The sequence below is a fragment of the Pristiophorus japonicus genome, chromosome X, assembly GCF_044704955.1.
Source record: "Pristiophorus japonicus isolate sPriJap1 chromosome X, sPriJap1.hap1, whole genome shotgun sequence".
NCBI classification, from domain to species: Eukaryota; Metazoa; Chordata; class Chondrichthyes; family Pristiophoridae; genus Pristiophorus; species Pristiophorus japonicus.
In genome coordinates, this window is record NC_092010.1 from 2,188,111 (window position 1) to 2,259,872 (window position 71,762).

At 48.0% G+C, this 71,762-nt stretch overlaps 3 protein-coding genes across 3 annotated transcripts in view; all 3 read right to left on the minus strand.

The window, feature by feature from the left end:
* Window positions 1-2,447: 2,447 nt before the first annotated feature.
* On the minus strand, window positions 2,448-22,277 carry LOC139240972 (prenylated Rab acceptor protein 1-like). Its single transcript, XM_070869591.1, has 6 exons — window positions 22,191-22,277; window positions 12,217-12,335; window positions 11,565-11,777; window positions 10,753-10,850; window positions 6,120-6,221; window positions 2,448-3,098 (listed from the first exon to the last, which is right to left on the minus strand). The coding sequence occupies exons 2-6, from the start codon at window positions 12,282-12,284 to the stop codon at window positions 3,010-3,012; spliced, it is 570 nt and encodes a 189-aa protein (XP_070725692.1). The 5' UTR covers window positions 12,285-12,335; window positions 22,191-22,277; the 3' UTR covers window positions 2,448-3,009.
* Window positions 22,168-44,089, minus strand: LOC139240766 (probable G-protein coupled receptor 139). The gene is made up of 4 exons (XM_070869245.1): window positions 44,020-44,089; window positions 35,145-36,074; window positions 25,479-25,577; window positions 22,168-22,508 (listed from the first exon to the last, which is right to left on the minus strand). Exons 1-4 carry the CDS (start codon window positions 44,087-44,089, stop codon window positions 22,168-22,170), a joined length of 1,440 nt encoding a protein of 479 aa, XP_070725346.1.
* Window positions 44,090-67,567: 23,478 nt separating this feature from the next.
* LOC139240767 (probable G-protein coupled receptor 139) overlaps window positions 67,568-71,762 on the minus strand; it is an 8,203-nt gene continuing 4,008 nt past the window's right edge. The window contains exon 2 of the mRNA XM_070869246.1: window positions 67,568-68,520. Coding sequence (XP_070725347.1) covers window positions 67,568-68,520 — 953 coding nt within the window. The remainder of the gene's footprint in view (window positions 68,521-71,762) is intronic.

Here is a 71,762-nt window from a genome sequence, read left to right on the forward strand (position 1 = left end):
CAATGTGGCCCGCCCAACGGAGCTGGTCGAGTGCGGTCGGTGCTTCGATGCTGGGGGGTGTTGGCCTGATCGAGAACACTGACGTTGGTGCGTCTGTCCTCCCAGGGGATTTGCTTGGTATCTTTCGGGTAAACCTGTGCTGCACTCCCTCCAAGGCCAAGGTGTGGTGGCCAGAACTGCTCAGTGCTCCAGGTGTGATCCAACCAAGTCTTTGTTTGGCTGCAGCATAACTTCTATCACTGGGCCATTGCTAGGCGTGAGGGACTAAAATCACCCAGAGTTAGCATTCAGGATAACTGTAGGGAGGCGGCACTAGCCCTGAATTACCACAACATCTTCAGCAGGCAAGGTAACCACTGCCTGGGTAAGACCGCACTCGCTCCACCTCCCTCCTGCCCGATCCTTTATTTTGCTTCTGCCCCCTGCTCCACACTTCCCTCCTTCTCCCCCATTGGCCTACTGCAGTCCATCCCAGTACAGAGTCCCCTCAGTCTCAGGGTATCCCCATAACCCAGGGGGTCAGGGTACCCCCAGTCTCTTGGGGGGGGGGGCAGTGTTGCTGGTTACTGACCCCTCCTGCCTGGAGAGCACCCCCACAACCTTTCCTGCTAACTCAGGTAGGGGCAGTTAGCCAAGGGTACCAGACACTTCTCCAGGAAACGATAAGGACTGACACTTATCAACCTGGGGGGGGGGCGGGAGGGAGCAGGCTGCGCTGACTTAAAGCTGACTTCTGACCCCCGCTGCAGCCTGGTACGTATCAAAGGCTCGTCATCGAGATCCAGTGAGTGACATATGAGATATCAACAGGATCTCGCTGCAGAGAGGTTTCATTCATCTCCAGATACAGTTAAACGTCTGTGGAACAAGATGCATGGAATCTATGAACAGTCCACCGATCGGGTGAGAGCGAGAGAGAGAGAGAGAGCGAGAGAGAGAGAGAGAGCGGGCGAGAGAGAGCGAGAGAGAGCGGGAGAGCGGGCGAGAGAGAGCGGGCGAGAGAGAGCGGGAGAGCGGGCGAGAGAGAGCGGGAGAGAGAGAGCGGGAGAGAGAGAGCGGGAGAGAGAGAGCGGGAGAGAGCGGGCGAGAGAGAGCGGGAGAGCGGGCGAGAGAGAGCGGGAGAGCGGGCGAGAGAGAGCGGGAGAGCGGGCGAGAGAGAGCGGGAGAGCGGGCGAGAGAGAGCGGGCGAGCGGGCGAGAGAGAGCGGGCGAGCGGGCGAGAGAGCGGGCGAGAGAGCGGGCGAGAGAGCGGGCGAGAGAGCGGGCGAGAGAGAGCGAGAGAGAGCGAGAGAGAGCGAGAGAGCGGGCGAGAGAGAGCGAGCGAGAGAGAGCGAGAGAGCGGGCGAGAGAGCGGGCGAGAGAGAGCGAGAGAGCGGGCGAGAGAGAGAGCGAGAGAGCGGGCGAGAGAGAGAGCGAGAGAGCGGGCGAGAGAGCGGGCGAGAGAGCGGGCGAGAGAGCGGGCGAGAGAGCGGGCGAGAGAGAGCGAGAGAGCGGGCGAGAGAGAGCGAGAGAGCGGGCGAGAGAGAGCGAGAGAGAGCGAGAGAGCGGGCGAGAGAGAGCGAGAGAGCGGGCGAGAGAGAGCGAGAGAGCGGGCGAGAGAGAGCGAGAGAGCGGGCGAGAGAGAGAGCGAGCGAGAGCGAGAGAGCGGGCGAGAGAGAGCGAGAGAGAGCGAGAGAGCGGGCGAGAGAGAGCGAGAGAGCGGGCGAGAGAGAGCGAGAGAGCGGGCGAGAGAGAGCGAGAGAGCGGGCGAGAGAGAGCGAGAGAACGGGCGAGAGAGAGCGAGAGAACGGGCGAGAGAGAGCGAGAGAACGGGCGAGAGAGAGCGAGAGAACGGGCGAGAGAGAGCTAGAGAACGGGCGAGAGAGAGCGAGAGAACGGGCGAGAGAGAGCGAGAGAACGGGCGAGAGAGAGCGAGAGAGCGGGCGAGAGAGAGCGAGAGAGAGCGAGAGAGCGGGCGAGAGAGAGCGAGAGAGCGGGCGAGAGAGAGCGAGAGAGCGGGCGAGAGAGAGCGAGAGAGCGGGCGAGAGAGAGCGAGAGAACGGGCGAGAGAGAGCGAGAGAACGGGCGAGAGAGAGCGAGAGAACGGGCGAGAGAGAGCGAGAGAACGGGCGAGAGAGAGCTAGAGAACGGGCGAGAGAGAGCGAGAGAACGGGAGAGAGAGAGAGAGAGAGAACGGGCGGGCGAGAGAGAGAGAGAACGGGCGGGCGAGAGAGAGAGAACGGGCGGGCGAGAGAGAGAGAGAACGGGCGGGCGAGAGAGAGAGAGAACGGGCGGGCGAGAGAGAGAGAGAGAGTGTGGAAGATATGGAGGGCGGTGGTGAAAGAGAGGGTAAGGAAAGAAGCCGAGTGATATGCGTGGGTCACCAACAAGGCCACATCCGGCGAGTTGATTTGCCTGGAGTGAGTGAAGCTGAGAGTACTGAGTTTGGACGAGACATTACTCAGCCTGTGTTGATAAATCTGGGAGCGTTTTATATACACAAGATGGAGACAGTTACACCAGAGTGAAAAAAAAACAGGCCATGGCCCCACGTACTGGCTGGGGCATGTAGTCGCACCGTTACACCCAACTGTTTACATACAACATTCCCATTCAAAATTTTTACATAGGCAACTACAATGTTAAATAGCAAGATCAAAACAGATAAAACTCCCAAGAGAAACTTGGAAATGGAAGTGTGCAGGCAATATTATTGATCATATACAGATTATGGAGTCATGTTATATCTGATTACAGTGAGCCTTTAGCCGATTCTAAGCTAGACATAATCGGAGATAGTGAGAGGGGAATAATGGATTATGGTGAGGTTTAATATGAATTATTGCAGTAGTGTTCAGACTGAGACACAGAGCGAGGCCACTCGGTAACTGTAAACAGATTATGTTTAGTGTGGTGAGCTGCACTGGTGAGGTCTCGACCGTACACTCTCTCCCACTTTATAAAGTGCTGTGGCCACGTCCTGTCTCAGTCGCCGACCCAATTCCCAATTCTTTGCTCTCTCTGCCGCCTGTTAAACAGACTCCATCTGCAGCTCATCCCCATCCCCAGACTCCAGCTCGTGGAACCCAGCGTGGCCTCCAATTATCACCAGGGTGGCACCTGGGGAGAGAGAGAAAGTTAGATCAAGACAAAAACAGGGGTGGGGAGGGGGGGGGGGGAAGAGAGAGAGAGAGAGAGAGAGAGACACACACAGAGACTGAAACCAAGAGAGACCGAGATACAGACAGAAAGAAAAAGAGAGAGAGAGAGAGAGAGAGAGACAGACAGGCAGATAAAGAGAGAGAGAGACAGACCGAGGAGAGAGAGAGACAGACAGAGAGCAAGAGAGGCAAATCGAAAGCGACACACAGACAAAGAGAGAGAGAGAGAGAGAGAGATATGTCCAGGAACCAACTCGAGGGCTGGCCAAACTAGACTGGGTGATGTATAATGAGAAAGGACTAATTATCAATCTTGTTGTGAGAGGCCCCTTGGAAAAGAGTGACCATAATATGGTAGAATTCTTCAGTAAGATGGAGAGTGACACAGTTAATTCAAAGACTAGGGTCCTGAACTTAAGGAAAGGTAATTTCGATGGTATGAGGTGTGAATTGGCTAGAATAGACTGGCAAATTATACTTAAAGGGTTGACGGTGGATAGGCAATGGCAAACATTTAAAGATCACATGGATGAACTTCAACAATTGTACATCCCTGTCTGGAATAAAAATAAAACAGGGACGGTGGCTCAACCATGGCTAACAAGGGAAATTAAATCCAAGGAAGAGGCATATAAATTGGCCAGAAAAAGCAACAAACCTGAGGACTGGGAGAAATTTAGAATTCAGCAGAGGAGTACTAAGGGTTTAATTAGGAGGGGGAAATAGAGTATGAGAGGAAGCTTGCTGGGAACATAAAAACTGACTGCAAAAGCTTCAATAGATATGTGAAGAGAAAAATATTAGCGAAGACAAACGTAGGTCCCTTGCAGTCAGATTCAGATGAATTTATAATGGAGAACAAAGAAATGGCAGACAAGCTGAACAAATATTTTGGTTCTGTCTTCAGGAAGGAAGACACAAATAACCTTCCGGAAGTACGAGGGGACCGAGGGTCTCGTGAGAAGGAGGAACTGAAGGATATGCTTATTAGGTGGGAAATTGTGTTAGGGAAATTGATGGGATTGAAGGCCGATAAATCCACGGGGCCTGATAGTCTGCATCCCAGGGTACTTAAGGAAGTGGCCCCAGAAATAGTGGATGCATTGGTGATCATTTTCCAACAGTCTAACGACTCTGGATCAGTTCCTATGGACTGGAGGGTAGCTAATGTAACACCACTGTTTAAAAAAAGAGGGAGAGAGAAAACGGGTAATTATAGACTGGATAGCCTGACATCAGTAGTGGGGAAAATGTTGGAATCAATTATTAAAGATGAAATAGCAGCACATTTGGAAAGCGGTGACAGGATCGGTCCAAGTCAGCATGGATTTCCGAAAGGGAAATCATGCTTGACAAATCTTCTGGAATTTTTTGAGGATGTAACTAGTAGAGTGGACAAGGGAGAACCAGTGGATGTGGTGTATTTAGACTTCCAAAAGGCTTTTGACAAAGTCCCACACAAGAGATTGGTGTGCAAAATTAAAGCACATGGTATTGGGGGTAATGTACTGACATGAATAGAGAACTGGTTGGCAGAAAGGAAGCAGAGAGTCGGGATAAACGGGTCCTTTTTAGAATGGCAGGGAGTGACTAGTGGAGTGCCACAGGGCTCAGTGCTGGGAACCCAGCTCTTTACAATATACATATAAAGGATTTAGATGAAGGAATTGAGTGCAATATCTCCATGTTTGCAGATGATACTAACCAGGGTGGCAGTGTGAGCTGTGAAGAAGACGATAAGAGGCTGCAGTGTGACTTGGACAAGTTAGGTGAGTGGGCAAATGCATGGCAGATGCAGTATAATGTGGATAAATGTGAGATTATCCACTTTGGGGGCAAAAACACGAAGGCAGAATATTATCTGAATGGCAGATTAGGAAAAGGGGAGGTGCAACGAGACCTGGGTGTCATGGTTCATCAGTCATTGAAAGTGGGCATGCAGGTACAGCAGGTGGTGAAGAAGGCAAATGGTACGTTGGCCTTCATAGCTACGGGATTTGAGTATAGGAGCAGGGAGGTCTTACTGCAGTTGTACAGGGCCTTGGTGAGGCCTCACCTGGAATATTGTGTTCAGTTTTGGTCACCTAATCTGAGGAAAGACGTTCTTGCTATTGAGGGAGTGCAGCGAAGGTTCACCAGACTGATTCCCGGGATGGCTGGACTGACATATGAGGAGAGACTGGATCAACGGGGCCTTGATACACTGGAGTTTGGAAGGATGAGAGGGGATCTCATAGAAACGTATCAGGTTCTGACGGGACTGGACAAATTAGATGCGGGAAGAATGTTCCCAATGTGGGGGAAGTCCAGAACCAGGGGATACAGTCTGAGGATAAGGGGTAGGCCATTTAGGACTGAGATGAGGAGAAACTTCTTCACTCAGAGAGTTGTTGATGCCTGTTAATGGGAGTTAGATATGGCCTTACGGCTAAAGGGATCAAGGGGTATGGAGAGAAAACAGGATAGCGGTACTGAGGGAATGATCAGCTATGATCTTATTAAATGATGGTGCAGGCTCGAAGGGCCGAATGGCCTACTCCAGCACCTATTTTCTATGTTTCAAAGACCGAGAGAGAGATGGCAGAGAGAGATCGAGGAGGGGGGGGGGGGGGGGGGGGGGGGAGGAGTGAGGGGGCAGAGTGAGGGGTAGGGAGACGGGGGGGGGGGGGGGGTAGGGGGGCCAGAGCGAGATGGGGGGGGGGTGGAGGAGAAGCTAGAGCGAGATGGGGGGGGGGGGCAGAGCAAGACGGGGGGGGGGGGCAGAGCGAGTCTGGGGTGGGGGGGGGCCCAGAGCGAGACCCGGGAGGGGGGGGGGGCCAGAGCGAGACGGGGGGGGGGGGGGGGGGGCAGGCGAAAGCGAAACCAGGGAGAGAGATGGAGATGGTTGAGCGAGACAGGAGTGAGAGAGATGGAGTGCTGAGACTCCAGCAGTGTGCAGGGTCCAGCGATAACCTCGACCCCTCACCCTCCCGTTACTCACCCAGCACCCAGAAGACGGCAGATCCAGCCCCGGCCAGCCAGAAGAAGGGGAAGGAGATGGCCCCGGAGACTCCGTACTGGTGTGCGGGGCTCAGCTCACGACCTGCAGATAAAGAAAGCGCACGGCTCAGGCAGCAGCCCAGATATCCCGCACCCAGTGGGAAGTGGGATACGGGGCACGCACCCCAGGGGGCGCAGGCTAACCTCCTTGTGCCACCCTACTCTCCAGGTCTGTGAACAATGACCCCTCACTGAAAGCAAGAACTTGCATTTCTGTGGTGCCTTTCACCTCGGGACGTCCCAAAACGCTTTTCAGCCAACGAGTTACTTGTTGGGTGTGGTCACTGTTGTAATGTGGGAAACGCAGCAGCCAATTGACACACAGCACGCTCCCACAAACACAAACAATAATGGTCAGATAATCTGTTTTAATGATGTTAGTTGAGGGATAAATTTCAGCCCAGGACACCAGGAATTATTTCTCCCCTGCTCATCTTGGAAATAGTGGCCCCAGGATCTTTTACATTCCCCTGAGAACAGATGACAGTTTAACGTCTCATCCGAAAGACAGTTACATGCTAGCTGCAAAAGGAGCCAATTAAAGATTTAAGGCCTGTGGATTAGCAACGCCTCGTCTTATATAGGCAAGTTGGATGTTGGTGATTGGCCAAAGGTCGCAGGATTTGTTGTGGGGCCAAATTGAATTGTGCTTCCATTGAAATAAGGCTTGTGCATGGCAGTGGTGCAGCCTCCTGTTACATAAAAAAATATACTCGACGACTGAGTCTCCACAGCCCTCTGGGGTAGAGAATTCCAAAGATTCAGAACCCTCCGAGTGAAGTCATTTTTCCTCATCTCAGTCTTAAATGGCTGAGCCCTTATTCTGAGACTGTGTCCCCTAGTTCTAGACCCTCCACAGACAGGGGAACACTCTCCCTCACTTGCTCTCAATTCCCCCTCAGAATCTTGTATGTTTCAGTGAGATCACCTCTCAGTTTTCTAAACTCGAGGGTATAGGCCCACACTACTCAATCTCTCCTCATAATACAATCCTCTGATCCTATTAAAAGTACTGGTATCAGGATCCCTCTGAAGTGAGTTGGTCTCACAGTCTCTCAACCCAAGATCACAAGCTCTGCACAATTACAGCTGGCTTCCTGGGGGCTGCGATGTAAAGGTTAATGATCTGCGGTGTGAGGGGTGCACAGTAACGATCAATTACGGGGGAGGGCAAGATGCAGATAGATTGATTCCTGGGATGAAAGGTTACCCCATGAGGTGTCACAGCCTTGGCTCAGTGGGCAGCACCCTCACCTCTGAGTCAGAAGGTTGCGGGTTCAAGTCACACTCCAGCGACCCGAGCACTCAGAGGCTGACACTCCCAGTGCAGGACGGAGGGAGCGCCACACAGTCGGAGGGGCAGGACGGAGGGAGTGCCACTGTCGGAGGGACAGTACTGAGGGAGCGCCGCACTGTCGGAGGGGCAGTACTGAGGGAGCGCCGCACTGTCGGAGGGGCAGTACTGAGGGAGCGCCGCACTGTCGGAGGGACAGTACTGAGGGAGCGCCGCACTGTCGGAGGGGCAGTACTGAGGGAGCGCCGCACTGTCGGAGGGGCAGTACTGAGGGAGCGCCGCACTGTCGGAAAGGCAGTACTGAGGGAGCGCCGCACTGTCGGAGGGGCAGTACTGAGGGAGCGCCGCACTGTCGGAGGGGCAGGACGGAGGGAGCGCCGCACTGTCGGAGGGGCAGTACTGAGGGAGCGCCGCACTGTCGGAGGGGCAGGACGGAGGGAGCGCCGCACTGTCGGAGGGGCAGGACGGAGGGAGTGCCACTGTCGAAGGGAGCGCTGCACTGTCGGAGGGAGCGCCGCACTGTGGGAGGGGCAGGACGGAGGGAGCGCCGCACTGTGGGAGGGGCAGGACGGAGGGAGCGCCACTGTCGGAGGTGTGTTAATTTGTAACAACAAAAGCTCTGATGTAATAAGGGGACCCAAAGACCGGATTGCTGATTTACCAGACACACCCAGCAGTTTCTCTGGAAGATGTAATTAGAATCGTTCTGCCTATGTAATTAGTGACTTTGCAAAGTGTCATTTCAGCCATTCTGACTGCCAACACCAGACAGATCAGAGCTCACTTGGAACAGACAGGATTCACTCTCACGGGTTACGACCTTCGCCCAACACCTGTCCCCCACCCACCAAATAAGTTCCTGCCCACATCCCCCCTCGCCCAAGGGCCTGGCCTCCTTCCCTTCCCTTCCCCCCCACCCCCCTTCCCCTGTCTTACCAACTGGATCACGTTCTCGCTCTCAACCCCCACCCCCTCCCTCTCGACCTGGATCACGTTCTTCCCCCATCCCCACTGTGCTCTCCGTGCTCTTTACCACCCCCCCATCACACCGAGTTGTTGACCACCTCTCCCCGAGTTCCCTCTCTCTCCCCCCTCCGATCCCCTGTCCCCTCGCTCTCTGCCTCCTCCCAGTCGCTCTCTTTCTCTCTGCCCCCCCTCTTCATCTCTCGCTCTCCCCCCTCCGATTTCCTCTCTCTTTCTCAGAAGGCCACGAAAACGTTTGTGTAGATGATCGCAGCGATATTGTAGGCAAAAGGTCCTGGGGAGAACCCGAAAGCCTATGTAGCAGCTTGAGCTCCAGGCTCGAGCGGCTGTGCGCTCCAACGTGGTTCAGCCCCACTTCTGGTGTCTTCCTATATCGTGCTGCGCATGCGCGACACGATCGAGCGCCCATGCACAAAAAGGGGGCGGGATCCATGGCGCACACGCACAGGAGGACACAAGAACCTGCGTGCAAATAATCAATCACTCAATCAACAGAACAAAAACAGAACATCTCGGCGATAGCACAGTGCTGCTTGTGGGAGCTGGCTGTGCGGAAGTTGGTTGCCGCGTTTCCTACATTACAAAGGTGACCGTACTTCATTGGTTGTGAAGTGCTTTGGGACATCCAGTGGTTGTGAAAGGTGCTATATAAATGCAAGTCTGACCTTTTTTCTTTGCTTTAAGCTGCGACAAACCTTAAAGAGACACTGGATTCAACGCTCTCGCTGTCACGTCATTCCTGGTTCCCTTGAAAACATAAAATGATGAGCAAACTCGCTAACATTGAGGGAGGAATGCCAATACCGTGACCTAGCCCTCCAACAGGCCTGGAACATTAGGTGCACTGAATGAAGTGAGCAGACTGAGCAGAGAGCTCAAGCCACCTTGTTAATGAGGCTTCCCACCACAGATAATACAAAAGAGACTTGGATTTGTGTGCGCTGTATGGTGCACGGAGTAGTACTGTAAATCTTTGCGTATAATACATTTCCTCTCGCAGCTCATCATCCCCACACTTTATTTAGAAAACTCATTCACGGTATGTATTCGCTGACAAGGTCAGTATTTATCGCCCATCTCCAATTGCGCTTGAGATGATGTTGGTGAGCCACCTTATACAAGGGAGCGGCTTGCTGGCCCATTTAAGAGGGCAATTAAGAGTCAACCACAGTGCTGTGTGTCTGGAGCCACATATAGGCCAGACCGGGTAAGGACGGCAGATTTCCTTCCCTAAAGGGCACGGGTGAACCAGATGGGTTTTTAAACGACAATCCGGTAGTTTCATAGCTTTTTAATTCCAGATTTATTCAATTAACTGAATTACCATTCCCAAGCTGCCGTGGTGGGATGTGAACTCACGTCTCTGGGTCACCAGTCCAGTTCTCTGGATTACTAGTCTTTCAGATAAATCGTTAAACCGAGGCCCCGTCTGCCCTCTCAGATGTATGTAACAGATCCCATGGCACTATTTCGAAGAAGAGCGGGGGGCTGGGGGGAAGTTATCCCCAGTGTCCTGGGCCAATATTTATCCCTCAATCAACATAACAAAAAACAGATGATCTGGTCATTATCACATTGCTATTTGTGGGAGCTTGCTGTGCGCAAGTTGGCTGCCGTGTTGTTTCCCACATTACAACAGCTACTACACTCCAAAAGTACTTCATTGGCTGTAAAGCGCTTTGAGAAGTCCGGTGGTCGTGAAAGGCGCTATATAAATGCAAGTCTCGCTTTCTTTCAGTAACATTACAACTATGCAACCGTACCCCATAAGCTTTGCATCTTCAATAAATGTCGTACCTGTATATAAGATACTCCCGAGACTTTTGGCTCTTACATTAAATTCAATTCATTCCGAATGCCTGTCACGAGGAAAGAACTCCCCCCCCCCCCCCACCCCCCCAAAAATAGAACCCAGCCAGTGACGATTCGCAGAGTTCCGACCTTCCGACGTACTGTTCGCGCAGTACGTGAAAAATGGCGAATTCACGCCACCAGGCATTCGGCTCGAGGTCCCCCCCACCCCCCACAAAATCCCGAGATTTCGAAGTTTCACCGCGAGAGATGCTTTATTTCACTCCGAAATCGCGTCTGTCCTGATGGATTCGCTGGAGTGGGTAAAACCACGATTGCAGCCCCCCGCTGCCGCACGGGCTGAGTTTGGCTCACTCAACACAGGCCGAGGATGGAGCCTGGGCCTTTCCTGCTGCGTGTGACCTGGGAGGGGGGTGGGGGGGCTCGCTACTGACACAGGCGCATTGACCAGTCTTTGAAGCGGCAACAGTCGAACATCTCTCACCGAACAGGACAAGGCGGGACTGAGAGGCCCTCAGGTGGACGATGTAACAGGCGCCAAAAAACACCACCAAGGCGATGAGCAGCATCGGAGAGGTGATCCTGAGAGAGAAGCAGAACGGTTTCAAATCACCCGGCAAACGGTTTCAAATCACCCGGAAAACAGATTAAAGAATCTCACGTTACCGGGGACCGTCCCCTCAAGCCCCTTGCCCGGGAGCGTCCCCCCAAGCCCCTCGCCCGGGGAACGTCCCCTCAAGCCCCTCGCCCGGGAGCGTTCCCTCAAGCCCCTCGCCCGGGAGCGTCCCCCCAAGCCCCTCGCCCGGGAAACGTTCCCTCAAGCCCCTCGCCCGGGAACGTTCCCTCAAGCCCCTCGCCCGGGAACGTTCCCTCAAGCCCCTCGCCCGGGAACGTTCCCTCAAGCCCCTCGCCCGGGAACGTCCCCTCAAGCCCCTCGCCCGGGAACGTTCCCTCAAGCCCCTCGCCCGGGAACGTCCCCTCAAGCCCCTCGCCCGGGAACGTCCCCCCAGGCCCCTCGCCCGGGAACGTCCCCCCAGGCCCCTCGCCCGGGAACGTCCCCCCAAGCCCCTCGCCCGGGAACGTCCCCCCAAGCCCCTCGCCCGGGGGGCTTGCTGCCCCTCCTTTTCTACTCGGGAGTTGCAGAGTCTGCCAGGTAGCAGTCACAGGGCAGCCTCGTATCTGTGGAACGCCCAACCGCCTCTCCTCCCCACACCAGGTCCAGCAGCCCTCATTCTGGGCACCCGCTCCCCTTCTCCCCTCCCACCCGCCCCCCCCCCCCCTCGGTTGGTCACTCACACACAGTACACGATGAGGCCCAGGAACACAAAGACGTAATTGCTCTGGAAGTACTCCACGTTCTTCACCAGCCGCTTGCACAGCTCGCCGAAGTTCTTGGGCCGGGAGAAGCGTTTCTGGTCGGCGAAGGAGGCCCAGGGGCGGATGGTAAGCCGTCGACGCTCAATCCACTCCTTCGCCGGGCCCTGGGAGATGATCTTCGGGATGTAAATCCTGCGGGGGGGGGGTGAACATATCAACGGTGTGAGGGTCGCATGAAATCCCCCCAGTACAGACAATGCCCATAGACAGACACCCCCTCACCCCCCCGCCCCACCCCCCCCCTCCGCCCCACCCCAACCACCCCACCCCCTAACCACCCCGCCCCACCGACCCCCCCAGCCCGCCCCCCCACCACACTCCTGCGCCCCACCCCCCCCCACCACCCGGGGTGACAGACGGTCGACAGGGGAGGGGGAAGAGGGTCGAGGGGGGAATGTCGACGGGCGTTGGGGGAGAAAGAGGGTCGACGGGGTGGAGGGGAGGGGGTTGGAAGGGGGAAGAGGGGCAATAAAGAGAGTCGACAGCGGTTGGGTTTGATGATGTCGGTGGGTTGTGCTGGGGTCGATGGCACATGGTAGGTCGCGATCCGTTGTGGCGGGGGCTCCGTTACCTGCCAGTCACCCCCGTGGCTTCCTCCTCCTTTGTCAGAGAGAACACGTCCTCAGTTTTCGTAGTCATGGTTCCCAAAACTCAGGCGCCAACTCGATCAGATCAACGAGAGCCTGGGACCTGAAACACAGCAGATAACAATCACAGATGACACTAAACTGGGTGGTGGTGTGAGCTGTGAGGAGGAGGCTAAGAGGCTGCAGGGTGACTTGGGACAGGTTAGGTTAGTGGGCAAATACATGGCAGATGCAGTATAATGTGGATAAATGTGAGGTTATCCACTTTGGGGGCAATAACACGAAGGCAGATTATCTGAATGGCGGCAGATTAGGAAAAGGGGAGGTGCAACGAGACCTGGGTGTCATGGTTCATCAGTCATTGAAAGTTGGTATGCAGGTACAGCAGGCGGTGAAGGCGGCAAATGGCATGTTGGCCTTCATAGCTAGGGGATTTGAGTATAGCAGCAGGGAGGTCTTACTGCAATTGTATAGGGCCTTGGTGAGGCCTCACCTGCAATATTATGTTCAGTTTTGGTCTAATCTGAGGAAGGACGTTCTTGCTATTGAGGGAGTGCAGCAAAGGTTCACCAGACTGATTCCCGGGATGGCAGGACTGACATATGAGGAGAGACTGGATCAACTGGACCTTTATACACTGGAGTTTAGAAGGATGAGAGGGGATCTCATAGAAACGTATAAGGTTCAAACCGGACGGGACAGGTTAGATGCGGGAAGAATGTTCTCGATGTTGGAGAAGTCCAGAACCAGGGGACATAATCTTAGGATAAGGAGTAGGCCATTTAGGACTGAGATGAGGAGAAACTTCTTCACTCAAGAGTTGTTAATCTGTGGAATTCCCTGCCGCAGAGAGTTGTTGATGCCAGTTCATTGGATATATTCAAGAGGGAGTTAGATATGGCCCTTACGGCTAAAGGGATCAAGAGGTATGGAGAAAAAGCAGGAAAGGGGTACTGAGGTGAATGATCAGCCATGATCTTATTGAATGGTGGTGCAGGCTCGAAGGCCCAAATGGTCTCCTCCTGCACCTATTTTCTATAGCATACCCGCTCACCCTGTCCACAGGCCCATCTCCAAGTAGATGTCGCTGTACTGATGTTCCACACTCCGTCTACATTGCAGATAGATAGATGGTGGTTCACCTCCTGACTCCCCAAAGCCTTTCCACCATTTACAAGGCACAAGTCAGGATTGTGTGGAACACTCAATGAGCTCGACACCATCCAGGACAAAGCAGCCTGGTTTGATTGGCTCCCCATCATCATCATATCATAGCTCACCACCTTCAACATTCACTCCCTCCACCACCGGCGCACCGTGACATGCAGTGTGTACCATCGACAAGATGCACTGCAGCAACTCGCCAAGGCTTCTTCGACAGAACCTCCCAAACCCGCCACCTGACCAGCTGGAAGGACAAGGGCAGCAGGATCATGGGAACACCACCACCTCCATGTTCCCTTCCAGGTCACACACCATCCTGACTTGGAAATATATTGGCCGTTCCTTCATTGTCGCTGGGTCACAATCCTGGAACTCCCTCCCTAACAGCACTGTGGGAGCACCTTCACCACACGGACTGCAGCGGGGGGAGAGAGAGAGAGAGAGAGAGAGAAAGAAAGAAAAGAAAAGAACGAACCCTACTCTCTGTCTCCTAACCAATTCCCACTATCAGTGCTGGGACCACTGCTGTTCACAATTTACGTTAACGATTTAGACTTGGGAATCAAAAACACAATTTCTAAATTTGCGGATGACACTAAATTGGGGGAGGCGGGGGGGGGGGGGAAATTAGCCAATACTGAGGAGGACTGCAACAAATTTCAGGAGGATATTAATAAACTTGCAGAATAGGCATACAATTGGCAAATCAAGTTCAGCACAGACGAATGTGAGGTATAACATTTTGGCAGGAAGAATAGGGAGGTCACTTATGACTTGGAGGGTGCGAGCATAGGTATAGGTGGGGTAGAGGAACAAAGGGATCTCGGAGTACAAATACACCAATCACAAAGTAGCGACAACGGTTAGCAATGCCATTAAAATAAGCAAACCAAGCCCGATTTCTCGAGGTATAGAATGGAAAAGTAGGGAAGTTATGCTAAACCTGTATCGAACCTTGGTTAGACCGCACTTAGAGTACTGCGTACAGTTCTGGTCGCCATATTATAAAAAGGATAGAGGCACTGAAGAGGGTGCAGAGAAGATTTAGAAGTATAATACCAGATATGCGAGGGTATACGTACAAAGAAAAGATGATGAACAGGCTGTGTCTCTTTATTCTTGAAAAAAGGCTGAGGGATAATGTAATAGAAGTCTTGAAAATTAGGAAAGGTTTTGATTGATACAGAGAGAATGTTTCCACTTGTGGGGAAGAGCATAACTAGAGGCCATCAATATAAGGCAGTCACCAAGAAATCCAATGGGGAATTCAGGAGAAACTTCTTTGCCGAGAGAGCGCTGAGAATGTGGAACTCGCTACCACAGGGAGGGGTTGAGGTGAATAGTATCGATGCATTTAAGGGGAGGCTGGACAAGCATATGAGGGAGAAGGGAATAGAGGGTTATGCTGATAGATTTGGATGAGGAAAGGGATGGGAGGAGACTCGAGTGGAGCATAAACGCTGGCATGGACTGATTGGGCCGAATAGCCTGTTTCAGTGCGGTATATCCTGTGTAATATCCATTATCCCTACTCTCTGTCTCTCTGAATCATAGAAATTACAGCACAGAAGGAGGCCATTCGGCCCATCGTGTCCGTGCCGGCCGACAAAGAGCTATCCAGCCTAATCCCACTTTCCAGCTCTTGGCCGTAGCACTGCAGGTTACGGCAATTCCAAGTGCACATCAAAATACTTTTGAAATGCTATGAGGGTATCTGCCTCTCCCACCCTTTCAGGCAGTGAGTTCTAGACCCCCACCATCCTCTGGGTTAAAAAGATTCTCCTCAAATCCCCTCTAAGCATACTAACAATTACTTTAATTCTATGCTCCCCGGGAGGAGGAGCAGCAGTGCGGCAGAGCGAGGCCGAAGGTAAAACAAAGTAGTAAAAAGAAATCGAAGTGTGATGTCACAGCCAAGCGGGTAAGTGATTGGCTGGTGGGTTGGTGAGTAATTAATCTTTTTCTTTTTATTTCCTTATCAGTAGGTAATCTTTGACATTGTTGCCAAATTAAGTTAATTTAAGGGTTAAGTCATGGCAGGAGAGCCCAGACCCATGTCATGCTCCTCCTGTGCAATGTGGGAACTCAGGAACGCTTCCGCATTGCGGCACTGGAGCTGCGCAGGAATTCACTCTGGAGCATTCGCGATGCTGAGGATGTCATGAACAGCACGTTTAGTGAGTTGGTCACACCGCAGGTAAAGGTTACTCAGGCAGATAGGGAATGGGTGATCATTAGGCAGAGCAGTGGAAGGAAGGTAGTACAAGGGGCCCCTGCAGTCATCCCCCTCCAAAACAGATACACCGCTTTGGGCACTGTTAGGGGAGATGGCTCATCAGGGGAAGGCAGTGGCAGCCAAGTTCATGGCACCATGGGTGGCTCTGCTACACAGGAGGGCAGGAAAAAGAGTGGGAGAGCGATAGTGATAGGGGATTCTATTGTAAGGGGACTAGATAGACGTTTCTGCAGCCGCAATCGAGACTCCAGGATGGTATGTTGCCTCCATGGTGCAAGGGTCAAAGATGTCTCGGAGCGGGTGCAGGACATTTTGGAGGGGGAGGGTGAACAGCCAGTTGTTGTGGTGCATATAGGTAAAAAATGGGATGAGGTCCTACTAGCTGAATTTAGGGAGCAAGGAGTTAAATTAAAAAGCAGGACCTCAAAAGGTAGTAATCTCAGGATTGCTACCAGTGCCACGTGTTAGTCAGTCAGAGTAGAAATAGCAGGATAGCTCAGATGAATACGTGGCTTGAGCAGTGGTGCAGCAGGGAGGGATTCAAATTCCTGGGACATTGGAACCGGTTCTGGGGGAGGTGGGACCAGTACAAACTGGACGGTCTACACCTGGGCAGGACCGGAACCAATGTCCTAGGGGGAGTGTTTGCTAGTGCTTTTGGGAAGGGGTTAAACTAATATGGCAGGGGGACAGAGGGAAGTAAAATTGGGGCAGAAGCAAAAGATAGAAAGAAGAAAAGTAAAAGTGGAGGGCAGAGAAACACAAGGCAAAAATCAAAAAGGGCCACATTACAGCAAAATTCTAAAAGGGGCAAAGTGTGTTAAAAAGACAAGCTGAAGGCTCTGTGCCTCAATGCAAGTAGTATTCGTAATAAGGTGGGCAAATTAACTCCGCAGGCAGCTATTAATGAATATGCTATAATTGGGATTACGGAGACAAGGCTCCAGGATGACCAAAGCTGGGAACTCAACATCCAGGGGTATTCAACATTCAGGAAGGATAGACAGAAAGGAAAAGGAGATGGGGTAGCGTTGCTGGTTAAAGAGGAAATTAACGCAATAGTAAGGAAGGACATGAGCTTGGATGATGTGGAATTGGTGTGGGTGGAGCTGCGGAATACCAAAGGGCAGAAAACGCTAGTGGGAGTTGTGTACAGACCACCAAATAGCAGTAGTGAGGTTGGGGATAGCATCAAACAAGAAATTAGGGATGCGTGCAATAAAGGTACAGCAGTTATCATGGGCGACTTTAATCTACATATAGATTGGACTAACCAAATTGGTAGCAATACGGTGGAGGAGGATTTCCTGGAGTGTATTAGGGATGGTTTTCTAGGCCAATATGTCAAGGAACCAACTAGAGAGTTGGTTATCCTCGACTGGGTGATGTGTATTGAGAAAGGACTAATTAGCAATCTTGTTTTGTGAGGCTCCTTGGGGACGAGTGACCATAATATGGTAGAATTCTTCATTAAGATGGAGATGACACTATTAATTCAGAGACTAGGGTCATGACCTTAAGGAAAGGTAACTTCGATGGTATGAAACGTGAATTGGCTGGAATAGGCTAGCGAATGATACTTAATGGGTTGACGGTGGATAGGCAATGGCAAACATTTAAAGATCACACGGATGAACTTCAACAATTGTACATCCCTGTCTGGAGTAAAAATAAAATGGGGTAGGTAGCTCAAACGTGGCTAACAAGGGAAATTAGGGATAGTGTTAAATCCAAGGAAGAGGCATATAAATTGACCAGAAAAAGCAGCAAACCTGAGGACTGGGAGAAATTTAGATTTCAGCAGGAGGACGACAAAGGGTTTAATTAGGAGGGGTAAAAAAAAAAAGAAGAGTATGAGAGGAAACTTGCCGGGAACATAAAAACTGACTGCAAAAGCTTCTATAGATATGTGAAGAGAAAAAGATTAGTGAAGACAATCGTAGGTCCCTTGCAGTCATATTCAGGTGAATTTATAATGGGGAACAAAGAAATGGCAGACCAATTGAACAAATACTTTGGTTCTGTCTTCACGAAGGAAGACACAAATAACCACCTGGAAATACTAGGGGATCGAGGGTCTAGAGAGAAGGAACAGAAGGAAATCCTTATTAGTCAGGAAATTGTGTTAGGGAAATTGATGGGATTGAATGCCGATAAATCCCAGGGCCTGATAGTCTGCATCCCAGAGGACTTAAGGAAGTGGCCCCAGAAATAGTGGATGCATTGGCGATCATTTTCCAACAGTATATCGACTCTGGATGTTCCTATGGATTGGAGGGTAGCTAATGTAACCCCACTTTTTAAAAAAGGAGGGAGAGAAAACGTGGAATTATAGACCGGTTAGCCTGACATCAGTAGTGGGGAAAATGTTGGAATCAATTATTAAAGGTGAAATAGCAGCGCATTTGGAAAGCAGTGACAGGATCGGTCCAAGTCAGCATGGATTTATGAAAATGAAATCATGCTTGACAAATCTTCTAGAATTTTTTGAGTATGTAACTAGTAGAGTGGACAAGGGAGAACCAGTGGATGTGGTGTATTTGGACTTTCAAAAGACTTTTGACAAGGTCCCACACAAGAGATTAGTATGCAAAATTAAAGCACATGGTATTGGGGGTAATGTATTGATGGGGTTAGAGAACTGGTTCGCAGACAGGAAGCAGAGAGTCAGGATAAACGGGTCCTTTTCAGAATGGCAGGCAGTGACTAGTGAGGTGCCGCAGGGCTCAGTGCTGGGACCCCAGCTATTTACAATATACATCAATGATTTAGATGAAGGAATTGAGTGTAATATCTCCAAGTTTGCAGATGACATTAAGCTGGGTGGCGGTGTGAGCTCTGAGGAGGATGCTAAGAGGCTGCAGGATGACTTGGACAGGTTAGGTGAGTGGGCAAATGCATGGCAGATGCAGTATAATGTGGATAAATGTGAGGTTATCCACTTTCGGGGCAGATTATCTGAATGGCGGCAGATTAGGAAAAGGAGGTGTGCAACAAGACCTGGGTGTCATGGTACATCAGTCATTGAAAGTTGGCATGCAGGTACAGCAGACGGTGAAGAAGGCAAATGGTATGTTGGCCTTCATAGCTAGTGGATTTGAGTATCGGAGCAGGGAATTCTTACTGCAGTTGTACAGGGCCTTGGTGAGGCCTCACCTGGAATATTGTGTTCAGTTTTGGTCTCCTAATCTGAGGTAGGACATTCTTGCTATTGAGCGAGTGCAGCGAAGGTTCACCAGACTGATTCCTGGGATGGCAGGACTGACATATGAGGAGAGATTGGATCGACTGGGCCTGTATTCACTGGAGTTTATATGAATGAGAGGGGATCTCATAGAAACATATAAAATTCTGATGGGACTGGACAGGTTAGATGCAGAATGTTCCCGATGTTGGGGAAGTCCAGAACCAGGGATCACAGGCTAAGGATAAAGGGTTAGCCATTTAGGACTGAGATGAGGAGGAGAAACTTCTTCACTCAGAGAGTGGTTAACCTGTGGAATTCTCTCCCGCAGAGTGTTGTTGATGCCAGTTTGTTAGATATAGTCAAGAGGGAGTTAGATATAGTCAAGAGGGAGTTAGATATGGCCCTTACGGCTGAAGGGATCAAGGGGTATGGAGAGAAAGGAGGAAAGGGGTAATGGGGTGAATGATCAGCCATGATCTTATTGAATGGTGGTGCAGGCTCGAAGGGCCGAATAGTCTACTCTTAGAAACAAACAGAGAAAATAGGTCCATGTTCTTCACCCCTCTGCTGAGGGAAATGGGTCCTTCCTAATACTCTATCTAGAAACATAGAAACTTACAGCGCAGAAGGGGGCCATTTCGGCCCATCGTGTCCGCACCGGCCGACAAAGAGCTGCAGGGCCCTCGGTCAGTAGCCCTGAAGGTTACATATAAACCTATGAGCAATGACGGAAAGGAAAGAGCACCCAGCCCAACCAGTCCGCCCTCACACAACTGCAACACTCCTTGCACTGAAACATTCTACACTCCACCCCAACCGGAGCCATGTCATCTCCTGGGAGGGGCAAAAAACAGATAAAAACCCAGGCCAATTTAGGGAGAAAAAATCTGGGAAAATTCCTCTCCAACCTATCCAGGCGATCAAACCTAGTCCACGCGATCACCCTGGCCGTATTCGATTCCATGCAGTACTTACCATTATATCTGCGCTGTCCAACAAAAGGTCATCCAGTCTAATCCCAATTACCAGCTCTAGATCCGTACCCTGCAGGTTACTGCACTTTAAGTGCCGATCCAACCATCTCTTAAAAGTGGCAAGGGTTTCTGCATCCACCACTCTTCCAGGCAGCGAGTTCCAGATTCTTACAATGCTCTGCGTAAAGAAGCCCCCCCTCAAATCCCCTCTAAACGTTCCACCAACCACCTTAAAACTATGCCCCCTTATAGCAGATCCCTCCACCAATGGAAATAGACCCTTACTATCCACTATGTCCAGGCCCCTCATAATTTGATGCACCTGAATAAGGTCTCCCCTCAGCCTCGTCTGTTCCAAAGAAAACAACCCCAGCCTATCCAATCTGTTCTCATAACTAAAATTTTCCAGTCTAGGCAACATCCTCGTAAATCTCCTCTGTACCTTCGAGTGCAACTACACCTTTCCTGTAATATGGTGACCAGAACTGTACGCAGTATTGTAGCCTAACTAGTATTTTATACAGTTCAAGCATAACCTCCCTGATCTTGTATTCTATGCCTTGGCTAATAAAGGCAAGTATTCCATATGCCTTCTTAACCACTTTATCTACCTGTACTGCTACCTTCAGGGATCTGTGGACATGCACTCCAAGGTCCTTCTGTTCCTCTACACGTTTCAGTGTCCTACCATTTATTGTGTATTCACTTGCCTTGTTAGCCCTCCCCAAGTCACCATCATCATGGCCAAAGACTGTCCTAGATGCCGATGGGGATGTTGCACTTTATCAAAGATACTTTGAGGGTGCCCTTGAAACATTTCCTCTGCCCACCTGGGGCTCACTTGCTGCGTAGGGGTTCCGAGTAGAGCGCTTGCTTTGGGAGTCTTGTGTCAGGCATGCGGACAATGTGGCCCGCCCAACGGAGCTGGTCGAGTGTGGTCAGTGCTTCGATGCTGGCCTGAGCAAGAACACGAACGTTGGTGCATCTGTCCTCCCAGTGGATTTGCAGGATCTTGCGGAGGCAACGCTGGAGGTATTTCTCCAGCAACTTGAGGTGTCTCCTGTATATAGTCCACGTCTCTGAGCCATATAGGAGGGCGGGTATCACTACTGGTCTGTAGACCATATGCTTGGTAGCAGCTTTGAGGTCCAGGTCTTCAAACACATTCTTCCTCAGGCGACCGTAGGCTGCGCTGGTGCACTGGAGGCGGTGTTGGACCTCGTCAACGAATGTCTGCTCTGGCAGATAGTAGGCTCCCAAGGTATGGAAAATGGTCCACATTGTCCAGGGCCGCTCTGAGAATTTAGATGACCGCCGATGTTCGGGTCTCCATCCCTCCTGCGATGTTCGGGCCTTCCTTCCCTTGGTGTTGTTCTTGCCTTCCTCCGTTCGTTGGCTCCACTTAACTGCGGAGCTCGCGGCGAGCACGCGGTGCGCAAAATGGCTGCGGCCACTCTGACCTCTCCTCCTTCCACGCAGTGGACCTGTGGCCATCCCAATGCCTGCCCTCAGTCACGATCTAATACGATTCAACAGCAGGACGAGGCCAACACCCGACCGTCTGTGCAAGCATCAAACGCAGCATTGTCCGAGACCTCGGAGCCCCTTTAAATAACACCCCGGATTGATTGCTGCGCCTTGTGCAGTCCAACATTTTCAGGTTCATCAACACCATCCGCCACGTGAGGCGGAAAAAGTGAATTTGCTGAGAATGCTGAGAATGCTGTCAAGCAGGCATTGCACGCGAATTGACATCGCAATTTCCATGGCGTTAGCCAGCAGGAGGTGACATTTTAACGCCCTCAAAAAATGAACACCAAATTTCGTGGCAGGCGTCAACAACACGGAGCACCAGTTCCAGACGCCCAACGCCCAGTTAACACCCAACACCGGCATTAGCAGCAGGCGTTAGCAACCAAATTTCAACCTCCAAGTCTTTCTTTCTATTTACACTGCGCAATTTAGCATTCAGGCTTAGGATCCCTGTTAGGGGTTAGCATCAGGGTTAGCGGTTAGCGGTTAGCGTCGGGGCGATGGGCGAGGGCCAGGGTTAAAGGTGAGGGTCAGGGGCCGGGGTTAAAGGTGACGGTCGGGGTTAAAGGTGAGGGTCAGGGGCCGGGGTTAAGGGTGAGGGTCGGGGGCCGGGGTTAAAGGTGAGGGTCGGGGTTAAGGGTGAGGGTCGGGGGCCGGGGTTAAGGGTGAGCTCCAGGGTCAGAGGTGAGGGTTGGGGGCCGGGGTTGAGGGTGAGGGTCGGGGGCCGGGGTTGAGGGTGAGGGTCGGGGGCCGGGGTTGAGGGTGAGGGTCGGGGGCCGGGGTTGAGGGTGAAGGTTGGGGGCCGGGGTTGAGGGTTAAAGGTGAGGGTCCGGAGCCACTGTTAACTGACGGTTATTTTTCTACCTGTTTTGTTGCTGGTTCCGGCGTCCAGTTGGCAGCGGAAGTGATGTCGAATATTCCTCTTGTTCATCATTTTCCGTTTAAGAATTCTTAGCCAATCAGCCGCCGGTTGCCATGCGGGGCCGTGCATCTGCGGCCAATCAGCGGGCGGCTCCCCTCCGCGGGAGGTGCACCAATCAGCTGCCTGTTGCTGGGCAGAAGTGAAAAGCTCGGGGAAATCACTTGTCATCTGCGGCCAATCGGCGGCTCGTAGCCAGGCGAAGGCGACGGCCTTCCTCCAATCAGCTGTCCTTAAATCCGCCGGCGCGCTTAGCCAATCACCTGAGGTTTAACGGAAGGCGGTGGAGCACTTGGCCAATCCCCTGAGGTTTAAGAGAAGACAGGGGCCGAATTGACCAATCCCCTGAAACTTAACAAAAGGCAGGGGCAGAATTGACCAAAATGCTGAAGTTTAACAGCTGACGGTGGAGCAGTTGACCATCATCATCTCCTGTGGTTTCACCGAAGGCAGTGGCAGAATTGGCCAATCCTCTGAGGTTTAACAGAAGACAGGGGCGCAGTTGGCCAATCCCCTGAGGTTTAACAGAAGACAGGGGCGCAGTTGGCCAATCCCCTGAGGTGTAACAGAAGACAGTGGCGCAATTGGCCAATCCCCTGAGGTTTAACAAAAGACAGGGGCGCAGCTGGCCAATCCCCTAAGGTGCAACAGAAGACAGGGGCGCAGTTGGCCAATCCCATGAGGTTTCATCATCATGGGCATTCCCTCGAAGTCGATAAAGGTTTGCTTCCACTCTGAAAGTGAGTTCTGTCTACTGTACATGGTCCATGTCTCTGAGCCATGAAGGAGGGCGGGTATCACTACAGCCCTGTCGACCATGAGCTTGGTGCTGGGTTTGAGGTCCTGGTCTTCGAGCACTCTCTTCCTCAGGCGACCGAAGGCTGCACTTGCACACTGGAGGCGGTGTTGGACCTCGTCCTTGTTGACCGTATGCTCCCCAGGTATGGAAAGTGGTCCACATTGTCCATGACCTCATCGTGGATTTTGATAACCGGGGGGCAGTGCTGTGTGGCGGGGGAAGGTTGGTGGAGGACCTTTGTCTTACGGATGTTTAGTGTGAGGCCCATGCTCTCGTACACGGTCGTCTGCTACTGTAATTCGCCGACGGGCAATGGGACGACCTTGGATCTGGCCTGGAGGTGGCGAAGGTTGAACAGATTCCCATTTGTCCTGTAATTTACCTCCACTCCAGCGGGGAGCTTGCCGAGAGTGAGATGGAGCATTGCAGCGAGGAAGATCGAGAAGAGCATTGGTGCGATGACGCAGCCTTGTTTGACCCCGGTCCGATTGCGGAATGGGCCTGTGGTGGATCTGTTGGTCAGGATCATGGCTTCCATTGTCATCGTGGAGCAGGCGGAGGATGGTGACAAACATTTGAGGGCAGCCGAATCTGAGGAGGACACTCCATAATCCCTCACGGTTGACAGTATCGAAGGCTTTTGTGAAGTCAAAGCAGGCCATGTACAAGGGTTGGTGCTGTTCCCTGCATTTCTCTTGTGTCTGCCACATGGTGAAGATAATGTCCAATCCCCTGAGGTTTAACAGAAGGCAGAGGCACACAGTTGGCCAATCCCTGTGGTTACGAGGCGGAGTGAGGAATTCTTGGCCAATCAGCTTTGGTGGATGTGAGCCGGTTACCACCTTACCAATGGGATGCCCGCCCAGGGTCTGTGCCCTCGTTCCTCGTGGGGAGCCCTGGGACTTGCTGGGGTCTGGCTCTGATGGACATGTGGGCTCAGCCCCAGGGAGGGAAGAGCTATCTGTGTGTCTCAGAGCTTCCTCTCCTTCCTCCATCAGGTCTGGCACTCGTTGATTGCTACACACCTTTGCCATGTCCCTCCATCAGCCGTCCCTCATTGAATACTCATCTCCATCTGAGTCAGAATGTCATGGGCTCGAGCCCCACTCCAGAGTCTTGAGCCCATAATCCAGTCCCAGTATTGAGGGAGCTCCAACCTGTCGGCGGGGCAGTACTGAGGGAGCGTCGCACTGTCGGCGGGGCAGTACTGAGGGAGCGTCGCACTGTCGGAGGGTCAGTACTGAGGGAGCGTCGCACTGTGGGAGGGTCAGTACTGAGGGAGTGCCACACTGTCGGAGGGTCAGTACTGAGGGAGTGTTGCACTGTGGGAGGGTCAGTACTGAGGGAGCGCCACACTGTCGGCGGGGCAGTACTGAGGGAGTGTCGCACTGTGGGAGGGTCACTACTGAGGGAGCGTCGCACTGTGGGAGGGTCAGTACTGAGGGAGCGCCACACTGTCGGCGGGGCAGTACTGAGGGAGCGTCGCACTGTCGGAGGGGCAGTACAGAGGGAGAGCCGCACTGTCGGAGGGGCAGTACTGAGGGAGCGTCGCACTGTGGGAGGGTCAGTACTGAGGGAGCGCCACACTGTCGGCGGGGCAGTACTGAGGGAGTGTCGCACTGTGGGAGGGTCAGTACTGAGGGAGCGTCGCACTGTGGGAGGGTCACTACTGAGGGAGTGCTGCAGTGTCGGTGGGTCACTACTGAGGGCGTTTTGCACTGTCGGAGAGTCACTACTGGAGGAGCGTCGCACTTTTGGAGGGGCACTACTAAGGGAGCCCTGCACTGTCGGAACAACGATACTGTGGAAGCGCTGCACTGTTGATGGGGCAGTACTGAGAGAGTGCTGCACTATCGGAGGAGTAGTACAGTGGGAGTGCTGCACTGTCGGAGGTGCAATGCTGCGAGAGCGCTGCACTGTCGGAGTGGCAGTACTGAGGGAGCATATTGTACATTAAACCGATGCCCCATCTGCCCTCTCAGGTGGATGGAAAAGATCCCACGACCACTGTTGGAAGAAGAGCAGAGGAGTTCTCCCCGGTGTCCTGAGGGCTAATATTTATCCCTCAACCAACAACTAAAAGCCGATGAGCTGGTCATTACCACATTGCCATTGGTGGGAGCTTGCCTTCATTACAAAAGGGATTACAATTCAAACAGTACTTCATTGGCTGCAAAGGGCTTTAGGACGTCCTGAGGTGGTGAAAGGGGCTGTAGAAATGCTCGTTCTCTCTATCATCACCAGGAACAGGAAGTGAGAGTTGAGCTGCTGTCAAACCAATCAAGTCCAGTAAGCAGCAGAGGTTTCTTTAGTCGAGCTTACCAGAGGAATATAACGAGACTAACTCGACACATATCCTCCTGAGCAGCTGGCAAGCTTCTGTCAACGGCAGGGCCACCATCTGCTCAGCCCGAGTACTTCAGTCAGACTGTACGAGGGCGACAGCTGTCCAAGCTTGGACCATGGCCATCGTCTGTTGGAAAACCGTTATAATATCGTCCGAGTGGTGCACAGTCGGCCATGGATGAAGAAGCTATCAACAATACAGAACCGAACAGAGTCAGACAGAACATGTCAGCCGTGGCTCAGTGGGCAGCACGCTCGCCTCTGAGCCAGAAGGTTGTGAGTTCAAGTCCCACTCCAGGGGCTTGAGCCCATAAATAAATCTAGGCTGACACTCCCAGTACAGTACTGAGGGAGCGCCGCACTGTCGGAGGGGCAGCACTGAGGGAGCGCCGCACTGTCGGAGGGGCAGCACTGAGGGAGCGCCGCATTGTCGGAGGGGCAGTACTGAGGGAGCGCAACACTAAGGGAGCCCCGCACTGTCGGAGGGGCAGTACTGAGGGAGCCCCGCACTGTCGGAGGGGCAGTACTGAGGGAGCCCCGCACTGTCGGAGGGGCAGTACACAAGGAGTGCTGCACTGATGGAGGGGCAGTACTGAGGGAGCACTGTACTGAGGAAGCGCTGCACTGTGGGAGAGGCAGTACTGAGGGAGTGCTGCACTGATGGAGCCCCGCACTGTCGGAGGGGCAGTACTGAGGGAGCGCTGCACTGATGGAGGGGCAGTACTGAGGGAGCGCTACACTGATGGAGGGGCAGTACTGGGGGAGCTCTGCACTGTCGGAGGTGCCGTCTTTCGGATGAGATGTTAAACTGAGCCTGCTCTCAACTGGACATAAAAGATCCCATGGCACTATTTCGAGGAAGAGCAGGGGAGTTTATCTCGTTGTCCTGGGACCAATATTTATCCCGCAATCGACATCACAAAAACAGATGATCTGGTCATTATCACTTTGCTGTTTGTAGGAGCTTGCTGTGCGGAAGTTGGCTGCCACGTTTCCCACATTACAACAGTGACTACATTCCAAAAAGTACTTAATTGCTTGTAAAGCGCTTTGTGATGTCTGGTGGTCGTGAATGACCCTATATAAATGCAAGTCTTTTATTAAGAGGGAATGCAGCCTCTCCCTATCTGTGTAACCACCTGCAGCTGTTCCACCCCCCGAGATTTCTGCTCCTCTGCTAGGGCATTAGCAGAACTTTAAAACTGAGGCGTTGCCAGACTGAAAGCCAATATTGTCAGCGAGCACAGGGAGTGGTGTGTGAAAGGGACTTGGTTTGAGTTAGGATTTGGGCAGCAAGGTTTTGGATGAACTCAAGTTTATCCAGGGATGGAATGGGCCTCCTGTCCCTGTGTAACAGGCTCCAGGGGTGGAATGGGCCTCCTCCTGTTCCTGTGCAACAGGCCCGAGGGGCTGAATGGTCCTCCTCCAGTTCCTGTGTAACAGGCTCCAGGGGCTGAATGGGTCGCCTCCTGTCCCTGTGCAACAGGCCCGAGGGGCTGAATGGCTTCCTCCTGTTCCTGTGTAACAGGCTCCAGGGGCTGAATGGGCCTCCTCCTGTCCCTGTGTAACAGGCCCGAGGGGCTGAATGGCCTCCTCCACCTGTTCCTCTGTAACAGGCTTGAGGGACTGAATGGCCTCCTCCTGTCCCTGTGGAACAGGTTTGAGGGACAGAATAGCCACGTCATGTTCCTCTGTAACAGCAGGGGGAATTGGACAGGTTAGGTGAATGGGCAAATTCATGGCAGATGCAGTTTAATGTGGATAAATGTGAGGTTATCCACTTTGGTGGCAAAAACAGGAAGGCAGATTATTATCTGAATGGTGACAGATTAGGAAAAGGGGAGGTGCAACGAGACCTGTGTGTCATGGTACATCAGTCATTGAAGGTAGGCATGCACGTACAGCAGGCAGTAAAGAAAGCAAATGGCATGTTGGCCTTCATAGCGAGGGGATTTGCGAATAGGAGCAGGAAGGTCTTACGGCAGTTGTACAGGGCCTTGGTGAGACCACACCTTGAGTATTGTGTGCAGTTTTGATCTCCTAATCTGAGGAAGGATATTCTTGCTATTGAGGGAGTGCAGCGAACGTTCAGCAGACTGATTCCAGGGATGGCAGGACTGACATATGAAGAAAGACTGGATCGACTAGGCTTATATTCACTGGAATTTAGAAGAATGAGAGGGGATCTCATAGAAACATGTAAAATTCTGATGGGATTGGACAGATTAGATGCAGGAAGAATGTTACCGATCTTGGGGAAGTCCAGAAGCAGGGGTCACAGTCTAAGGATAAGGGGTAAGCCATATAGGACCGAGATGAGGAGGAACCTCTTTACTCAGAATTGTGAACCTGTGGAATTCTGTACCACAGAAAGTTGTTGAGGCCAGTTCATTAGATATATTCAAAAGTGAGTTAGATGTGGCCTTTCTGGCTAAACGGATCAAGGGGTAAGGAGAGAAAGCAGAAATATGGTACTGAAGTGCATGATCAGCCAGGATCATATTGGATGGTGGTGCAGCCTCAAAGGGCTGAATGGCCTACTCCTGCATCTACTTGCTATGTTTTCATGTAACAGACATGAGGAGCTGAACTGCCTTCTCCTGTTCCTGTGTAATAGGTTCGAGGGACTGAATGAGATCCTCCTGTTCTTTTGTTACAGGCTTGAGGGGCATAATGGGTCTCCTCCTGTCCATGTGTTGCAGGCTTGAGGGGCTGAATGACCTCCTTCTGTTCCTGTGCAACAGGCTCCAGGGACTGAATGGGCCTCCTCCTGTTCCTATGTAACTGACTCGAGGATCTCAATGGGCCCTCTCCTGCTCCTATGTAACAGGCTAAAACTGCTGAATGAAGTACTCCTGTTCCATTCCTGCGAGATGCGCTGTGCCCCTGTGACCCTGTCATCACTGTTAGGGTTGGTGCTCTCACACTGCACTGAGGGACAGATACCGTCTCTCTGCCCATCCCTGGCACCCCCCCTGCCACTGCCCCAGGGAGCAGCTGTCACAATCAGAATGCATGAAACCGAAGGATCCCAGGGATGGCTGAAGGAGCTCCTGCAACTTAATTCAACCCAGAGAAATAATCCGTCTCACCGGGCCTGGAGGTGCTGATCAGCAGAAGAAGAAAGTCACTCCTAGCCTTCAAATATATGTCAAGTAACAACTCGAATCCTCAACATTCTCACTTTAACCCCTCAACCTTAAGTCTTCTTAACTCCCTCACCTTAATTCACTGAATCATAGCATGGCTACAGTACAGAATGAGGCTATTCGGCACATTGAGACCATACCAGCTCTCTGCAAGAGCACCTCAGCTAGCCCTTTCCCCACAGCCCTGCATTTTTTTTTCCTTCAGGTACTTATCCAGTTCAGGTTGTGGAGCTGGGAAGTGCCAAACCATGGCTCTACAGACAAGTAGTTGAGCTAAAGCAGAATTTTCAGACGGGCTGTTTAAGAATTAAAAGTCAAAAGTTATTTTCTACATACACGGGATCAACTTTGGAGACCAATTTCCTGCAGTAACTAATAGCTTCTCCTTGTACCCGAAGTAACCTTGACAAATGGCATTTAAAAACGGAATGAATATATTAGAGTGCACTACAGTGCCACCACTGCCTGGAAGGTGTCATTACAACGTGACATTCAGAAAGGATATCTTTGCCTTAGAGGCAGCGCAATGATGGTTGACCAGATGGATTCCTGGGATGAGAGGGTTGTCCAATGAGGAGCGATTGAGTAGAATGAGCCTATACTCTCTGGCATTTAGAAGAATGAGAGATGATCTCATTGAAACGTATAAAATTCTTGGAGGACTTGACAGGGTAGATGCTGAGAGGCTGTTTCTCCTGGCTGGATCAGTGCTTGGGCCTAAGCTGAATACAATCTATATCAATGACTTAGATGAGGGAACTGAGTGTAATATATCCAAGTATACTGACCGTACAAAGCTCGGTGAACGTTAGCTGTGAGGAGGATGCAAAGAAGCCGCAAAGAGATATAGATCGATTGAGCGATTTGGCTGGAAGGTGGCAGATGGAGTATAAGGTAAGGAAATGTGAGGTTATTCACTTTGGTAGCAAGAATGGAAAAATAAAATATTTTCTCTAAGATGAGAAACTGTGAAATGGTGATATTCAGAGGGTTTTGGGTGTCCTTGAACACGACTCACGGAAAGTTAACTTGCAGGTACAGCAAGCAGTTAGCAAAGCAAATAGTTGGCTATCCTTTATTGCGAGGGTCTTGGAGTACAAGCGTCAGGAAGTCTTGCTGCAATTATACAGGGCTTTTGTGAGACCACACCTGGAGTACTGTGCACAGTTTTAGTCTCCTTACAGAAGGAAGGATATACTTGCCATAGAGGCGGTGCAACAAAGGTTCACTAGATGTATCCCTGGGACGAGATAGTTGTCCTATGAGGAAACATTGAGTAGAGTGGGCTTATACTCTCTGGAGTTTAGAAGAATGAGGGGTGATCTCATTGAAACATATAAGATTCAGAGGAGGATTGACAGGGTAGATGTTGAGAGGTTGATTCCCCCTGGCTGGAGAGTCTAGAACCAGGGGGCACAGACTCAGGATAATGGGTCGGCCATTTAAAACTGAGATGAGGAGGAATTTCTTCACTCAGAGGGTAGTGAATCTTTAGAATTCTCCACCCCAGAGGGCCATGGATGCTGAATCATTGAGTATATTCAAGGCTCAGATTGATATATTTTTGGAAACTAGGGGCAACACGGGATATGGGGATTGGGCGGGAAATTTGGGTTAGCGCAGAAGATCAGCTCGAGGGCCCATATGGCCTACTCCTGCTCCTATTTCTTATGTTATTAAGGCATGTTTTCAATCGGTAGTTCCCATTATAGTGTGGACATAATGGACAAAGCTAATGCAAACAGTGTGGCAACAATGTGACAACAAGAAGTAAGATGTTTCAGACAAGAAATGCACTCAGATATAATATTTTTAATATATGAATAGTCAACCTCTTTTGGTATTGCTCAAGGGGTATTGAGACCGAGTGTAACCTTCAGGTGAAGAGTTAGAATTAGAGTCTCGGACACATAGGTATAATTTCGGCCCTCATCTTAAAGTCATACATTCTGTCCTTATTGTTTTTAATACATTTCCATTATAAATTCCCCTGACTGCTTCTATAATGTGAACCTGTCACTTTGCAATTGAATTCTCCTGTTAGTGGTGGTCCTGCAGCGCCTCCACTGGTCAGTGGGCATCATTGCAGCATGATATGTTTACACAGGCAGGTTTGCATTATAACTGTGTAAGGAAAGGGTTAATCAGACTATTCTGACTTTTTCTGTATCGATATCGCTTTGCATTGGAGTAATGTTAAACTTCAGCCTTTGACTGTTAAAGCATGGAAGTTTAAGTCATTGTAAAGTGCCACTGGGCTGTTCAGCCAGGCCAATCTTTAAGTAATGGTCAGTTTAGTCAGTTCAGTAAACTTGATCAAATACATGCACGCTGATTCATGTATGTCAGAGAATCTTAATCCGTTGATAACAAGTGCAGGGATAACAGGTGGTTCTCCAGAAAACCCTCTGGGTAAACCTCATCCGTTTTAATTGAGGCTTCTATAGAAGCAGGAGATTGATTCGTACAAAATGGTACAGAATCAAAGGTAGACATAATTACAATTACAAGTTTCACTATGGATACGGTAGCACAGTGAATATGTTACTGAACTAGTAATCCAGAGACATGAGTTCAAATCCCACCACTAAAATTTAAACCCATTTACTTAAATAAATCTGAAATAAAAAGCTAGTACAGGTTGCACCTCCCTTTATCCAGCATCCTCGGGACCTGGCCTGTTCCGGATAAGGGAATTTTCCGGATGAGGGGTGGTCATGTTAAATTGGATGGTACAGGTGCTGAGCAAGGGTATATTGGGGCTGGCTGGCTTGGGGCTGGGAGTGCGGCAGAGAGATCATGGCGGAGGGGTGGGCAGTGGATCGCGGGGTCAAGCCAGCAATTGCAGGAGTCAGCAGCGAGGAAGGACTTCAATTTGTTCTGTCGGAGTTCTGCGCATGCGCCACCCGGTGGCCAGGAATGGTTCTGGATAAGGGAGGTTCAACCTGCATCAGCAATGGTAAATGAAACGACTGGATTGTTGTTAAAAACCCATCTGGTTTACCACTGCCCCTCAGGGAGGGAAATCTGGCCTATAGGTGACTCCAGACCCACAGCAATGTGAGTTTCTCTTAACCGCCCTCCGCAAGGGCCCAGCATTCAGTTGTACCAAACCGCCCCGAAAATAGACCTTGACCCCACACAGACTGCAGGGGTTCAAGATGCCGTCACATTGTGAAGGGCAATTAGGGATGTGCAATAAATACCGGACTTCCCAGCGATGCCCACATCCCGAGAATTAATTAAAAAGAAACTTGGTGGAATGGCAATTATATGAAACAAGAGTGAACCTATTAGAAAAATAACAAAGTAAGAGAACTGCACCGGTCTATGGAAAAATAACTTGTTAACACTAAAGTTATTGATAATGGACAAGTCAATTAAATTGTATTTTAATGTATAATGGCACAATGCAGAATTGTGTGGATAGTCACATGGAGTGAGTGAAAGAAATGTATAAAACTGACAGTTTGTGATGAACCTTTGGTATTGCAAAAGCCTAAGATAGTGACCTCAGATTTCTCACACATTTCAATCCCCAACCAAACCATCATCAAGATTTAAAGTCATTCGTCGAAGGGTTAGAGGGGATTTGAGAATTCTTTTCACAGAGGACGGTGGGGGTCTGAAACTCGCTGCCTGAAAGGGTGGTAGAGGCAGAAACCCTCATCATATTCAAAAAGTACTTGGATATGCACTTGAAATGCCGTAACCTACAGGGCTACAGACCAACAGCTGGAAAGTCGGTTAAGGCTGGATAACTCTTTGTCGGACGGAACGGACACAATAGGTCGAATGGCCTCTTTCTGTGCCATAAATTTCTATGATTCTAAGTTTGATAGGAAGTTTTATTTTCAAGTATGTTTAAGTAGCTGCGTAACACCTGACACCTGATATTCATAGTATAAACACTTATTACTCTTAATTATCCCTTTATTAAGCTTGAGTATAGAAGATTAAGGAGTGATGCAGTTGAGGTGGTTAAGATGATTAAAAGGAGTTGATAGGGTAGATGGAGAGAAACTGTTTGCTCTGGTGGGGATAGTCCAGAACAAGGGGGAAGAACCTTAAAATTAGAGACATGCTATTCAGGGGTGATGTCAGGAAGCATTTCTTCACACAAAGGGGATGGAAATCTGGAACTCTCTCCCACAAAAAGCTACTGAGGCTGGGGGGTCAATTTCAAAGCTGAGACCGATAGGTTTTTGTTGGGTATGGGTATTAAGAGTTATGGAACCAAGGCAGGTCGATGGAGTTCAATACGAATCAGACAAAATCGAAGTGAGTAGCGGAACAGGCTCGAGGGGCTGAATGACCCCCTTCCATTCCTCTGTTCCTATTGATTTGGAGCAACAAATTATTGATCAGGACCCCGCCTCTTTAACAACTGAGAGTGCAGGAATGTATTATGGCGGGATCGGGGACTGGCAGAGCCAAGACGGGCCGAGATTGAAATGGGATCAGGGTCTTAACTGCGATGCTAATCCCTGATGTGCAGATATTAATGAGGCATCCGCCCATTTCCTGTGGATCTCCAGCCCCCTAAATTGAGGCTCCCCCCTGCCCCCACCATCTCCACACGGATTGGGTCCCACCATCACTGCGTGTCACACAACGACACCCAGGCTCGGCTTGTCTTTTAACAGGTTTATTTATGAGAATAAAAAGCATTTTATATTTCAATTCAGTGCAATTGATTCAGGGAAGACATGATTAAAAATGGTAGCACTCAACTTGCAAGGGCGCAGTGACTAAAAACAGTTTAATGGCTTCACCGGGTGACCTTAGGGAGGAGGTGTTATAACAGACCTATGGTACGACGCAGGGATGGTGTATATCGTAACCCAATGGTCACACAGTTCCACGCTTCACGTCTGAATGCTCCTTCCCTTGTGCACTTACATAGGAAGATAGGAACAGGAGGAGTCCATTCAGCCCCTCGAGCCTTTTCCAGCATTCAATGAGATCATGTCTGATCTGTGACCGAACTTCTTCTTGGCCCCGATCCCTTAATACCGTTGGTTAACACAAATCTGTCAATCTCAGATTTAAAATTAAGAATTGATCGAGCATCAATTGGTGTTTGCAGAAGAGAGTTCCAAACTTCTGCCACTCTGTGTGTAGAAATGTTTCCTAACTTCATCCTGTTCGGTCTGGCTCTTATTTTTAGACTGTGCCTCCTAGTCCTTGGCTCCCCAGCCAGTGGAAATAATTTCTCTCTCTCTCCCGTATCAATTCCCCTTAATATCTTGAAATCTTCAATCAGATCACCCCTTAATCATCTAAATGACAGGGAATACAATCCTAGTTTGCGTAATCGCTCCTCGTAATTTAACCCTTGGTGTCCAGGTATCATTCTGCATTTTACTCCAGCTGGTGGATCCTCTCACCTGCCGTCCTTCCTTGATTCATGTTCATGAACTCACACGGTGAGTGACGCAGGGGGAGGGAAATGGATGTCGGGCAATTAATGGCCGATCGGCCTCACTGCCCGCCTTTGACCCCTTTCTCTGCCACAACCCGACCCGATTTCACAGAGGAATGAGGAGGAGAATCCAGACCAGAAAATGCCATGCAACTATTGAAAGAGCAGGTAGTGCTCCTGGAGTCCCGGCTAACATTCCTCTCACAACCAACACCTATCCAAACTGGTCATTTGTCTCATTGGTGTTTGTGGGAGCTTGCTGTGCACAAATTGGCTGCCGCATTTCCTGCTTTACAACAGTGACTACATTTCAGACGTAATTCATCAGCTGCGAACTGCTTTGGGATGTCCTTATGTTGTGAATCAGTTTATCTGTTACCCACGCTCCCTCCTCCCTTTGTTGAAATGAAAACCTATGGGGTAGATCAGTCATAGATCAGTGGGCAGCACCCTCACCCCTGAGTCAGAAGGTTGTGGGTTCAAGTCCCACTCCAGGAACTTGAGCACACAAATCTAGGCTGATACTCCCAGTGCAGTACTGAGGGGGTGCTGCACTATCGGAGGTGCCGTCTTTTGGGTGAGACGTTAAACCGAGGCCCTGTCTGCTCTCTCAGGTGGACATAAAAGATCCCGTGGCACTATTACGAAGAAAAGCAGGGGAGTTATGCCCGGTGTCCTGGTCAATATTTATCCCTTAATCAACATGACTAAAATAGATTATCTGCTCATCCCTTAGATGGTACACACTGTGCCATGGTGCACCAGTGTGGAGGGACTGGATGGTCAAGTGGTGGATAGTCACATGGACTGCTTTGTACTGGATGGCGTGGGGCTTCTTGAGTGTTGTTGGAACTGCACTCATCCAGGCAAGTGGAGAGTATTCCATCACACTCCTGCTGTGTGCCTTGTTGATGTGGAAAGGTGGAAGTGTTGGATGATGTAAATCTCAATCAGTGAGAGGAATTCGAAAATCTAAAGGGGGCGCAGAACTGCTCTCGTGATAATTAGCCCTGGACAGCCCAGCTTCACCTTCTGTCCTCCCCTATCTCTGTTAACTCAACCTGCCCCTTTCACGCACCGACTCACTTTCCCACAACTCTGTTTTTAAATTAACTTTTAGTTAGTTGTACGAAATGAGCAGAATCCCAGCCGGTTACCGCTGCCTAGACTCCACCCCCACCTCTGCGGGCAGCTTCTGGGTGAAACCGATGAGTTGACAAGTTCTCCTTCGGTTTTAAGTCTTTGGTGAGCTTTAGAAACAGATGAATGGGCTGTGTGATGGCTCGCCTCATCTCCTCCCTGAACTTAGCCTGGGTGAGAGCGTAAATGCAGGTGTTGGTGCAGGAGTTCAGGTACATGAGCATGTCGCCGACCTGCATGACAATAGGGCCTATGTCCAGCAACATCTCCTGGATCACAAAGACCACCACTCTGGTCATCCACAGCACGATGAAGCTGCCCGATATGGCGAAGAGCAGGATGATGGACCTTCTCCGGTTCTCCATCTCGGGGTCAACTTGCTTCCCATCGCCACCTTGACCCCGGAATGCCCTGCGGACCCGACTGGCCACGAGAACGTGCCTGACAGTGAGAGCATTGAGCAGCAAGATGCACACGTAGGGAATGAGAGGGGTTAAGACGGTACAGGCACAAAGGTATACTGCCCAGGGGGTGTTTGTACAAAGTTTGCGAAGCCTGCAGACTGGGAATGGGCCGTGCGCGTCAACGGGTTCGTAGGTGAAGTAGCGCGGGATATTACGCAGGTAGCTCACCGTGCACACAGTCGTTATCACCCCGGTCGCTGTCCTCACTGTACAGTATCTCGTTTTCCACTTCTGGTAACAAATGGCGACAAATCGATCAAGGGTGAAGGCCACGGTGAGCCAGACCGAGCAGTCCACCACCGCGGCATTCGTGATGCTGTTCAGGCTGCATACGTGGTAATGGGTGAGGATCGAGAAGGGGAAGTAGAGAGATCCCAGGTAGTTCAACATCACACAGAAGATGATGACCAGCAAGTCCACCGCTGCCATGGAGACCAGGTAACGGCCCGTGCATCTGGCGAGGCCACAGCTACCACGAGAGAGAATCACGATGGTCATGAAGTTAGCTGCCAGAGAGGGAAAGAGAGATGACAGTTAGTATAGTGCATGTTACATGAGGGAGAGATACCCTAACCTAGCAACTGTTGAGAGTTCTCCTCAGCAACAGCCAGCATTCAAGATTGATTATGGCCATGGGATGTTTATAGTACTGCCTTAATAGTATGTTTAGATCATAACTTTTATGGTCACAACAACTCGGCCACTGCAACTTATGTGAAAGGCTGTTGATGTTCGCATAATGTAGAGAAATGTAAACATGTGTGTGTAAGAATCAGCTGTGCATTGACCAGAGACTGCCATGTAAAGGTAATGAGTAGGAGACGTGTGATGAAACTTGGTTTCAACACAGTGAAGATGCAAAGAGGGAGTGAGTAAACTTGGCAGGAGAGCACAGTTCTAAGTTAGGTTAGAGACAGAGGTTGGAAAGTATTAATGAGAGAATAATTGTCTATCAGTATAATAAATGTTTATTTGATAGCCGTATAAACTATATGGATTCTATTTCCCTGATAGCTCTCATTATCCAATGCTCACCATACACGTAAAGAGCAGCCATTGTCCATCACTCAGTGAAATACAATTGGTCCAACTCGGTCCATCGCTCAATCAGCACTCATTCTTCAACTCACTTCATGACTCAATGAGATCCCATTGTTCAACTCAGGTCCTCACTGAATGTGCTCTCATTGTTCAATTGTCTCCATCATTTAATGAGCTCCAATTGTACAACTCTCTACCAGTCACTCAATGGACTTGCATTTTCCAACTCACTCCCGAACTCAGTGGCCTTCCATTGCCCAACTCTCTACCTTACCCAATGGTCTCCCATTATCCAATCACAACCAGTCACTCCATTAACCTCCCTTTTCCAACTCTCGACATCAGGGAGGGAAAACATCCTCTCTGCATCGACCCTGTCAAGCCCCCTCAGAATCTTATATATTTCAATAAGATCACCTCTCATTCTTCTAAACTCCAAAGAGTATAGGCCCAACCTGCTCAACCTTTCTTCATAAGACAACCCCTTCATCTCAAGAATCAACATCTTGAACCTTCCCTGACCAGTACATTAATATCCTCCTGCAGTCCACAGCTTTCTTCTTCATTATCAACTACACGGCTGATTTTAGCCTCACCTGCAAACTTCTTAATCTCTTAAATCTATTGTTATCAGCCTTGATTATACCCAATCACTGAGCATACACAGCACTCTGTGGGACAGAATTCCAAAGAGTCACAACACTTTTGAGTGAAGTAGTTTCTCCTCATCTCAGTCCTACATGGCCAACCAATTATCCTGAGGCTATGACCTCTAAATTCTCCAGTCAAACGAAATGGCCTCTCACCAATGACCCTGTCAAGCCCTCTAATAATTATATACATTTCAATTTGATCACCTCTCAATATTCTAAATTCCATAGAATTTAGGACTCAATCTCTCATCCCAGGAATCAATCCAGTGAACAATCGTTACACTCCCAAGCATATCCTTCCTTAGGTAAGGAGACCAAAACTGTACAATGTATTCCAGGTGTGGTCTCACCAAAACCCTATATAATTGCAGCAAGACATTCTTATTCTTATACTGCAAGCCCTTTGCAATAAAGGTTTGCCTTCCTAATTGCTTGCTGTACCTCCATGTTAACTTTCTGTAATTTGTGTTCAAGGTCATCCAAATCCCTTTGAATACCAACATTTCACAATTCTGCTTTTGCATTCTACCTATAATTTCACATTTCCCCACATTATACTTCACCTGCCATCTTCTTGCTCACTCACTTATTCATTCCTATCCCCTTGTAGCCTCATTGCATCCTCCTCACAGCATATTTCTTACCTAGCTTTGTATCAGCAGCAAACGTGGATATATTATGCTCAGTTCCCTCATCTAAGTCATTGACATAGATTGTAAATAGCTGAGGCCCCAGCACTGATCCTTGTCGCACTCCACTAGTTGTACCGTGCCACCCTGATAATGGCCTGTTTATTCCTACTCTCTATTATCTGTCCATTAACCAAGCCTCAGTCCATGCAACTCATATTACCCCCAACCCCATGAGCCCTAATCTTAGAAACATAGAAAATAGGTGCACGAGTAGGCCATTCGGCCCTTTGAGCCTGCACCGCCATTCAATAAGTTCATGGCTGAACATGCAACTTCAGTACCCCATTCCTGCTTTATCGCCATACACCTTGATCCCCCTAGTAGTAAGGACTACATCCAACTCCTTTTTGAATATATTAAGTTAATTGGACTCAACAACTTTCTGTGGTAGAGAATTCCACACGTTCATCACTCTCTGGGTGAAGAAGTTTCTCCTCATTTCAGTCCAAAATAGCTAACCCCTTATCCTTAGACTGTGACCTCTGGTTCTGGACTTCCCCAACATTGAGAACATTTTTCTTGCATCTAACCTGCCTAAACCCGTCAGAATTTTAAAAATTTCTATGAGATCTCTTCTCATTCTTCTGAATTCCAGTGAATACAAGCCCAGTTGATCCAGTCTTTCTTGATATGTCAGTCCCGCCATCCCGGGAGCACCAAGGCCCTGTATAACGGTAGTTACACCTCCCTGCCCCTGCACTCAAATCCCCTCACTATGAAGGCCAACATGCCATTTGCTTTCTTAACCGCCTGCTGTACCTGCATGCCAACCTTCAATGAGTGATGCACCATGACACCCAGGTCTCGTTGCACCTTCCCTTTTCCTAATCTGTCACCATTCAGATAATAGTCTGTCTCTCTGTTTTTCCCACCAAAGTGGATAACCTCACATTTATCCACATTATACTTCATCTGCCATCATTTGCCCACTCACCTAACCTATCCAAGTCACTCTGCAGCCTCATAGCATCCTCCTCGCAGCTCACACTGCCACCCAACTTAGTGTCATCCGCAAATTTGGAGATAGTACATTTAATCCCCTCTAAATCATTAATGTACAATGTAAACAACTTGGGCCCAGCACAGAACCTTGCGGTACCCCACTAGTCACTGCCTGCCATTCTGAAAAGTATCCATTTACTCCGACTCTTTGCTTCCTGTCTGCCAACCAGTTCTCAATCCACGTCTGCACACTACCCCCAATCCCATGTGCTTTAACTTTGCACATTAACATCTTGTGTGGGACCTTGTCGAAAGCCTTCTGAAAGTCCAAATACACTACATCAACTGGTTCTCCCTTGTCCACTCTACTGGAAACATTCTGAAAAAATTTGAGAAGATTTGTCAAGCATGATTTCCTTTTCACAAATCCATGCTGACTTGGACTTATCATGTCACCTCTTTACAAATGTGCTGCTATGACATCCTTAATAATTGATTCCATCATTTTACCCACTACCGATGCCAGGCTGACCGGTCTATAATTCCCTGTTTTCTCTCTTCGCTCCTTTTTTAAAAAGTGGGGTTACATTGGCTAGCCTCCACACCATGGGAACTGATCCAGAATCTATGGAATGTTGGAAAATGACTGTCAATGCATCTGCTATTTCCAAGGCCACCTCCTTAAGTACTCTGGGATGCAGACAATCAGGCCCTGGGGATTTATTGGCCTTCAATCCCAACAATTTCACCAACACAATTTCCTGACTAATAAGGATTTCCCTCAGTTCCTCCTTCTTACTAGACACTCTGACTCTTTTTATATCTGGAAGTTTGTTTTTGTCCTCCTTAGTGAATACTGAACCAAAGTACTTGTTCAATTGGTCTGCCATTTCTTTGTTCCCCGTTATGACTTCCCCTGATTCTGACTGCAGGGGACCTACGTTTGTCTTTATTAGCCTTTTTCTCTTTACATATCTATGGAAGCTTTTGCAGTCCGTCTTAATGTTCCCTGCAAGCTTCCTCTTGTGCTCTATTTTCCCTGCCCTAATCAAACCCTTTGTCCTCCTCTGCTGAGTTTTAAATTTCTCCCAGTCCCCGGGTTCGCTGCTATTTCTGGCCAATTTGTATGCCACTTCCTTGGCTTTAATACCATCCCTGATTTCCCTTGATAGCCACGGTTGAGCCACCTTCCCTTTTTTATTTTTACGCCAGACAGGGATGTACAATTGTTGTAGTTCATCCATGCGGTCTCTAAATGTCTGCCATTGCCCATCCACTGTCAAACCCTTAAGTATCATTCGCCAATTGACATCTCATACCTTCATAGTTACCCTTCTTTAAGTTCTGGACCATGGTCTCTGAATTAACTGTTTCATTCTCCATCCTAATGCAGAATTCCACCATATTATGGTCACTCTTCCCCAAGGGGCCTCGCACAACTAGATTGCTAATTAATCCTCTCTCGTTACACATCATCCAGTCTAAGATGGCCTCGCCCCTAGTTGGTTCCTCGACATATTGGTCTAGAAAACCATCCCTTATGCACTCCAGGAAATCCTCCTCCACTGTATTGCTTCCAGTTTGGTTAGCCCAATCTATATGCATATTAAAGTCACCCATGATAACTGCTGCCCCTTTATTGCATGCACTCCTAATTTCCTGTTTGATGCCCTCCCCAACATCACTATGACTGTTTGGAGGTCTGTAAACAATTCCCACGAACGTTTTTTGTCCTTTGGTGTTCTGCAGCTCTAACCATATACATTCCACATCAGGGATACAGATCCCTGACGGTAGCAGGCCAGGTAGATAAGGTGGTTAAGAAGACATATGGAATGCATGCCTTTATTAGCTGAGGCATAGAATATAAGAGCCGGGGGGATATGCTTGAAATGTACAAAACACTGGTTAGGCAACAGCTGGAGTACTGCATGCAGTTCTGGCCACCGCATTACAGGAAGGACATGATTGCGCTGGAGACCATACAGAGGAGATTTACGAGGATGTTGCTGGGAGTGGAGAATCTTAGCTATGGGGACAGATTGGATAGGCTGGGTTTGTTAGGAGGATGAGGGGAGACCTCATTGAGGTGTATAAAATTATGAGGGGCCTAGATATAGTGGATAGAAAGGGCCTATTTCCCTAAGCAGAGGAGTCAACAACCAGGGGTCATAAATTTAATGTAATTGGTAGAAGACTTAGAGGGGATTGTGGGGGAAATTTCTTCACACAGAGGACCTGGAACTCGCTGCCTGAAAGGGTGGGAAAGAGAGAAACCCTCACCACTTTTAAAAGGTACTTGGATGTGCACTTGAAGTGTTATAACCTGCAGGGTTATGGACCTAGAGCTGGAAAGTGGGATTAGGCTGGATAACCTCTTGTTGGCCGGAGCGGACACGATGGGCCAAAATGGCCTCCTTCTGTGCTTTAATTTCTATGATTCTATGATTTTAAAGGATCAAGGGATATGGGAATAGGGTGGAAAAGGCATTCAACCATGATCTTAGTGAGTGGTGGAGGAGGCTTGAGGGGCCGTATTGTCTACTCCTGCTCCTATTTCTTATATTCTTCATTGATCAACTCACTCGATTACTCAGTGAGCTGCCATTGTCCAACTATCTATGGCACTCAATCAACTGCCACTGCCCGGCTCCCATCAGCAATCACTAAGCTTCCACGTACAAGCTCTCCCAGTCACTGAATGGCACCCCCAGTATCCAATTCCCACCATAAATCAATGTTTCCAGTCTCCAGTCTCTAACGGTCTCTGAATGAGCCACAATTTTCCAAATTCCACCAATCAATGTTCCAATTGCCCAACTCGTTCCCTCATTCCATGAGATCCCTTTGTCTTTCTCACCACCTCACTCGGTGAGCTCTGGTTGGCCAGCTCTCTGCATCTATCAATGGGCTCCCAATTGTCCAATTCTCTGAGTTATCCAATAAGCTCCCATTTTCTAACTCTCCTCATCAATCAGAACTCCAGTTCCAGCTATCGTTCCATCACTCAATCAGCCCCTATGAACGAGTTCCCGTTGTCCATCTCTCCCTTCACTCAATCATTTTCCACTTACCAGCTCTCTGGTCACTCATCGGTCTCCCATTTACTAACTTTCCTCACCAGTCAGAGCTCCAGTTGTCCAACGCTTTCTTTCACTCATTGGCGTTTCATTATCCAACTCTCTCCATCACACAAAAAGCTCCAAGTGTCCAGCTCTCCCCATCTCTCACTGAGCTCCCTCTGTCCAACACAGACAAACAATCACCCAAAATATAATGCATTCACAAACACAGTTGCAAACACACACACACACAGACACTGAAACAGAAACACACTCACGCAGTTGCACGCACACACAATCACAGTCAAATACACAAACAATGGCATATACGCACTCATAGACCAGTCAGTTTAACATCGGTGGTAGGAAAAATAATGGAATTCCTACTAAAGGAGAACATGGAAGAACATCTAGAAACCAAAAATATAATAACGAATATTCAGCCTGGATTTCAAAAGGGAAAATCTTGGTTGACCACCTCGTTAAATTTTTTGAAGAGTTAACAGAGAGTAGACCATAGAGATGCAGTAGATGTCATTTATCTAGATTTTGAAAAGGTCTTCGATTAGGTACCCCATAAATAGACCAATGAACAAGGTCAGAGAATGCGGAGTCTGGGGACAAGTAGCAGTATAGATAGCTAGCTGGCTTCAAGACGGAAAGCAGAGAGTAAATGTAAAGGGTAGTTATTCGCAATGGCAGAAGTTGCGTATAGGTGTTCCACATCGATCAGTGCTGGGACCACTGTTGTTCACAATTTCTATTCACGATTTAGACCTTGGAATCAAAAATACAATTTCTAAATTTGCGGATGACACCAAATAGAGGGGACAGTCAATACTTGGGAGGACTGTAACAAATTGCAGGAGGACGTTAATAAACTTGCAGAATATGCATATAATTGGCAAATTAAGTTCGACACACATAAATGTGGGAGGAAGAATAGAGAGGTCCCTTATTACTTGGAAGGTACAAGTCTAGGTGGGGTAGAGGAACAAGGAGATCTCGGATACAAATACACAAATCGCTAAAGTAGTGATACAGGTTAGCAAGGTCATTAAAAAAAGCAAACCAAGCCTGATTTCTCGAGGTATAGAATGGAAAAGTAGGGAAGTTATGCTAAACCTGTATCGAACTTTGGTTAGACCACACTTGGAGTACCGCGTACAGTTCTGGTCGTCATATTATAAGAAGTACATTGAGTCACTGCAGAGGGTGCAGAGAAGATTTACAAGGATGATAAAGAACTGCAGGGGTAGACATATTAAGAAAGGATGAACAGGCTGGGTCTCTTTTCTCTTGAAAAAAAGGCTGAGAGGTGACCTGATAGAGCTCTTTAAAGCTATGAACGGTTTTGATAGGTTGGTACAGAGAGAATGTTTCCACTTGTGGGGAAGAGCATAACTGGAGGCCATCAATATAAGACAGTTACCAAGAAATCCAATGGGGAATTCAGAAGAAAATTCTTTACCCAAAGAGTGGTGGAACTCGCTACCACAGGGAGTGGTTGAGGCGAATAGTATCGATGCATTTAAGAGGATGCGAGACAAGCATAAGAGGAGAAGGGAAAAGAGGGTTATGCTGATAAATTTAAATGAGGGAAGACAAGAGGAGGCTCGAGAGGAGCATAAACGTCGGCATGGACTGGTTGGGCCGAATGGCCTGTTTCTGTGCCGTTTTTCCTATGTATTTTATCCCCACACACACACACAAGACACAGACCGACACACACAGGCACAAGTACACACACAGCCACATCCATCTACACTTAGATATTAAAACACACACACACTCACACAGTAGCTTGCACGCAGAAACACAATCATGTACACACACTAAACTGCACACGAGCACACACTCAGAAACACAGTCACACATATGCTTACACGCATTCACACACGAGCATGCTCAAACAAATGCAGTCTCACACACACACACACACACACACACACACACACACACACACTCACTCACACACATACACCCACGCAGCCACATTCACAGGTTGCCAGTCATTAAAGAAGAGTTCGCTTATTTGGTGACTATCTGCTACTCACGTACCGGCCACACCGATGACTGCCAGGCAATGGTAGAACACGTCCTGCGCTAGTAAGAATGCCAAGCTTCCCATCCTCGGAGAGAGTCAGTGACGTGAGTTGGAGCTGGAGACAGCAGCACACAGTGACACACAGAGGCAGTGCTTTGGAAGTAGCCTCGATTATATACTCAGGAGAATCTCCCAGTGAGACATCGAGCTCAGGGGGGGCCTGGTACCAGCTGCAGTCAATGCAGCCGCACAACAGGTAAGGGACCTTAACTATCCTAATCCACGGGGAGAGCTTACGTGGAGATTGCACTTTAATAACCTCAAACATACCCTGCAACAGCAGAGTCACCGAGTAATATTCAGAAGGTTCAGAGGCGGTTTCAACTAAATGGTATTATTTTGAGGCAGGTGCAGGAGAGTAACAGGTCCTGGGCTGCATATTGACAAATCCTTGAAGGTGGCAGAGCCACCTCATCAGACGATTAAGAAAGTATATGAAGACTTGCTTTTGTAAATAGGGACATTGGATTCTAAAACAAGGAAGGCTTGTTAACCCTCTACAAAAAACTGGTTATCAATTCTGGTCATCGTACTTTAGGAAGGATGTCGAGGCCTTGGAGAGGGTGCAGAGGCGGTTTACAAGGATAATACCAGGGAGAGGAAGCTCAGTTACATTGAGAGATTTGAGAAGCTGGGATTGTTCTGCTTAGGGCAGAGAAGGTTAAGGACTGATCGAATAGCGATATTCAAAGTTACGTAGGGTTTTGATAGAGCAACTAGGGAGAAAGGGCTTCCTCTGGCAAGAGGGCCAGGAACCATCGGACATAGATTAAATTAATTGTCAAAAGAGCTAGAGAGGAAATGAGGAGAAACATTTTAACACAAAGGGTTGGCATGATCTGGAACTCACTGCCTGAAAGGGTACTGGAGTCAGATTCCATAAAACAAAATAAAAAGAAAGACTTGCATTTATATAGCGCCTTTCACGACCACCGCACGTCCCAAAGCGCTTTGCAGCCAATGAAATACTTTTGAAATGTAGTCACTACTGTAATGTGGGAAACATCGGAGCCAATTTTTTGCACAACAAGCTCCCACAAGTAGCAATGTGATAATGACCTGATAATCTGTTTTAATGATGTTGATTGAGGGTTAAATATTGACCAGGACACTGGGGAAAAATCTCCTGCTCTTCTTCGAAATAAGACCACAAGATCTTTTACATCCACCTTAGAGCGCAGACAGGGCCTCAGTTTAACATCTTGTCCTGAAAGATGGCATTTTTATGCTCAAGTCCCTGGAGTGGGACTTGAACCTACAACCCTAGGAACTTTCACAGGAACTTTCAAGCACATAGAAAGCCTCTAAATTGCAGAGAACCACTCTAATACAATCACAACATCGCCAGCAATAAAACCTTTCCTGTGTTTTTGCCGAGAGAAGCTGAGGGTCCCTTTTAAATACCGTCTCCCCAATTGTACTGCCCGTGGTGTGTGGGCGGGATCAGGAAATGGCAGCACTAACAAGGGCCGAGACAGAAATGGGGATTGGGGTCTTATCGTCATAGGCGTTCCATCGAACGAGGATGACTTGCTTCCACATGAGTTCATAGATGTTTCAATGAAGGACCCGATGTTCCCATCCTGAACTCCAATTGAGGGGGTGAAAGATTCCTGTGCATGAATGTTTTTAACGTGTGGTGACCATTGCACATCAGCCACCACCCGGGTTTGACAGAGCTAGGACTTGGTCCAGTGGCAAGAGTAAAACAGGACGACTGGAGACCAGCTCTGCTGCATGGACCTAGTACGCACACATATCACAGTGTGGGCCGGCCCGTGCGACCCCTGGGCCCTCAGCACTTCTGGGCCCCATACCCTAATTTACCGCACCATCACCATGATCTCTTGCTGCTTCTCCGCCGCAATCATTCGCCACACCTCTGCCACAATTTCTCGCCGCTCTTCCACCATAAACATTCACCGCACCTCCGCACCAAACATTCGCCAAACCTCCGGCACGATCACCCACCAAATCTCAGCCATGATCCCTCATCGCTCCTCCATGCCGATTACTCGTCGCAAGTGTCATGCATGTATGCTTGGGTTTGCTAGCGACCAGGTGGTGCCACTGTTGGAGGTTATTCGGCTGTGCACATCTGTGTGTGGCCCAGATATAAAAAGCCAGCCATCTTGCAATGTAATCACTTTGGGTTTTAATAAAGTAGAGGCAGGGGGGTACCTGTTCGGAGATTACTGTATTCAGTCTATTGAGTTATTGAAGAAACAACATTTGGCGACGAGGTAACAAGAACCTTTGCATGCAAAAATGAGTACAATTGGAATTCTGGAGCGATTTGTGTAGGGAAAAGATTGGGCATACGTTATAGCCCGCTTGAACCAGTACTTCGTGGCCAACAAAATGGAGAAAGAGGCAGACACAGTTCGGCGCTGGGCGGTCCTCCTCACGGTTTGCGGTCGGAAAATCTATGGACTCATAAAGAATCTCCTCTCGCCCTTAAGTCCAATGGACAAGGACTATGAAACATTGTGTGCTCTGGTACGTGACCATCTCAAACCAGAAGAAGCTATCATCATTGTTATATATGTAAACGTGTATATACTCTGGAGTCCCAAGGGATCCCATAAGCCCTTTGGAGCACATGTATTTAAGGATTCCTCACAGATTGGAGAGGCTCTCTGGAGACCTGCAATGAAGGACTAAGGTCACACTTTACTTTGAGCTCAAAGTATCCAGTCAGACTCTTTCTTCACACATAACAACTGGCAACAAGATACAGATCGCGAACCCAATGATACAGACAACAGTGGGCATCCTGGAGAAATTCTCGGAGGGAGATGATTGGGAAACCTTTGTGGAGAGACTCGACCAATACTTCATAGCCAATGAGCTGGAAGGAGAAGCGAATGATGCCAAACGAAGGGCGATTCTGCTCACCATCTGCGGGGCACCAACATAGGGCTTCGTGAAAAATCTGCTTCCTCCAGCGAAAACCACAGAGAAATCATACGATGATTTGTGCACACTGGTCCAGGAGCATTTGAATCTGAAGGAAAGTGTTTTGTTGGCGATGTAATTGTTCTACACCGAAAAAAGGTCTGAAGGCCAGGAAGTGGCGAGTTATGTCACGTAGATAAGATGCCTTGCAGGACATTGCAAATTTGAAGGACATTTGGAGCACATGCTCAGAGACATTTTCGTACTTGACATTGGCCACAAAACAATACTTCGCAAATTCTTGACTGTAGAGACCCCAACCTTGATTAAGGCCACAGCGATAGCCCAGGCGTTCATTGCCACCAGTGATAATACGAAGCAAATCTCTCAGCAAACAAGTGCTGCTACAAGTACTGTGAACGAAGTGATGTTGTTTTCAAATCGCAACCTACAGGGCAGGCCCCCACACCTGCAGCTGCACATCCGCAGATGTCTCAGAGTCCACCATCAAGGGTGATGCATAGAAGGCCATCAACACTTTGTTGGCCCTGTGGGGGTGATCATCGTTTCCATTCATGCCACTTCAAAGGGTACGTTTGCAAGGGCTGAGGAACAATGGGACACCTCCAACGTATGTGCAGGTGAACTGTAAATCCTGTTATTCCTGCAAACCACCATGTTGCAGAGGAGGACAGATCCACGGCGGATCACGACGAACCAGAGCCTCAGACCCAGGAGGCAGAGGTACATGGGGTGCACACATTTACCACAAAGTGTCCCCCGATAATGCTGAATGTTGAACTAAATGGACTCCCGGTGTCAATGGAGCTGGACACAGGCACGAGCCAGTCCATCATGAGCAAAAAGACTTTCAAGAAATTGTGGTGCAGCAAGGCCTCAAGGCCAGTCTTATCTCCAATTCATACAAAATTAAGAAGTTATACAACTGAACTGATTCTCGTAACCGGCACGGCCACTGTAAAGGTCTCCTACAATGGAGCGGTGCACTCTGGGTGGTACCGGGCGATGGTTCCACGCTGCTCGGCAGGAGCTGACTGGGAAATATACACTGGAACTGGGACGATGTGTGAGTGCTCTCGCCGGCTGATGACACTTCATGTGCCCAGGTCTTAAACAAATTCCCCTTGCTGTTCAAACCAGGCATCGGGAAGTTCCAAGGAGCAAAAGTGCAGATCCACCTAATTCCAGCGGCGCAACCCATCCATCAAAAGGCGAGAGCAGTACTGTACATGATGAGAGAAAGGGTAGAGATCGAGCTCGACCGGTTGCAAAGAGAGGGCATCATTTCACCGATCGAATTTAACGAGTGGGCCAGCGCAATCATCCCAGTCCTCAAGGGAGATGGCACCGTCAGAATCTGTGGCAATTACAAAGTAACGATCAATCGTTTCTACCTGGAGGACCAATACCCACTACCAAAGGCCGACGACCTCTTTGCAAAGCTGGTGGGAGGAAAGACGTTCACGAAGCTGGACTTGACTTCAGCCTACATGATGCAGGAGCTGGAGGAATCCTCGAAGGGCCTCACCTGCATCAACACACACAAAGGTCTCTTCATTTATAACAGATGCCCGTTTGGAATTCAATCAGTGGTGGCGATATTCCAAAGAAACATGGAAAGCTTACTGAAGTTGGTTCTGCACACAGTGGTCTTCCAGGACGACATCTTGGTCACAGGTCGGGACACAGTCGAGCATCTGCAGAACCTGGCGGAGATTCAACCGCGTGAGGCTCGGGTTAAAAAGCTCAGTGTGTTTTCCTGGCACCTGAAGTGGAGTTCCTGGGGAGGAGATTTGCGGCGGATGGCATCAGGCCCATAGATTCAAAGATGGAGGCAATCGAGAACGCAGCAATACCACAGGACGTGATGGAGCTGCGGTCGTTTCTCGGACTCCTGAACTATTTTGGTAACCTCTTACCGAGTCTCAGCACACTGTTCGAACCACTGCACGCCTTACTGCGTAAAGGGGATGGATGGGTATGGGGCAAAAGCCAATAAAATGCCTGTGTAAAAGCGAGAAAATTGTCATGCTCAAACAAATTTCTTGTGTTGTATGATCCATGTAAGTGTTTGGTACTAGCATGTGATGCATCGTCATATGGTGTCGGGTGTGTATTGCAACTAGCTAATGATTTTGGGACATTGCAACCGGTTGCTTACATATCCAGGAGTCTGTCTAAGGCTGAGAGAGCCTACCGCATGGTTGAGAAAGAAGCATTAGTGTGTGTCAATGGGGTAAAGAAAATGCATCAATATCTGTTTGGGCTAAGATTTGAATTGGAAACTGACCACAAGCCACTCATATCCCTGTTTTCCGAGAGTAAAGGGATAAATACCAACGCATCGGCCCGCATCCAGAGATGGGCGCTCACGTTGTCTGCAAACAACTACACCATCCACCACAGGCCAGGCACAGAAAACTGTGCCGATGCTCTCAGTAGGCTGCCATTGTCCACCACGGGGGTGGAAATGGCGCAGCCTGCAGATTTAGTCATGGTTATGGAAGCACTTGAGAGTGAGCAATCACCCGTCACAGTCCGACAGATTAAAACCTGGACAAACCAGGATGCTTTGCTGTCCCTAGTTTAAAACTGTGTCCTTCATCGGAGCTGGTCCAGTGTCTCAGTGGAAATGCAGGAAGAGATAAAGCTGTTCCAACGGTGTAAAGCTGAATTATCTATACAGGCAGACCTCCTTCTGTGGGGTAATCGGGTAGTGGTTCCCACGAAGGGCAGAGAGACCTTCATCAATGACCTCCACAGTACCCACCCAGGCACCGTAATGATGAAAGCGATAACCAGATCCCATGTGTGGTGGCCCGTTATTGATGGGAACTTAGATTCCTGCGTGCACAGATGTAACGTATGCTCGCAGCTAAGCAATGTACCCAGGGAGGCGGCACTCAGTTTATGTTGTTGGTCCTCCAAACCGTGGTCTAGGGTCCATATCGACTATGCATGCCCGTTCTTGGATAAAATGTTCCTAGTGTTTGTAGATCCATACTCCAACTGGATTGAATGTGAGATAATGTCGGCAAGCACGTCCGCTGCCACCACTGAAAGCCAGTGGGCCATGCTTCCCGCGCATGGCCTGCCCGATGGCCTTGTGAGCAACAATGGGCCATGTTTTACCAGTGCTGAGTTCAAAAATTCATGACCCGCAACGGGATTAAACATGTTACATCTGCCCAATTTAAACCAGCATCCAATGGTCAAGCAGAGATAGCAGTGCAAAACGTCATGCAAGGCTTGAAGAGGGTAACTGAAGGCTCACTGCAGACTCGCCTATCCCGAGTCCTGCTAAGGTACCGCACTAAACCCCACTCGCTAACCGGGATCCCACCTGCTGAACTGCTCATGAAAAGGGCACTTAAGACAAGGCATTCGTTATTTCACCCCGATCTACATGAACAGGTAGAGAGCAGGCGGCCTCAACACAGTCAGTATCATGATAGCGCAAATGTGTCACGCGAGATTCAAGTCAATGATCTTGTATTTGTATTGAATTATGGACAAGATCCCAAATGGCTTCCCGGCACTGTCGTGGCCAAAGAGGAGAGCAGTGTGTTTCGGGCCAAACTGTCAAATGGACCTATTCACCGAAAACACTTTGACCAAATCAAACTCAGATTCACGGACTATCCTGAGCAACCCACTTTGGATCTTGACTTCTTTGACCCCACAACATACACACCAGTGGCAACCGACACCGCGTTTGGCCACGAAGCAGAACCCATCATCCACAGCAACCCAGCAGAACTCACAACACCAGGCAGCCCAGCAAGGCCAGCTGCACAACAGCCCAGCGAGTGACCAACAGACGACTTATCAATACCATCATTTGCCCCGAGATGATCAACCAGGGTAAGAACGGCCCAGATCGACTCACCTTGTAAATAGTTGCACTGTTGACTTTGGCGGTGAGTTTTGTTATACGTGTAAACTTGCATATACTCTGTACAGCCACCAGAGGGCTCATCCCCTGGAGTCCCAAGGGATCTCATAATCCCTTGGAAGCACAGGTATTTCAAGAGGCCTCACAGATTGGAGAGACACTCTGGAGACCTGCAATAAAGGACTAAGGTCACACTTTACTTTGAGCTCACAGTATCCAGTCAGACTCTTTCTTCATACAAAACAATCATCTCATGATATCGATTCTACACGCACGGTCGTTCTGAGGGCCAGGATGTATCGGAATTCGTTGCCGAATTAAGACTTCTAGCTGGACCGTGTATGTTTGAAACTGCATTGGCAGACATGCTGTGGGAGTTCTTTGTAGTCAGCATCAACCACGTGATGATCTTGCGTAAGCTACTGGTGGTGAAGAAGCTGGGTTTGAGCAAGACCATCACGAATGCCCAATCATGCATGATGACAGACAAAAGCCTAAAGCAGGTAGAATTGAAAAATCGGAACTCGGCAAGTACTGTAAACAAGATAGTATTGTCGTTTGGCAGAGCTCCATATGGCAGGGCCTACCCGACTGCATATGTGAAACCTGTGGCTGCTCAAAGTCCGCCAATGGGAATGCATCGAATATCACCATGTTGACATTATGGGGGAAATCATCGGTATCATCAGTGTCGGTTTAAAGAGTATATTTGTAAAGGCTGTTCGAGAGTGGGGCATCTCCAGCATATGCGTCCGCAACTGAGCAAGCGTGCTGCGACACATCACATTGAGGATGATGACCAGTCTAGTGCGGATCCGGATATGCAATCCGAGATGCCAGAGGAGGAAGTGTATGGACTGTATTCATTCCGAACAAAGAGCCAACTGATAATGATTAATGTAAAACTTAATGATGAGCCGGTATCAATGAAATTGGACATGGGTGTGAGTCAATCAATAATGAACCAGAGGACATTCGACAGGCTGTGGGATACTAAGGCTGTGAGGGGTAAGCTGAGTCAATGCCAGTCAATGCCAAGTTGCGTACGTACACTAACGAAATCATAACAGTGATTGGCAGTGCAGTAATCAAGGTGTCGTATGATGGTGTGGTTCACAATGTACCATTATGAATTGTTCCAGACAATGGCCCAACGCTGTTCGGCAGGAACTGTTAGGAAAAAATTCCAAGGGAACTGGAACCAGATCAAAGTGTTGTCGTCAGAGGAGGATACTCCATGTGCTCAAGTGCTGAGCAAGATCCTCTCGCTGTTTGAACCTGGCACGGCAATTTCACAGGAGCCAAGATGCAGATCCACATGGACTCGGATGCAAGACCCGTCCATCATAAGCTCGGGCAAGAAACCAGTGTGAAGGGATCATATCACCGGTCAAATTTAACGAATGGGCCAACTCCATTGTTCCCATGTTGAAAAGTGATGGCACTGTCAGAATTTGTGGAGACTACAAGGTTACGATCAATCGAGTTTCGAAACAGGATCAATACCCGTTACCGAAGACTGATGACCTGTTTGCAACAGGCTCGAGTGGCTGAATGACCTCCTCCTGTTCCAATGTTACAGACTCGAGGGGCTGAATGGCCTGCTCCTGTTCCTGTGTAACAGGCTCCATGGGCTGAATGGGCGTTCTCCTGTTCCTGTGTAAGAGGCTCCAGGGGCTGAATGGGCGTCCTCCTGTTCCTGTGTAACAGGCTCCAGGGGCCGAATGGGCTTCCTCCTGCTCCTACATAACTGACTCGAGGATCTCAATAGGCCTTCTCCTGCCGCTATGCAACAGGCTAAAACTGCTGAATGAAATACTACTGTTCCATTCCTGCGAGATGTGCTTTGCGCCTGTGACCCTGTCATCACTGTGAGCGTTGGTGCTCTCACACTGCACTGAGGGACAGATACCGTCTCTCTGCCCATCCCTGGCCCTTGCCACTGCCCCAGGGATCAGCTTTCACAGTGAGATTGCATGAAACCGAAGGATCCCAGGGATGGCTGAAGGAGCTCCTGCAACTTAATTCAACCCAGAGAAATAATCAGTCTCACCGGGCCAGAGGCGCTGATCAGCAGAGGAAGAAAGTCACTCCTCGCCTTCAAATATATGTCAAGTAACAACTCGAATCCTCAACCTTCTCACTTTAACTCCTCAACCTTAAGTCTTCTTAACTCCCTCACCTTAATTCACAGAATCATAGCATGGCTACAGTAAAGAATGAGTCTATTCAGCACGTTGAAACCATGCCGGCTCTCTGCAAGAGCACCTCAGCTAGTCCCACTCCCCCACCCTTTCTCCATAGCCCTGCATTTTTTTTCCTTCAGGTACTTATCCAGTTCAGTTTGAGGAACTGGGAGGTGCCAAACCGTGGCTCTATAGAAAAGTAGTTTAGCTAAAATAGACTTTTCAGATGGGCTGTTTAAGAATTTCCATGATTCGGACTAGAATTAAAGGTCAAAAGTTATTTTCTACATATACGGGATCAACTTTGGAGACCAATTTCCTGCAGTAACTCATAGCTTCTGCTTGTACCCGAAGTAACCTTGACAAATGGCATTTAAAAACGGAATGAATATTTTAGAGTGCACTACAGTGCCACCACTGCCTGGAAGGTGTCATTGCAACGTGACATGAAGGAAGGATATCTTTGCCTGCGAGGCAGCGCAATGATGGTTGATCAGATGGATTCCTGGGATGAGAGGGTTGTAGAATGAGGAGCGATTGAGTAGAATGATCTTATACTCTCTGGAGTTTAGAAGAATGAGAGGTGATCTCATTGAAACGTATAAAATTCTTGCAGGACTTGACAGGGTAGATGCTGAGTGGTTGTATCTCCTGGGCTTAAGCTGGATACAATCTATATCAATGACTTAGATGAGAGGACTTATTGTAATATATCCAAGTATACTGACCATACAAAGTTAGGTGAAAGGTTTCTGTGAGAAGGATGCAAAGAAGCTGCAAAGGGATATAGATCGATTGAGCGATTTGGCAGGAAGCTGGAAGATGGAGTATAAGGAAAGGAAATGTAAGGTTATTCACTTTGGTAGCAAGAATGGAAAAGCAAAATATTTTTTCAAAGATGAGAAACTGTGAAATGGTGATATTCAGAGGGTTTTGGGTGTCCTTGAACACGACTCACGGAAAGTTAACTTGCAGCTACAGCAAGCAATTAGCAAAGCAAATAATTGGCTATCCTTTATTGCAAGGATCTTGGCGTACAAGCGTAAGGAATTCTTGCTGCAATTATACAGGGCTTTGGTGAGACCACACCTGGAGTACTGTGCACAGTTTTAGTCTCCTTACAGAAGGAAGGATATACTTGCCATAGAGAGGGTGCAACAAAGGTTCACTCGATTTATCCCTGGGATGAGACAGTTGTCCGATGAGGAGAGATTGAGTAGAGTGGGCCGAAACACTCTGGAGTTTAGAGGAATGAGAGGCGATCTAATTGAAACATGTAAGATTCTGAGGGGGATTGACAGGGTAGATGCTGAGAGGTTGATTCCCCCTGGCTGGAGAGTCTACAGCCAGGGGGCACAGACTCAGGATAATGGGCCAGCCATTTAAGACTGAGATGAGGAGGAATTTCTTCACTCAGAGGGTGGTGAATCTCGATGTTCCTTTAATAAGTTTTACTTGCAGCAAGGAAGAGTCTCACGCAGTCAAAGGCCAAGTGAGGACTCTCAAAATAGTACAGTTTCACAATGTATTTTTGCAGTAAAACAAACAAGTTGTGGTTCCATCTTGTGTATTGGTTCTGCCTTTGCAGTCAGCGAAAACAGATAAAGAGTTCTTCAATCAGTTAATGATTACCACATCCTTGTCTTAACATTTTTTCCAAATGCCTCCTTTGTCAGTGACTTTGGTGGGCCAGACAGCAACAACTCGATTAGGGTGTGATAATGTGCCATCACCAGCTTTGCATTGTTTTAGGATTGTCCAGTTTCCTGGCCAGTTATTTGGGCCCATGATTTCCATAGAGGTTGATTGGGTTCCTGGCTTCTAGCATATTATGGATGAGTTCTGTGCAAGAGGTAATGGCTGGTAATTTGATTATCTCTTAGGGGGTGAATTGGTGCTGCATCTTTACAACCTTTATCCAGCCTTTCTAAGGTCTGGCATAGCGACAGACTATTGATAATACAGGGGAGCACAAGGGGTGGTACTTATCTCAGCAGGACAGTCTTAATGTTGTCTGGTGGGTATTAATCAGCTATCAGCAGTCAAAGTTAACATGTTTATGCAAACAGACTGTCTGCTGCAGAAGTTTTCTGGCAGGACCGGGACTCCATTTTGTTTTATGGCAAAAAGGGTACAAAAACAGTGTAATGCAACTTAAAAAAATACATTTCCACATTCCCTCCTTTTGTCCTTCACAGGGACAGCTTAATCCATTCCAGTCTTGCATATCTTTCTATTTCTATTTCCACACAAGAACCTTCAGTAGTTGTAGCTACCATAACCCTAGCAGTGGTCTCTGTTGGTAACACTGTTTTTCACAACCTGGCACCGCAACACTTGACTAAGACAAACAAAGATTATCAGCAAGAATATGATCAAACCCTGTACCAAAGATCTCCCTAGGGATCCCAACCATCCCGATGCCCAATCCCACAAGGTGGTACCGTCCTGGCCCATAGTCTGTTTGTACTCTATTACCTCTTTCCTAATATATTCAGCTAGACTGCTGATCTCTTCTGACTTATCCGGGATATACGTACAGCATTCTCCACCAATTAACGTGCATGTCCCTCCTTCTTTGGCTAGGAGATAATCTAAGGCCATACGATTTTGGAGAGCCACTGTTCGAATGGCTGCCATTTTGTCATTCACCCCTACAAAGGCCTGGGAAGTTGTGTTGGCTACTGATTCTACTAAATTAGCCAGTTCCCGTAACTGCCATTTGTTTGATACTATTCCATAGCGTGGTATCATTACCTTGAATATTCCATTTAACTATGTCAAATCCCTTTTAAGTCTATGACTTTTATAGGCATTCCTGAGAGTCTTTGTTGTCCTAATAAAGGGTACCACATGTCCGAAGTAACAGGACCCTATCCAATTGGCTGGTAACCATGGGTAGGTTTTATGGCCACAAATAAAGTACGTGCAATTATAGGATGTCAGCCTTTGGTCCTTTCGTGCCATCCATACTCAAGTGGTGTCCCCATCCCACTCTTCACCTGAGGCTTTATTATGGACCATAGTCCAGTTAACAGTTGCTATCTTTCTCCTGTTAGTGAGATTTGTCATGGCTTGCTATTTAGTCATTTGGGAACACTTGCTGCGTCCCATTTCTGGTCCTTTCGTCTCTGGAAGGTTATAAATTTATACCCTGCTGACCTCCATTCTGTTGATCCTTCGTTTCTGACACCTTGCTTAGGTTTGTCCTATTTTGCACTATTAACCATTCTGCCATTTCTGATTCATTAAAGGGGACGGATCTTAGGGGAATGCCCCCTTCGGAGTGGACAGGTACATGGGAACATATCCAACAACTGGACAAGTTTCTTTCTTGAGCATACTTATGACTCAGTGCCATAAATACATTTACCTGCAGTTCCCTTTGTTCGTGTTTCTGTACCTCGGGTATTATCAATAACGCAAAGCACAACCCTGTTAAGCATAGCACTATCAGTCCCCATAGTCCGTACAGTTCCTTATTCAGTCTTCCTTTTTTTGTTCCTCTGGATCCTTCTTCCCTTCCTCCTGGTCGGGTGCCCTTTTGCAATGGGACACATGGATCCATGTCGGTCTTTCCTTTACCTTGATTGCAGTATTAGTCGCCAGCAAGACCTGGTGTGGTCCTTCAAATCTTGGTTGCAGACTGCTTTTTCTTTTAAAGATTTTGATTAAACGAATTCCCCGGGCTCCAGGTTATGGCACTTCCCTTCCGCTGGCTTGACTTGAGCTTCTTTTACCTGTGAATGAAAGCTGGAAATAAATTTGGTTAGTGCAACGCATTTTTCTTCCATTTTGTGGATGTCTATTTGTTTTGCAGTAAAGGGTGCTGTAAAAGGTAGTCGTTGGGGATGTCCCATAACTACCTCATGCGGTGAAAGGCCTGTTGTTCTGTTGGTTGCAGATCGCATTAACAACAAGGCTAAGGGCAGCAGTTCTACCCATTTTAGTCCAGTGTCATTACATAATTTTGCCAGCTTATTTTTAAGTATTCCGTTATATCTTTCAACAAGTCCAGCTGATTGTGGATGATACTGCAATGAAAACCTTGGTTAATCTGTAAAGCTTTACACATTTCTTTGATAACAGTTCCGTGAAATATGACCCATTATCACTAGAAAGCTTAGCAGGGATTCCGAAGCGCGATACGATTTCTTTTAACACAAATTTAACAATAGTAGTGGCATCGGCCTTTTTACTTGGAAAGGCTTCAATCCATCCAGAGAACACATCTACAATAACTAATACATACTTGAATCCCATACACATAGGTAATTCAATAAAATCCATTTGTAAATGTACAAAAGGCCCGACTGGATTTGGGTGGGAGGCAGATTCTACCTTTTCCGTCTTACCCGGATTCATTGTCTGATAGGTAACACAATTTTCACAGATTTGTTTTGCAATTGCCGAAATACCTGGGGCATACCAAGTTGCCAAAATATAATCTGCCATCCCCCCTTTGCCTGCATGTATGAATGTATGAACACATCGGGCAATCCATGGAAGTAAGGATCTGGGCGCCACCACACGGCCGTCATGGTGAACCCATATTCCTTCTGGAATTTTATAACATTGATCCTTCGTCCAGGTCAACATCTCCTCCGTACTGGCCTGTGTCTGGAAGGACAGCACATCATTCATAGTGGGTGGTGGGTCTGAGCAATTAATTTCCTTATTGGAAACAATGACACCTGCATCCACCCTTTCTGACAGAGCTGCTGACGTAGCTGCATTATCAGCTCTCGCGTTTCCAAGTGCCACCTCATTCAACTGGCCTGTATGTGCTTGGCATTTGATAATGGCAAGTTTTAAGGGCCATTGAATGGCTCGCAGAAGATTTTCTACTTGTTCTGCATTCTTGATAGTGGTTCCTGAAGAAGTCAGGTACCCGCGAATTTTCCAAATTTGTCCATAGTCATGCGTTACTCCAAAAGCATAGCTGGAGTCAGTGTAAATATTAACTGTTTGTCCTTCAGCCAGAATACAGGCTCGAGTTAACGCAAATAATTCGGCTTGTTGGGCTGAAAAGGAGTCTGGAAGAGAGGCTGTTTCGACAACATTTAACTGGGTTACATTTGCATAAGCTGCTTTAGGTTGGCCCCTGTCATTACGTAAGGCTGATCCGTCAACATAGTAGACTAGATCAGGGTTACACATTGGTACATCTGTTAAATTGATACGTGGTTTAGTCACTAATTCGGTTACAATTTCACATGAATGGGGTTTGTCGTCTTCTTCCGTGGGGACTAGAGTGGCTGGATTTAAGGTAGTACATCTTTTAATGATAACGTTCGGATTTGATACCAGTTCAACTTCATATTTAGTGGTTCTTGCAGAAGTTAGGTGTTGAGTGGCACATTTAGTAAGTAAAATCTCGACAGAGTGTGGGATATAGAAAATGGTCTGATGATTTGGAGTTATTGTCTGAGCCTGTTGTACAGCATAATAAGCTGCTGCCAAAGAAGGAAGATGAAAGGTCCTTACTATACAGTATGAATGCACACGAGACCCATGCTTGAGACAAGGTCTGTCTGTGACCTGTCCTTTATTCCTTAGCACTCAAGTGATGAAGGTGGGCGGAGCTTCCCCTTTTCTACCCAAAGGTCCAGGTTAGGAGTGTCTCCCACTAGTTCACCACCTAGTGGTCATTGTTCTCACAGTGTACAACTTAGGTCAGCTTATACATGGGTTACAATGCTGGTTGAATACATGATATCACCTCCTCCACCCCCACCCCCCAAAGTCTTATTGGGATCACAGGTTGAGTCTCTCTGGTGGTTTACGCTCTCTTGTCGAGCGCCTGAGTTGGGGCTCCGGTTGTTGGACGCTGGCCTGAGTGTCTGCTGTTTGCGGTGCCTCAGACCTGTCCGGACTGCCCACAGTGACTGGGCTCTCCTCCTTTTGATTCCGGTGTTCGGTCACCTGTGGTGGAGTGAACTCTATGTCGTGTTCTTCCTCTGCTTCTTCTACGGGGTTGCTGAACCTCCTTTTTGTTTCGAAACATAGAAACATAGAAAATAGGTGCAGGAGTAGGCCATTCGGCCCTTCTAGCCTGCACCACCATTCAATGAGTTCATGACTGAACATGCAACTTCAGTACCCCATTGCTGCTTTCTCGCCATACCCCTTGATCCCCCTAGTAGTAAGGACTACATCTAACTCCTTTTTGAATATATTTAGTGAATTGGCCTCAACAACTTTCTGTGGTAGAGTATTCCACAGGTTCACCACTCTCTGGGTGAAGAAGTTTCTCCTCATCTCGGTCGGAAATGGCTTACCCCTTATCCTTAGACTGTAACCCCTGGTTCTGAACTTCCCCAACATTGTGAAATTTCTTCCTGCATCGAACCTGTCTAAACCCATCAGAATTTTAAACGTTTCTATAAGGTCCCCTCTCATTCTTCTGAACTCCAGTGAATACAAGCCCAGTTGATTTAGTCTTTCTTGATAGGTCAGTCCCGCCATCCCGGGAATCAGTCTGGTGAACCTTCGCTGCACTCCCTCAATAACAAGATTGTCCTTCCTCAGGTTAGGAGACCAAAACTGTACCCAATACTCCAGGTGTGGCCTCACCAAGGCCCTGTACAACTGTAGCAACACCTCCCTGCCCCTGTACTCAAATCCCCTCGCTATGAAGGCCAATATGCCATTTGCTTTCTTAACCGCCTGCTGTACCTGCATGCCAACCTTCAATGACTGATGTACCATGACACCCAGGTCTCGTTGCACCTCCCCTTTTCCTAATCTGTCACCATTCAGATAATAGTCTGTCTCTCTGTTTTTACCACCAAAGTGGACAACCTCACATTTATTCACATTATACTTCATCTGCCATGCATTTACCCACTCACCTAACATATCCAAGTCGCTCTGCAGCCTCATAGCATCCTCCTCGCAGCTCACACTGCCACCTAACTTAGTGTCATTCGCAAATTTGGAGATACTACATTTAATCCCCTCGTCTAAATCATTAATATACAATGTAAACAGCTGGGGCCCCAGCACAGAAACTTGCGGTACCCCACTACTCACCTCCTGCCATTCTGAAAAGTACCCATTTTTTCCTACTCTTTGCTTCCTGTCTGACAACCATTTCTCAATCCATGTCAGCACACTACCTCCAATCCCATGTGCTTTAACTTTGCATTTGATCCACAAGTTTGCGGCAGATTTGTCCATTGGTAAGTTTAACTACCAGAATCCTATTTCCCTCTTTGGCAATCACAGTGTCTGCGAGCCATTTGGGCCCTGCAGCGTAGTTGAGGACACAAACAGGGTAATTTACATCACTACATCGCGCCTTCGCATTCCTGTCATGGTAGTGATATTGTGACTGGCGCCTGCTCTCGACAATTTCTTTCATGGTGGGGTGTATAAGGGATAACCGGGTTTTGAGTGTCCTTTTCATTAGCAGCTCTGCGGGTGGAACCCCTGTGAGCAAGTGTGGTCGGGATCTGTAGGACAACAAGAGGCGTGATAAGCGCCTTTGTAGGGAACCCCCTTGGATTCTGAGGATCCCCTGTTTGATTATCTGCACTGCTCGTTCTGCCTGGCCGTTAAAGGCCGGCTTGAACGGTGCCGGTCTGATAAGGTTAATTCCATTGCCTGCCATGAACTCCTGGAATTCAATGCTTGTAAAGCACGAGCCATTGTCACTGACCAAGACATCCAGTAGACCGTGGGCGGCGAACATTGCCCATAGACTTTCTACCATGGCAGAGGATGAGCTTGAATTTAAAATTTCACACTCGATCCATTTGGAGTAGGCGTCTACTACAACCAAAAACATTTTTCCCATGAAAGGCCCTGCGTAGTCCACATGGATGCGTGACCAAGGCTTGGCGGGCTAGGACCAGGGGCTAAGGGGGGCTTCCCTGGGTGCGTTGCCCAGCTGGGCACACGTGTTGCACCTGCGAACACAAAGTTCCAGATCTGCGTCTATCCCTGGCTACGAAACGTGTGACATGGCAATTGCCTTCATCATGACAATGCCCAAGTGCTCATTGTGGAGTTCTCTGATGAACACCTCTCTGCCCATCTGGGGCATGACTACGCAGTTTCCCCACAGTAGGCAATCGGCCTGAATTGCGAGTTCATCACTGCGCCTGTGAAATGGTTTAAATTCCTCAGGGCATGCCCTGTACGTGGCTGCCCAGTCCCCATTTAGGACACATTTCTTGACTAGAGACAATAGCGGGTCTCTATTTGTCCAGACTTTAATCTGACGGGCTGTCACGGATGAGCCTTCGTTTCCGAAACCTTCAACAGCCATGACCATCTCAGCAGCATGCTCGGTAGCCCTCTCAGTGGTGGTTAGTGGAAGCCTGCTGAGTGCATCGGCACAGTTTTCGGTGCCCGGTCTATGCCAAATTGTATCGTCATAGGCGGCTAACGTGAGTGCTCACCTCTGTATGCGGGCCGATGCATTTGCATTTATGGCCTTATTGTCGGCCAAAAGGGATGTTAGGTCTCCAGCTCAAATTTCCTGCCAAACAGGTACTGGTGCATTTTCTTTGCCACATATACACATGCGAGCACCTCCTTTTCTACCATCCCGTAGCCCCTTTCTGCCTGGGACAGACTCCTGGAGGCATAAGCAACCGGCTGTAACTGACCCTTGACATTGACATGCTGCAACACACACCCGACACCATAGTACGACGCATCGCACGTTAACAAAAGTTTCTTACATGGGTCATATAGCGTTAACAGATTGTTGGAATATAACAAATTGCGTGCTCTATTAAAAGCCCTTTCCTGGCTGTCCCCCCAGACCCATTCACGACCTTTGCATAGGAGGACGTGTAGCGGCTCTAGCAGCATGTTCAATTGGGGAAGAAAGTTACCAAAATAGTTCAGGAGCCCCAGGAACGAACGCAACTCCGTCGTGTTACGGAGTCTGGGTGCTCTCTGGATCGCTTCCGTCTTGGACGCATTAGGGCTGATCCCGTCTGCTGCTACCCTCATCCCCAGGAATTCTGCCTCTGGAGCTAGGAAGACGCACTTCGCCTTTTTCAGTCGCAGCCCTACCCGGTCCAGTCTGCGTAGCCCCTCCTCCAGGTTGTGGAGGTGCTCTTCCGTATCATAACCCGTGATGAGGATGTCGTCCTGAAAAACCACCGTCCCTGGAATCGACTTGAGGAGGCTTTCCATATTTTGCTGAACGATCGCGGCGGCCGAGCGAATCCCATGTTCTCACAGTGTACAACTTAGATCAGATTATGCATGGGTTACAATGCTGGTTGAATACATGACAGAAGACATCCTGGTAGTTCGCGTGCCACTGGACCTAGTTGGGTACTGAAATACGCTATCGGTCGCTGCCGGTCCCCATGTAACTGAATCAAAACAGATTTTGCAAAACCCGACTTGTGATGAACAAATAAGTTGAATGGCTTCGTGTAGTCTCGCAATCCCAAGGCCGGTGCTGAAGTGAGGGACTGCTTAAGGTTCTGGAAAGCATTCCGGGATACTTCAATCCAAATCAACTTTTCTGGTAGTGAGGGCATGGACATGTCTAACAATGGCCTAACGACCTTGGAATAATTCATAATCCATTGCCTGCAATATCCTGACATGCCGAGGAAATGTTTCATTTCTCTCTTGGTTCTTGGTAGTGGAGCAGAGCAGATTGCTTTTACTCTGTCTTGTGTCAATTGTCTTGTATCTCTGACCAATTCGTGTCCTAGATACCGAACCCTTTCTGAGACTAATTGTAACTTCGCCTTTGACACTTTGTGTGCTTTCGAGGCCAAGGCTTTTAATAACACAAGAGAATCTGTTTCGCAGGCTGATTTGGCAGGTGAGGCGAGCAGTAAGTCTTCAACATGCAGCACAAAGGTAGAACCTGCTGGTAAAATTATATTTTCCAGATCCTTCTTTAAGCATTGTGAAAATGTAGTAGGTCTTTCGGTAAATCCCTGTGAGAGTCTTGTCCACGTATATTGATGTCCTTTATACATGAAGGCAAACAGGAATTGGGGCTCTGGGTGAATGGGTATTGAGAAAAATGCTGAACGTAGGTCAATCACCCTATATACAGACAGGAAGCAAAGAGTAAGAGTAAATGGGTACTTTTCAGAATGGCAGGCAGTGACTAGTGGGGTACCGCAAGGTTCTGTGCTGGGGCCCCAGCTGTTTACATTGTACATTAATGATTTAGACGAGGGGATTAAATGCAGTACCTCCAAATTTGCGGATGACACTAAGTTGGGTGGCAGTGTGAGCTGCGAGGAGGATGCTATGAGGCTGCAGAGTGACTTGGATAGGTTAGGTGGGTGGGCAAATGCGTGGCAGATGAATTATAATGTGGATAAATGTGAGGGTATCCACTTTGGTGGAAAAAACAGGGAAACAAACTATTATCTGAATGGTGACAGATTAGGAAAAGGGAAGGTGCAACGAGACCTGGGTGTCATGGTACATCAGTCATTGAAGGTTGGCATGCTGGTACAGCAGGCGGTTAAGAAAGCAAATGGCATGTTGGCCTTCATAGCGAGGGGATTTGAGTACAGGGGCAGGGAGGTGTTGCTACAGTTGTACAGGGCCTTGGTGAGGCCACACCTGGAGCATTGTGTACAGTTTTGGTCTCCTAACTTGAGGAAGGACATTCTTGCTATTGACGGAGTGCAGCGAAGATTCACCAGACTGATTCCCGGGATGGTGGGACTGACCTATCAAGAAAGACTGGATCAACTGGGCTTGAATTCACTGGAGTTCAGAAGAGTGAGAGGGGACCTCATAGAAACGTTTAAAATTCTGACGGGTTTGGACAGATTGGATGCAGGAAGAATGTTCCCAATGTTTGGGACGTCCAGAGCCAGGGGTCACAGTCTAAGGATAAGGGGTAAGCCATTTAGGACCGAGATGAGGAGAAACTTCTTCACCCAGAGAGTGGTGAACCTGTGGAATTCTCTACCACAGAAACTAGTTGAGGCCAATTCACTAAATATATCCAAAAGGGAGTTAGATGAAGTCCTTACTACTCGGGGGATCAAGGGGTATGGCGTGAAACAGGAAGGGGGTACTGAAGTTTCATATTCAGCCATGAACTCATTAAATGGCGGTGCAGTCTAGAAGGGCTGAATGGCCTGCTCCTGCACCTATTTTCTATGTTTCTATGTTTCTATACGTTGAGTTTGCCGGAATACTGGTAAATATAGTCGAAGGATTGGGCACCACCGGATAAGTTGGGAATACAGATTCATTCACAGCTCGTAGGTCTTGGACAAACCTCCATTTGTCACTACTGGACTTCTGAACTGGAAAAATCAGTGTGTTACACGGACTTCTCATTTATGCTTATCGTGATTCACAGATCATAGAATGCAAAGTAATTGTTTTATAATTGCGTGCCCAACTTCTGTTTTAGAAGCTGAACATCAAAAACTCCAATCTTTTGCTCTGTAACTTCAATTTTATGAGACAGTGTCTCATAAATTACATCATATTAAACTTCAGCTTCTGACACAGCAGTTGTGTAATTTTATTAAAAATGATTCCAAACCCAAGATTTTTCAATACAACCAAAATGTTTATCAAAGAGATATCTCAAAAACCCAATTCAAATATTGTACTGCCAATCTTTTATTTAAAACTCTTTTTACTGAGCTAGAAGCTTTTGTGTCAAGGTTTTATACAAAAGGAAAAGGGGGGTGTCTTTCCCCAGCCTCGAGAGACCAACACAGGTTTTTTGTAAAAAAAAAGGCATTACATCTTCCCTTCTCCGTTCTTTATCTCATTCCTAGACTAAATTTATTGTCTTTCAATCCAATGTAATCAATGATTGCGTCTTTTCTTTTGACAAGTGAGCGTGTCGAATTTTTTTTTTAAACCAACAGGACTACGCATTTTTTTAATCTTTTGTTCAACAAACCTATCCTTAGTGCATTTCCGAGCTCCGTAACTTATCATCCGAATAAATCCACACCTGCGTTTCTAACTTAAAATGCAATTCAATTCTCGGTTCACACTTTCTTAAAACTTCCCACATACAGGACAACAATACGAAGGATTATAAAAACCTTCACTCTGTTCGAAAAAGTGGGTGGAGCTAAAACAGCAGACAGCTCCACCACTTTCTCAAACAGGCTTTCAGACACATGAAACATTCATTAATTCCGACCTCAAATATTCCGTAGTCAAAAATCACACAAGCACTCTCATTCAAAGACAGACATTCACAAAAGTCTCTCTTAATTCAACAAAGCTTATTGTTTGGCCAGCTCTATATTTCGATCCATACATCACTTAAGATAGTCACTATCAGGGTTTTTTTTCCTTTTCTTACATATTGATTTACTTCCTCTGTTAATTTTACATGGGCTCAAATAATCGGAACCCAGGCCTTTTCTATTACTTTCTTTTTTTCCCGCTTCTACCTGGGTCTCGTCTACAAGACACTCCTCCAGACATGTGATTATTTCTAAATTAAATGAAGCATCGGGTGGAAATGGCCTGTTTTCACCCTTAGTCCATTTTACTATTTTTTTTAGGTGGTCAATTGAAGACTGACCACAATCCTGGAGCATAAAATAGGCTGCTGTGCCCTTTGGTGGTGTTTTACTTGCTCCGGCTTCTGGATGAGTAAGATTTTTCACAGTTTCTGATTTCACAATCCTTTCGGTCAACGAGTTCTCTACGCCCACTTCTCCTGGCCGTCACGTGGCCTCAAAAGGCTCTTAATTTCGGGCTCAGTCTGGGTGCGTGAGATATGTTGACACGAACCAACCATAGTTGATCAATCAGTTACTGTTTCTTTTCTCAATCAATCCTTTTTTTTTCCGAATCACAATTTTCTCTCGTGACTCTTCCCATTTCTCTAATTGCAATGTCGCACAAAAGTATTGAACACAACAGTATAACAAAGACAACTCGGACAATCAACATTCACGTGAGTATACAGATCATAGCCTTAAACTCTATCTAAACAAATAGTCAATTCTCGGTCTGCATTGTATGCCACGACAGACCGAATCCTTAACTTATCTTAATAACATTTATGGTCCTATCGCACAAGGACCTGGATTCTATCACATAAGGACCGTCTCCCTTCTAAGGCAGTCCTATCAGACAAGGAACTTTCCTTTAGGGACTTGTAATATCGTATCAAACAAGGATAATTCCCTTTATGGTCATATCGCACAAGGACCCTGATCCTATCACACAAGGATCATCAATCGATAGCCCTCTTCTTACTTTTTACTAATGAAAATCTCCCCGGGCTTCGGAAATTTTCAGGATCAGATCCCTTCTGCCTACAAGCTGAGAAGGAAAAAATTCCCAAAATAACTTTAGCTCTTAAATGTCGAGTCTCGTAGATCGCAGTACCTCCACTGTGGACAACAGATTACATATGCGATTTAACAGTAAAGAGACCACTTGTGAGCAAAAGGCTGACCTTATTCTGGCCAGTAAAGCCCTTCACTGAAGAGGCACTATGCTGGCATCTGTTCACTCACATAGTAGAGAGTAAGCGATCTCGGTGGAACCTCCAAGAAGTAACTGTTGAAATCTCGACTCTCAATATGCGACTCTAACACAATCAGCTCCGGTAGATGTTCCTTTAATAAGTTTTACTTGCAGCAAGGACGAGTCTCACTCAGTAAAAGGCCAAGTGAGGACTCTCAAAATGGTACAGTTTCACAATGTATTTATACAGTAGAACAAACCAGTTATGGTTCCATCCTGTGTATTGGTTCTGCCTTTGCAGTCAGTGAAAACAGATAAAGAGTTCTTCAATCAGTTAATGATTATCACATCCTTGTCTTTCCATTTTTTCCAAATGTCTCCTTTGTCAGTGACTTTGGTGGGCCAGACAGCAATAACTTGATGAGGGTGTGATAATGTGCTATCACCGGCTTTGCATTGTTTTAGGACTGTCCAGTTTCCTGGTCAGTTATTTGGGCCCATGATTTCCATAGAGGTTGATTGGGTACTTGGCTTCTTGCAAATTATGGATGAGTTCTGTGCAAGAGATAATGGCTGGCAATTTGATTATCTCTTAGGAGGTGAATTGGTTATACATCTTTACAACCTCAGCCCTTCTAAGGTCTGGTATAGTGACAGATTATTCCGGAGAGCACAATGGGTGGTACTTATCTCAGCAGGACAGTCTTAATGTTGTCTGGTGGCTATTAATCAGCTATCAGCAGTTTCAGTCAAGGTTAGCATGTTTATGCAAACAGACTGTCTGCTGCAGAAGTTTTCTGGTAGGACCGGTATTCCATATTGTTTTATGGCAAAAAGGGTACAAAAACAGTGTAATGCAACTTAAAAAAATACATTACCACAAGAAAAATGAGACAATCTTAAGGGGGTGTCAAACTGCTCCAGTGATAATTAGCCCTGGACAGCCTAGCTTCACCAACTGGCCTCCCCTATCACTGTTAACTCAACCTGCCCCTTTCACGCACTGACTCACTGTCCCACAACTCTGTTTTTAAATTAACTTTTAGTTAGTTGTACGAGATGAGCAGAATCCCAGCCGGTTACCGCTGCCTAGACTTCACCCCCACCTCCGCGGGCTGCTTCTGGGTGAAACCGATGAGTTGACGAGTTCTCCTTCGGTTTGAAGTCTTTAGTGAGCTTCAGAAACAGATGAATGGGCTGTGTGATGGCTCGCCTCATCTCCTCCCTGAACTTAGCCTGGGTGAGAGCGTAAATGCAGATGTTGGTGCAGGAGTTCAGGTACATCAGCATGTCGCCGACCTGCATCACTATGACCATGGGGCCCATGTCTAGCAAAATCTCCTGGAACATAAAGACCACCACTCTAGTCATCCACAGCACGATGAAGCTGCCCGATATGGCGAAGAGCAGGATGATGGACCTTCTCCGGTTCTCCATCTCGGGGTCAACTTGCTTCCCATCGCCACCTTGACCCCGGAATGCCCTGCGGACCCGACTGGCCACGAGAACGTACCTGACGGTGAGAGCATTGAGCAGCAAGATGCACACGTAGGGAATGAGAGGGGTTAAGACTGTGCCAGACCACATGTAAATAGCCCAGGGGGTTTTGTAACATAGATTGCGGAGCCTGCAGACTGGGAACGGGCCGCGGGCATCAACGCGTTCGTAGACAAAGTAGCGCAGGATATTGCGCAGGTAGCTCACCGTGCACACTGTCGTTATCACCCCGGTTGCTGTCCTCACCGTGCAGTATCTCGCTTTCCACTTCTGGAAACAAATGGCGACAAATCGATCAAGGGTGAAGGCCATGGTGAGCCAGATCGAGCAGTCCACCACCGCGGCATTCATGATGCTGTTCAGGCTGCATACGTGGTAATGGGTGAGGATCGAGAAGGGGAAGTAGAGAGATCCCAGGTAGTTCAACATCACACAGAAGATGATGACCAGCAAGTCCACCGCTGCCATGGAGACCAGGTAACGGCCCGTGCATCTGGCGAGGCCACAGCTCCCACGGGAGAGAATCACGATGTTCATTAAATTAGCTGCCAGATAGGGAAAGAGAGCTGAGAGTTAGTAATTACACCCACACCATGTGTTATAGGGCATGTTACATGAGGGAGAGATACCCTGGCCTAGCAACTGTTGAGAGTTCTCCCAAGCAACAGCCAGCATTCAAGATTGATTATGGCCATGGGATGTTGATAGTACTGCCTTAATAGTATGTTTAGATCATAACTTTTATGGTGACAATAACTAGGGCACTGCACCTTATGTGAAGGGCTGTTGATGTTCGCATGCTGTAGAGAAACGTAAATGTGTGTGCGTAAGAATCGGCTGAAGGACTGTATATTGACCAGAGTCTAACATATAAAGGTAATGAGTAGGAGACGATGTGGTTTCCACACAGTGAAGATGCAAAGAGGGAGTGAGGAAACTTGGCAGGAGAGGACATTTCTAAAATGGGTTCGAGACAGAGGTTGAAAAATAGTAATGAGAGAATGATTGGCTATCAGAATAACAAATATTTCTTAGATATCCATATAAACTGTACGGATTCGATTTCACTTATATCTCTCATTATCCAATGCTCACTGTATACTTAAAGAGCAGCCATTGTCTATCACTCAGTGAAATACAATTGGTCCAACTCGGTCCATCGCTCAATCAGCACTCATTCTTCAACTCACTTCATCACTCAATGAGATCGCATTGTTCAATTCAGGCCCTCACTGAATATGCTCTCATTGTTCAACTGTCTCCATCATTCCATGAGCTCCTATTGTACAACTCTCTAACAGTCACTCAATGGACTTGCATTTTCCAACTCACTCCCTCACTCAGTGGCCTCCCATTGTCCAACTCTCTACATCAGAGAGGCAAAACATCCTCTCTGCATCTGCCTTGTCAAGCCCCCTCAGAATGTTAAACGTTTCAATAAGATCACCTCATTCTTCTAAACGCCAAAGAGTACAGGCTCAACCTTTTCCACCTTTCTTCATATGACAACCCCTTCATCTCGGGAATCAACCTCTTGAACCTTCCCTGAACTGCCTCCAATGCAAGTATATCCCTCCTTAAATAAAGAGACCAAAACTGTACACAGTACTCGAGATGTGGACTCACCAACAGTTTCAGTTGTAGCAGGACTTCTCTACTTTACACTCCATCCCTCTGAGAATAAAGGCCAACATTCCATTTGCATTCTTAATTATTTACTGAGTATTTTCAGTATTTTCGGTTTTTATTTATGAATGGGAAAGTATGTTTGACAAATCTATTCTAGTTTTTTGAGGGTGTAGCGAGCAGGGTAGATTAGGAGGAACCAGTGGATGTAGTATATTTAGAATTTCAGAAGGCATTAGATAAGGTGGCACACAATAGGTTGTTACACAAGATTAGGGCTCATGGGGTTGGGGGTAATATGAACAGCATGGATTGAGGATTGGTTAATGGACAGATAATAGAGAGTATGAATAAACAGGTCATTTTCAGGATGGCAGGGTACAACTAGTGGAGTGCTACAAGGATCAGTGCTGGGGCCTCAGCTATTTACAATAAATGTTAATGACTTAGATGAGGGGACTGAGCATAATATATCCAAGTTTGCTGCTGATACAAAGCTAGGTGAAAAAGTAAGCTGTGAGGAGGATGCAATGAGGTTACAAAGGGATAGGAATGATTAAGTGAGTGAGCAAGAAGATGGCAGGTGAACTATAATGTGGGAAAATATGAAATTATAGGTAGAATGGAAAAGAAAAATTGTGAAATGTTGGTATTCAAAGGGATTCGGATGTCCTTGAACACAAATTACAGAAAGTTAACATGGAGGTACAGCAAGCAATTAGGAAGGCAAAACTTTATTGCAAAGGGCTTGCAGTATAAGAATAAGAATGTCTTGCTGCAATTATATAGGGATTTGGTGAGACCACACCTGGAATACAGTGTACAGTTTTGGTCTCCTTACCTAAGGAAGGTTATGCTTGGGGGTGTAACGATGGGTCACTGGATTAATTCCTGGGATGAGAGATTGAGTCCTATATTCTCTGGAGTTTAGAATATTGAGAGGTGATCAAATTGAAATTTATATAATTCTTAGAAGGCTTGACAGGATCATTGGTGAGAGGCCATTTCGTTTGACTGGAGAGTCTAGAGGTCATAGCCTCAGGATAATTGGTTGGCCATGTAGGACTGAGATGAGGAGAAACTTCTTCACTCAAAGTGTTGTGATTCTTTGGAATTCTGTATCACAGAGGGCTGTGTATGCTCAGTGATTGGGTATAATCAAGGCTGATAACAATAGATTTAAGGGATTTAGACGTTTGCAGATGAGGCTAAAATCAGCTGCATAGTTGTTAATGAAGAAGAAAGCTGTGGACTGCAGGAGGATATGAATGTACTGGTCAGGTGAGCAGAACAGTGACAAATTGAATTTAATCCAGAGAAGTTTGAGGTAATGCATTTGGGAAGAGCTAACAAGGAAAGGGAATACATATTACATGGTAAGATACTGAGAAGCATAGAGCAACAAAGGGACCTTGGAACGCATGTCCACAGATAGAAACATAGAAACATAGAAAATAGGTGCAGGAGTAGCCCATTCGGCCCTTCGAGCCTGCACCGCCATTCAATGAGTTCATGGCTGAACATGAACTTCAGTACCACATTCCTGCTTTCTCGCCATACCCATTGATCCCCCAAGTAGTGAGGACTACATCGAACTCCTTTTTGATTCTATTTAGTGAATTGGCCTCAACAACTTTCTGTGGCAGAGAATTCCACAGGTTCACCACTCCCTGGGTGAAGAAGTTTCTCCTCATCTCGGTCCTAAATGGCTTACCACTTATCCTTATACTGTGACCCCTGGTTCTGGACTTCCCCAACATTGGGAACATTCTTTCTGCATCTAACCTGCCTAAACCCATCAGAATTTTAAACGTTTCTATGAGATCCCCTCTCATTCTTCTGAACTCCAGTGAATACAAGCCAAGTTGATCCAGTCTTTCTTGATATGTCAGTCCCCCCATCCCGGGAATCAGTCTGGTGAACCTTCGCTGCACTCCCTCAATAGCAAGAATGTCCTTCCTCATGTTAGGAGTCCAAAACTGTACACACTACTCCATGTGTGGCCTCACCAAGGCCCTGTACAACTGTAGCAATATCTCCCTTCCCCTGTACTCAAATCCCCTCGCTATGAAGGCCAACATGCCAATTGCTTTCTTAACCACCCGCTGTACCTACATGACAACCTTCAATGACTGATGTACCATGCCACCCAGGCCTCGTT

Excerpts from the sequence above, each read along its gene's own strand:
- LOC139240972 (XM_070869591.1), bottom strand. The coding sequence starts at position 12,284 with ATGACTACGAAAACTGAGGACGTGTTCTCTCTGACAAAGGAGGAGGAA. Across the intron at positions 10,851-11,564 it reads GGCCTCATCGTGTACTGTGT|GATCACCTCTCCGATGCTGC; the intron begins GTGAGTGACCAA and ends CTTCTCTCTCAG. Across the intron at positions 3,099-6,119 it reads TGCCGTCTTCTGGGTGCTGG|GTGCCACCCTGGTGATAATT; the intron begins GTGAGTAACGGG and ends CTCTCTCCCCAG.
- LOC139240766 (XM_070869245.1), bottom strand. The coding sequence starts at position 44,089 with ATGGGAAGCTTGGCATTCTTACTAGCGCAGGACGTGTTCTACCATTGC. Across the intron at positions 36,075-44,019 it reads GGCAGTCATCGGTGTGGCCG|CTAACTTCATGACCATCGTG; the intron begins GTACGTGAGTAG and ends CCTCTCTGGCAG. Across the intron at positions 22,509-25,478 it reads CTTGGACAGCTGTCGCCCTC|GTGATTGGCTAAGCGCGCCG; the intron begins GTACAGTCTGAC and ends GTTAAACCTCAG.